At 42.9% G+C, this 72,089-nt stretch overlaps 1 protein-coding gene and 1 long non-coding RNA gene across 5 annotated transcripts; both read left to right on the plus strand.

Annotated features, from left to right (window-relative positions):
• Positions 1-6,226: 6,226 nt before the first annotated feature.
• cxxc4 (CXXC finger 4) lies at positions 6,227-31,468 on the plus strand. 4 transcript variants are annotated; one of them, XM_035638553.2, is made up of 4 exons: positions 6,227-6,475; positions 10,018-10,113; positions 11,017-11,949; positions 30,235-31,468. In XM_035638553.2, the coding sequence occupies exons 3-4, from the start codon at positions 11,131-11,133 to the stop codon at positions 30,277-30,279; spliced, it is 864 nt and encodes a 287-aa protein (XP_035494446.1). In that variant the 5' UTR covers positions 6,227-6,475; positions 10,018-10,113; positions 11,017-11,130; the 3' UTR covers positions 30,280-31,468. The 4 variants fall into 4 exon arrangements, with proteins under 4 accessions (XP_035494446.1, XP_035494447.1, XP_035494445.1 ...); XM_035638554.2 differs by having other exon boundaries at positions 10,022-10,113; XM_035638552.2 differs by lacking the exon at positions 10,018-10,113.
• LOC124850488 lies at positions 11,956-16,485 on the plus strand. Its single transcript, XR_007031387.1, has 2 exons — positions 11,956-14,340; positions 14,475-16,485. It is a non-coding gene; the product is annotated as an uncharacterized LOC124850488 (long non-coding RNA).
• Positions 31,469-72,089: the final 40,621 nt, after the last annotated feature.

Consider the following 72,089-nt stretch of genomic DNA (forward strand, 5'->3'; position numbering starts at 1 on the left):
CAAAGACAAAGATCATCCTGATCCTGTTTGAGATGGTTATTTGACTTCATTTTTCACTTTCCTAAGGTTACATCCCTACTAATACTGGACAGATCGTCTTAGATTTAAAACACTTTTTTTTATCAAAAATCGGACTTAAAAATGAATATGTTCTCTGACCACATAAGCATTTTTAGCTACTTAGCAGAAGTTATCTCTGTCCATGTTACACACCTTAACGCAGTAACAGTGATGCTTTTGAGACTGAAAAGGAGTAATGTGGATGTAGCATTAGGTTGAGGGAAGGTTAACTGACCGATCAGCATACATTTGCAAAAAAATTAAATGTGGGCCTTTGTTTCTATAACCAAGTGTAAAAAAACCTTTTTTTTTTATAAATAACACAGATATAAAATCCTCACTGACCAGTGGACCCTGAGCACAATATGATCATAACCCAACTTTACTCACCAAGATTACTGTTGTTCCTCCTACAAACATTACCTGCTTTTCATTGCAACACAACATTTTTGGCAAAATTAAATGCAATGTAAATACTGGTCAGAATTTACATTGCACTAGTATTGTAGAATTGCCCAGACCTCCATACAAAAGGCACAGTAGATGGACTCAGTACAAAATGAAGTAACAGACCGGTCTTTTTAGACAAACTAATATATGCTGCAATATGCTAAGGAGGCTGACAAACTGAGACCCATTAGTCAGTTGTTGACATTTTTGTATAACATGCAGTTTAAATTTTGAAAGTATTTAACAGAAGGTCTGACATATCAAAATGTCAAGCACTTTTGTTGCAAAAGTCAAGAAGTTATTCCAAAATTGGTCTGTTTAGAAAATGCATCATTTTCATACTTACATACAAATGATAATTAGCTGAACAAGTTTGCAGGGATCTGTTCTCAGTAATGCTGCAAATTGCAACATACTCGTAGTACTATGTTACGTGGTAAGAACCTTTTGAAAGGTACTTTCTTCCGACATCCTTTTAAAAAAACACAAACACTGACTTCTTCACCAAGAACCACCTGTTCCAGACAGTTCATCTAGACACTTAATAACAAGTTAATATCCTAGAAATTAAGTAAATATACAACACCATTCAATAGCACATACTGTATGTTTTGTACGAAAAGTTATTGCTTGCTGGATTACGTTCAGTCAAGTTTTTTTTGTAAGGAATGAAGCCACACATTTATGAACAGCGGTGGATTCACATTAGGTTGGTTAGGGTGCATAATGGGTTTACGATGTGCACAACAATAACCCCTGAGATTCTGTGGTTTGATGGAATGTAAATAAACAAGTTGTGTCTGAAGCCACTGTAAACTGTTTTCTGTGTTAAAACAGACCACAGCCTTTCCTTAACCATAGCCAAAAAAGACACCATAAAAGTTTAATATGGCTGTTAAAGTGGATATTGCACTGCAAGATCTGAAATCAGACCAAAGACAGAAGTCAATTTCCTCATTACGTCGATAGAAAACCTTATCCAGTCTGCATTATGTTTTTGCATTGCACTTTAATAGTATATTAACACAATTTTGTTGAAAGGGCAAGCCAGTGTGGCAAAAGGTGATATAGAAAGTGTTATTAAAAAATGTATCAATTATACACATCTGTGAGCTCAGAAAAAGAAATGGAACCTACCTAATTTGCATATTGAGTTCTGATCACAACGTAAAACGGACTGAGACAGCAAGAGCATTTATTAATGCCCAGCGACATTGACAAAGGCCTGTAATCACATAGTATTCACAAGATATCATATACAGATATAGATTGGATGTTAGTATCAAGTGGAAAAACTGTTTTTTGTGTCATTAATCCAGATTTGGAACAGTTTCGTGAACAGCTGCTCTTTTATAAAAGTCAATTTACTGCCGCAGCTGCTTTTAGAAGTCACGTCCAGATGTGGACACTTTCTCTGGAAAGAGTGAGTGCGAGTGCAACGTGGTGTGAGCTGCTTCATACGGAGTCACGTGGGGAACGTGACTTATGGACTTAACTAGGTGCTTCCAAGATGTTTGTGTTTGCCGAAGCTGTTTGCTCAGCCACGCTGACGGATGAGCTTGGCGACTGTGTTTGCACATATTAGCACAAAAACAAAAGTGTCCCCAAACCCTGTTCCTTGACGGGAGACACTTAAAATGTTATCACTTGTCAGTGTTTGATAATTTTAGTGTTGTGTTTGTTGAACAATCGGTTTTTTAACAGAGTTGCCGCCTCAGTGTAATAAACGAGAAAGCATTTCTTGAAAATTGGTACAACAGCTAAAAGGATGCTCCTCACCCTTACAGACACAGTGTGAGGTCTATTGATGGGTTTATGGTACATTTAAATGACTTAAAAATATGACAGATGTGAAATACATGATAGTATATTGAAGTGCCCTATGTGTCGTGGATTAATGGAGCAGGACCCAAATGCAGGCAAGGGTTGTTCGATAAAAAGTAACAACAAAAAAACAGACTTACAGTCTTATAAGAGAAAACAAACAAGATCCAAACTCAGGTAATCCACCACTCAAAATCAGGCAGGAGATCAAATTGCGAGAACTCAAAAACAGGAACAAAATAATAAGAGTAGTGAAGTGAACAGACAGGAGAGGGAAACAGGAAGTGCAGAGACACCCGGAAAGAAACTACAAAGTAAAACAGGAAATGGCAAACGTGATACAAGAAGCACAATGGATAAAAAAAAAAGAAGTAACTTAACACAGGGAATTGGTAAAACAAAGTTTGACTGAATGATAATGTCCACAAGGAAAACAAAGTCTTTCAACAAGCTCACAGTTCACCACAAGCTCACGACCCTCCAGGGTCATGACACTACAGGTGAGATTTTTCTTCCACCACAATTTCGAGTTTGTCGATAGTCTTCCGATTTTAAAATCCAACGCATTGATGAAATTGATGAATTCTTTTTTATTTTATTTTCTCCTTTTCTTCAATCCGTATCCGAGTCCAGCGGCGATCGTCGCGTCATTATCTAGCATTAACCTTATTGCTACTCTCGCTACATTTTGAAGCCGACTTAAGATGACATACGGCTTTATTAGCTTCTCTTTCCCTCCTCCTCTTTCTCTGTTTTCACCTCAAGGTTTGGACCTTTTCACCATGAAATTATTTGTCCCCCTTTTTCGGAGTAGCCATAATCCTCTACTGTCAGTGTGCAGTAAGAAATAAATAATGATTAAAAAGGTTTTTTGATGATAATGATGTTACTGTAAGCATGCTTGATAAAATTATATTAGTGGCATTATTGTGCCCCCCCCCCCAAAAAAAAAAAATTCCACAAAAAAGTACACACTTGACTGGATGTTTCACGTCAATTAACATAAATTATTACAATATTTTTTCTTTACAACATAATCAAAATTTGACATCATTAAGCTGACAAGGCGATCCCCTCATGTTGCTTCACTCAGTGGTGGAAAGTAAATAAGTACATTTACTCAAGTATAATTTTCTATTGACTCTGGGCATTTTTCTGCATAATTAAGTATTTGAAATATGGCACTGCTACTTATACAGGTAAGGAGCTGAACACTTCTTCCACCACTGCTGTATTCAAGGTAGATAATGGCAACATTCAACATTCAATTAAATGTTGAATTCATCTGATCTATAGGTCGCTGCCCAGATGTTATGTTATTGCTCAATCTAACTTCTTGCGGCTCTGTCTGTGTTTTTAAGTTTGTTGGAGATATCAGCCCCAAGAAAACACACCAGTCATATAGATGAAATGGATTATTCCAAAGGAGGAATTTTGATATTATGTTGCCACTGCACGATGTGCAAAAATAAAACACATACAGAGCCAGAAATATATCATGATAATAATTCCCAGTGTCGTTGCCTCGATTTTTAAAAGCTGATACATCTCCAGATTTCATTCATGCTGCCCACACGCAGATGCTTTCTATTCACATATTACCTGAGGTTTGGAAGTGATTGTGTGTAGGTGCTGTCATCTGCACCAGAGCGTGTGCCAGGAGTCGGATTTCTTTCAGCAAAGCAACTAACTGGATAATTAAGAGTGCTCCGTACACCCCAATTAGCAGGCGATGGCGAAAGGGGGGAGTGATCGCTCGACTGTATCCGAGGAAAGCAGCGTGAAACCGGGCGACACACATCGAGACACAGCAAAAAAGGGCCAATGAGAGCGAAGTGAGGTTACCATACATTTCAGCCCGCAGGAGGAAACGAGGCATGTTTCTAAATAAATACTGTCAAGGTTGCCGGCGCACTGTGGAGCATCACTGCCAAACACATAATCTCATGGTGTTTATTTTCCCTAGTTGCCCCCCCACCCCCAACACCTCTCTCTCACTCTCTTTCTGTCTCTGTCGTCCTCTTCTTTACAAGGCCTCAGAGGAATGCTGTTTACCATAACAGTCTGTGTGAGTCCATCATCACCACCTCCAGAGGACGATGACAGGCTCCTCCCTTTTCCTGGAGACAACTCCGTCCGACTCTGTTGTGGTTTGCTTAGCTTGCATACGAAAATCTATACATCCTGCTGGTGTGTGGATGCGTCCAAACAAGGGGGAAGTATATGGAGTACGGCAGGAATAGTAGGTTTGATATAAGGAGCATATGCTTAACATCTCCCTTGTTTTGTTTCAATTTGGTCTGCAGGATTTTCATAATTTCACAAGGAGAGATAACCAGGCTGCATGTGTCCATGCCCCTCTGTCTTTCCCCTGACAGATGTGAGTGCAGAGCCCGGATCAAATTGAGACAGATGAATCAATGGATTCACACCATCACCCCTCAAACACCCATGTCTTATGACTTCTCTCCCCCGTGATTCCATTTCCATCGACTAAATGCGGGCTACATTCAAATCAGGGGTCATGGTTATTAATTACTCCTCCAAGTTCAGCTGAAAGCCCACGGAAACAGGGGGAGGAGCAGACGCATGGGGAGTAACGCCGGAGCACGCAGACAGGAACAAAGGCCTGCCATGAGAGTTCATGCCTCCCACTGCTGGAGACTCACATGCTGCTGTGGCTCTGCAGAGAGGGGTTAGGACCACCTAGGCAGATTTCCCCCGGGGGCTATTATGGCCCGGGAGATAAAATTATTTTCAGACTGAGGCGCTTCCACTGACACAGATGTACAGGATCTGATACCGAGGAAAATTATGCTGTAAGGACACTTCCTTGAAAAAATAAATGAATGAAAAGGAGCCATCAACTGAATCTCGTGTCAAAACCCCCAAATTTCTGATTTTGTCATTATTTTGGGCAAATGTCAAGACAGATTTTTTTTGCGTCAAGAAGGAATGTGATTAAAAAAAAACAACAAAAAGACAAATGCTAATAACATAATTTAAATTGAAAGTTAGGATGCAGAATGGACATTTTCTGTTGCATATGTCTGTTTTAAAGACCAAAGAAATGAAAATATGACCTTCCAAATCCACAGAGTCCACAAGCAGGAGAGGAGGTGTGGAATGGTTGGGGCCAGTAGTCCACACGCAGACTAAGGAAACATTTTTGATCTATTTTGTTAAGAGTGAAGTCATTCAATGCAGAATTTCTAATATCAATATTGCTCATAAGACCTGGTTTAAATGGTTCCCTAATAATCAATCGGTTAAAAAAAAAACCTTGGTTTGTATTTCCGCTCATTTCAGGTCTGCATCTGACAATTGTCTTCACATGCTGCAAACACTGAATTTGTTTGTGAACTGGTTACTGATTATGACTCTAAAGTAATCAAACAAAACATGTATGTAACATTAATTTATTGAATGAAATGAAGAGTAGATGAAGAACACGTCCCCTTTCGAAACCCAAACCAACCGATCGCTCCCTGCTTTACCACTCACTGGACATTCCCACCAGTTTTCTGATACCAGCGTCCAATTTCCACTGCTGCTCCGGTGCTGCGTGTGTTTCACCCCTCACGTCCTTCCAAGGCCAAGTCGCTGGTAGGCCGTGTCACCATTTCCACAATGGCTGACAGCCAGTGAAAGATGATGATTTGACAGGTGCCCAAATTAGAAGGAACGGTACGGCGGTTAGCACTGTCAGCCGGCGTGGTTCTAAAAGTGGGCGGTCCCTGTTGAGCTCAATATCCCCTACGCTTTATTATTTGTCACGTTACTCTTAACTCTTTTGTCCCAGTCGGGATCCTGTAGAATGATGACGTTGGTTTTTACAGTGATCTGATTGGTCAGTAGTTGTACCGGTGACTGGCTTTGAACTCTTATCTTGAAATGAACCTGATCCGGAGCGGTAAGAAGAGAACCAGCTTCGCAGGATGGAAAACCAAGTGTTAAACCTGAAGTTACCTCGATAACCGCAAATCCTGCTTCGTGGTGCAGGCCTCAGAGTACAACCCGCCTCTTTCCCAATGTCAGCTGGGATTGGCTCCAATCCCCTGCCACCCTCCGAGGATTAGCAGTCCAGATAATGGGATGGTAGAGGAGGAGGGAAGAAGGGACGGACGTTTTGGAGTTCAAGGTTTGTTCAGTCTGTTCTTTTTTTTTTACACGTTTGTTTGGTATGTTAAGGAACAGGATCTTTGTAGTAATAATTTGTTGATAAAAAGAATATTGCTTCCAAACAAGGTCAGAAAACAAATGTATGCATTCGCTCACACATAATTGTGAAACATTTAACGCAGAAGTCGGTCCCATCTATTGCCAGCTCTCGATAAATTCGTCAAAGTGAAGCCTTTAGCAGCCTATAGGCCTGGTGTGACACCACTCAGCTGGAGGAGCTGTACGACTTAGAAACTTAGAAATGTCAGCTGTCAGTTTGTTGACTCACACCTAAGCCTGTTTTAACGCGGAGGGAATCCAGGGATTGTTTATTTCTTCTATGGCATGATGCCATTTCAAGTGATATGTCATATATTGAGCTGAAATGATTAGGAGATTTTACTGATTAGATGAATGACAGAAAATTCATCAGCGATAATTTTGACTAGAGATTAAATTGGCCTTTACGCAAAAAAATTTACTGGTTCAAGTTTCCACTTCGGGCTCAACTATGAATATCTGCTCGGTTTTTGTTTAGTTCCAACAAAACAAACTCTTTGAAGACTTGAGCTTGGTCTTTGGGAACTTTCAATAGAAATTTGTTCTCTTATTTCTACATGGCAATTAACTAAGAAAATAATTAGCAATTTCATCCATAATAAAAAAAACACTTAGTAGGCGCTGTGGCGATTACAATATATAATTTATTGTGTATTTGATTTATCATAAATGAAAGACGGTCCCACTTTCTAATAAGGCATAGTTTATTAGGGTTTAAAGTTGTTGCCAATGCCTTTAATTTATGGTTTATGAATAACTTACTAATAATCAAACACGTTTTGGAGGTCCAGGTTGTGAAAAAGCCCTTTGGCTGCTTCGAACATCTGAACATGTTTCATGGACGAGGGCTGGACCAAAGTTCATTTAACGTATCAACACTTAAAACTGCAATAATTTACTAATGAGCTATTCCTTAGCTTTATCAGTTAGTGCATTACTAAACAGATAATCAACATTTATGACTGCATTCCTACGAAATATAAAAAGGATTAACTCCAGTCAGTGGGATATTTCACAATCTGCTAACCCAAAATTACATCTGATCTATCAAGGCACACTCAAAAATGTATCAATCAATGGTGCTTTATCAATTAACAAGTGACATAACTGTAAAATAAGTGAGGCAGGGTTCATGAGTTTATGGATGGCTTATCATACACCCTACTAATTTCTATCCTCCTGGGGTTTTACCATGTGATGTTGCTTGGTCAAGATGTGTCACCAACTGACATCACTTGATGTTTCTCTAATTTAAACCTCGTTTGGTTTGAACCTCAGTGTTGAAGTTAACTTTTGTCTTCTTCTTCTTCAAACTTGATCCTGAAGCTGAAATATATAAACGGTGATGTGAATAATAATGCGGGACTCTGATTGGGAGTCACAGCTTCATTTCATTTCAAAACGTGTGAGCATCAACATGAATGAGGCCCCACAGTGTCACGCGCGCGCGCTCGTGGAATAAATGTGCCACGCTCTGTCTGTGTTGTCAGCCTGTGGGAGCTGCAGGCATGGGGGGCCAGCAGGAGGGGATTTATAATGGTGATGAATCCCGGGGGTCTTAGTAATTATGGCTGACGCTGGACGGAGAGAGGAGGGGGGAGAGGGGGGGCAACAAGCCAGCGGAGGCATTTTATCTTAATCACAGCTCAGCTCAATTCAAATTAATTTGACAAGTTTCCCCCAATCCTTATTAAAAGACGCGCCTGGCAAATGACTACACCCCCCCCCCCCCCCCCCCCCTTAAATACATCGTCACGAAAGAATTTTTTTTTATTATTATTTCTGGAAAGAGAGTGAGAGAGAGAGAAAAAGAGGTTCACCATAAACGGGGTGCAAAGACGCAGATATTTCCACGTAGATATTTTTCTCCCCGTCGGGCGCCCCCGAGCCATCCATCCATCCATCCATCCCTCCCTCCCTCCCTCCCGAGTGTTTCTATAGTAATTTCCAGCCAATGATCAGTAGGTGTCCACATCCCTGCTTCCTCACCTCAGCACCAATCAGCCACACACAGCGACAGGAGACGCGGACGGAGCAGGGACCAGGCAGACGCACAACGCAGCCCCCGGATCAAGAGGCGAGGAAACGCTTTGACAAAAAAAAAAACCCAAAACCTCTGCGATTTTAACGACCCCCGCCTTATTTCTTGTGCCACAGCTTTTTTTGGGGCTTATTTGTGCACTTTTCTTACAATTTTTCCCCCCAAACGTGACAAGAAAGTGGATAAATGCTCCTTTTGTTTTGAGCGCTCTGAACACACACGCGCGCGCGCGCTAGCGCACACACACACGCGCGCACACACACGCACACGCGCGCGCGCACACGCTCGCCCTGCTCTCCTCGGGCCGCCTGTGTCTTGTGCGTCTTGCTCGCGTCTTGGCATTATCCCCCTCCGCGTATCGCCTCGCAGTGATGTGCCGTCACACGGTCGCAGGCTGGTAGCGTCTTTGGAGAGCCGCTCTTCTCAACAGGAACCCGGTAGGTGATGCTCTCTCTCTCTCTCTCTCCCACTCTCCCTCTCCCTCTCTCTCTCTCTCCCACTCTCCCTCTCCTTCTCTCCCTCTCTTCGCGTATGCGTGTGCGTGCGTGTGGCGTGTGTGTGTGTATGTATCCGTCCATATTGTGCCGTCCAGTCGCATGCGTTTTTTGTGCCCTCTCCGTCTGTGTCCGTGCGACCCGCCAAGTGATCCGGCCAATGGCGGATTAACGCCTGTGGGGTTTTGTTGGCACCGTGGCGTCGTTCTCTCCTCCTCGGATTATCCGTGCACGACCTTTGATCCGCGCGTCGACCACAGACCAGACTGAGTGCCATTAATGGCACCGTGGCGCAGCAGCGGCACAACGGTTCGTCATCGGACGTGGCTTCTTCTTTTTCTCTCTCTTTCTCTCCCACTTTTCTTTCTTCAGCCTCCCACTCCGACTCTCCACCTTTCCCTCTCCCTCCTCTCGCCGCGTGTCTCTCCGGTTCCCAAGTATTGAACATTTCTGTCTCTCTAAACTTTGTTTACAGGCTGAAAATCAATGTCCGTGACTTGATTGCCTTTGGGCTGCGTATTTCGCTCCGGGGGTGAATTGATTAAGTAATAATGACCCTGAGGAGGGCTGATCATTAAGCCGAGGAGGTTTTGTTTACCGGCGGCTGCCCGGTTGTTGTGGATGCCACATCGACACTGAGCCCTCCAGATCTGGAACGGATGCTGCATATAGGCCACTTCAAGCTTCACACGTGTGCCATAGAATCAGAATGAGAATAATAATAGTTAAATGTCTTACTGCAGGTTAGAAGAGTGAGACTTTGAGCCATTGTGCCATCATGGACAATATTCTTGTACTTGTACGTTAACAGGGCGAATCTTTATAAGGGGATGCAATTCAGCATTCAGAAGACTGAAACAGTGCCCAGTACGAGCTCTCCAGTTCCATGTGTGCACATTTCTAAATCTTTTTTTTTTTTTTTTCAAGACAGCTGCTGGGTAGCACCATGGAAGTGATTTGAAATGCTTTAGTGTTCCAGCAATGGATCAGCTTTGGCAATTAAGAGAGAAAGCCCAGAAAAAGGTAATGGAAGTAGGGGGAGATGTGTCTAATGGGCTTTTATCTGTGGAAACCAAATCCAGACAGACTGGTGGAGAGAGAGAGGGGGGGGGGGGGGGGGGGGGGGGGGGCTTCAACCCCCCCCCATACACACATGTACACCTAGACAAACACTTGAACACACTTCCGTTGGTCTGGTCCATGATCTGGATGTAAATTCACCTGCGACTATCTGTGCCGTCAATGAGCTGGTCGTGAATGAAATGCAGGTGCTTCTCAAGAGGCTGGACCGAGCTGTTTTTGGATGAGATGGAGAAAAAAACCCATCAAAAATATTTAACTATGTTCCTCCTGGCATCCAGAGAAGATTATTTTTTAAGAGCTTATATTGCAGGCCTAAGGTAAACTCCTTTGTGTTTGTAGCTGCTGGCGTCTTCATCTGAATTCTGCTGGGGCTCTGCTCAAACTTGTTTTTTTCTTTTTTAAAGTGATATTTTGGGTTGAATATTAGGCTTACGTTTTTGCGATTTCATGAAACGTAGCCCTTGTGTATTCAAATGTATTTATTCACTCTGTGAAGTAGCTGATTGGACCTTCTTCCAAAATATGTAAGAATAACTTGAAAAGACATCTAAAAGTAACATGTTGAAAGTGTGGCATTTTCTGAAGCATGCTAATTCATCCCCCATTATAATAATGGCATGTTGGTCTGTCACAGCCATCACGTTATTGTCACCAGATGAAGATCACTCCTGACTTTTTGTGATAAGTTGCATTTGAAAACGTCGGCCCGCAAACAATGTGCCAGAGGATCCTTCAAATGTTTTGCTGTTATCTTCAGAGAAAAGTTGAAGCAGCGAGATGAAATCTGATTAGAACGAAAACATTTGCCTCTGTTATGTGTAACTGTTGTTTTTTTGCTTTTAGCACTGGAGAAGATAAACCAGGATGGTGACACACTGTTCGTAACCAGCTTCAGTTCAACAACGGCCACCATAACTCCACTCTCTTCTCCTGAACATTGACAACCAGTCCTCAGCCATGTCTAACCTAAACAATTCACTTTGCATTGAAAACGGACAGAACGCAGACGTGTCTCTCCTACAAAAGGATACTCTTCAGGATGGTGGATTAAGCCAGCTTTTGGATTATAACGCGGAAATGGAAAGGTACAGGTCTTTTGCAAACTTTTATAAAACCAATGGGGCATTTCCACAGAAGATTGCCCGCATCACAACGCCCATTTTTCCCAGTGCTAGAATTGGCATGTCCCCTTGGAACTGCGATAACGCCATGCTCTGGGGAAGGAAATCAGCGGCAATAAACCCTAATAGGACCAGCATGCATAGAAATGACTCCCAGAGGCCGGGGAAGCCTGGCGTGCCGCCAGAGACGCTGCAAATGGCAAATAATAATTTCCTCTCTACCTTATCCCCCGAACACTGCAGACCTTTAGCAGGAGAATGCATGAACAAGCTGAAATGCGGCGCTGCTGAAGCAGAGATAATGAATCTCCCAGAACGCGTTGGAACTTTTTCCGCTATTCCGGCTTTAGGGGGCATCTCATTACCTCCCGGGGTCATCGTCATGACAGCCCTTCACTCCCCCGCAGCCTCAGCAGCCGTTACAGACAGTGCGTTTCAAATTGCCAATCTGGCAGACTGCCCACAGAATAATTCCTCGGCATCCAGTGGAAACCCAGCGAAGAAGAAAAGGAAAAGGTGTGGGGTCTGTGCACCCTGCAGGCGTCTAATCAACTGTGGTGTCTGCAGCAGTTGTCGGAACCGCAAAACGGGCCACCAGATCTGCAAATTTAGGAAATGCGAGGAGCTGAAAAAGAAGCCAGGCTCATCGCTGGAGGTGAGAACCGGGGCTCCGCTTCCCCTTCTTTTGTTATTATCCCCTTGCACTCCAAAGCATTAACCTTTTCATCCAGTCACGTTCTAAGCCCTTGAAAATTGTTTCCATGCCCACCCATGCCTGAACATCCCCCCGGCTTCTCAAATCTGCCTACCCGCCTAGCCTAATTGGCAGTAATTAGGGGTGTTTGTGCGGAGCGCAAGCTGAGCTTGGCTCAGACACCCCTAATTGCTGCCAGTCAGGCTGGGGCTGGAACGCATCCGAACAACCCCGAGCTTGGCTCAGCTCCAAGCAGGGCTGGGAAATGGTTTTCAGCAGAGAGCCATCCCTCTCTGCACCCGGTCATTTTAACCAATTATGGAAACCGTCTCTGGATGGGGAGAATCAATATCCCACAAAGCCTCAGCCGCCGACCACCAAGAGACGGTGAGAGTGATGGCAGGGCTGCTGATGGCGTTTCACAAAACATCCCCCAAGTTTTTTGTTGGGTTGGGTGGGGGTAAAGCACCCAGACCGATCCTCTCCCACTGATCCTGTATGGATTGATTGTGCATATACAGTGGGGTTGAGATGAAATCATTGTATATTATATTTGTGTCATTATGGCCAATTATAGATCATTCTAGGGTATGATGCATATCACGAAGGATGCAGGAGGCAGAACAAATCAGCGTCACTTAGAGAAGGGAAAAACATATTAAGCACTGTCTTAATTGACAAGTAGCAAGAGGCTTCGTCAGGACACAATCAGAGGACAGTGTTGTTGTTTTTTTATCTACTGGATCATATTTGGTTGTCAAGGGCGAAGGCAGAATATGAATGTTAAGTTGCAAATATGGCTCTATTTAGCCAGAGAGTTTGAACTTGCTCACCTACTCAACATGAGCCTGTATGTATGAGTCACTTACATACGCAACCTGAGGCCCAGATGATTTGCTCATTAATTAAGTGATTACACAGAGAGGAAAAAGAGGTTAATTGTAGAATATTACCTAATCTGCTTATGGAAAAACACCACGCATGGGTTTTACATTCACAATGAATTCCTGCTATGAATTCTTGTTTGAATCTGTGATAGCTCTTTTTTTAAAGTTTGTTTTTTAAGATAAAACTGTGTTTCTATTCAGGTGCATTTTTTCTTACGAATTATAATTCAAATTTCCTTTTGGTGCAGCCATAAAAACAACAGCGTCACAAGTTTGAATAATTCATCAGGTATCTTGTACTGTACCTTTAATTGAGGGGTTGGAACATGCAGGTATAGAAGATACGTGTGACTCGTCATTCAGAGGGGGACACTGGGGGGGGGGGATTATGAAAAAACCTCAGTTTGAATACAGGGGTCACCGACTGGTTATTGGTTGTGAGTTGGATGCTCCAGAAGTTGGAAGCATTTTTAAATGCTGCATATATCGTGTGCTACCAGGTGTCCCAAACAGGTGTCCAGGAAGCTGGCCTCACATTCTTAATGCGCAGGTAGACTCACTTTTGGAAAACATCCATTTGCGAAGATGGGTAGAATTACCACGGGTGTGAAAAAAACCCAAACAAATCCACACTTGCTTTTAAAAAGCTCCTCCACGGAGTTCAGTGATTCACGCTGCGGACCTCTCTCGCAAGTAATTGTTATTTTCGACTCGGCCTCTGTAATTACAGGTGCACCTTCTGCTGCGGAAATGGGGTTTGGGTTGAAAGGCCTCTCGGAGGTGTTAAGTTGTGCACTTGCCTAGTCATAGCTTATGTTAACGAGGGGCGCCATGTTTTTTTCCCCACCTTGTTGCTAATGGTCACGGTTCACCGGGGTGTGTGTGAGGAATCCGGTGCTCAAGGGAGTTTTAGAGGAAGAATTTAACAGCCTGCGGGTGCAAATTCACATGTGAGCAGTGACACATATGCACAACCTTTCTCATACACACACAAATGTACCGTTCTCACGAACAGACAGACAAACAAACAAATGCACGCGCCACACACGCGCCGAGCGTACCTCGTGCCTTGGAAGAGACGATAAGCCACTGGCAGCCAGCTAGATTTGTCTGTCAGTGTTTTCCACATGGGAATCACCCTGAACTAATTATATCTTAAGCAGCGGTGGAAAATGCAAATCAGAATTTTACTCACACCCCTGAAATTGGAGAGCCAATTTAATCTAATACCCCCTTTAATTTAGCGCGCTAATGCAAGGCCCTAGAGAATTGCCCTGTGTCACCGCTGCTGTTCTGCAGCAGATCCTGCTCCCTCTCTCTCTCTCTCTCTCTCTCTCCCTCCCCCTCTTTCTCTCTTTCTCTCTGTCTCCCTGTCTCCCTCTCTCTCCGTCTCTGTGCTGCTCTCCGGCTCCAGGATGGATTAGTCTGGCGGAGGAATCTCATCTAACCTAACATTTCCTGAGCAGTTACGTTTGCATAGCTTGAGCTCCGATGGCTCAAAGGTCTTTCATTAACTTTCAAATGGAATAAAACTCATGCGGGCGAGTTGTGTTTCTCGCCTCACCTGTTTACCTCGACTTTACTTTTATTTTTCTGCAGGAAGGCTCGTAAAGAGGACTTTAGAGCGCCGTGGAATTTTGGTTAATGTAAAGTTAATATTTGCCAGCACGTGTTCCTCAACAAATTACAACACCAATATTGAGGTTTTGTGAGTGGATCCAAGTAACCGTACCATTTTCTAAAGCACTTTTTCCCAAATCTCTATGGCTCCTTACCCTTCACGATTTGTTTTATTAATCATAATAATTAACAATTAAAATCAGAAACATTTACTTTCTTATTGTACTTACTTTAACAGAAAAACTGCTTGGTGGTGTTGGTGCTGTGCCTTTCAATTATTATTCATTGAAAGCAAAATATTGGGTCTTTGTGTATAATCCAAGTTGGTCAGATTTTTCGAATTGCACAGGTTCTATTCCCAATTACGTTAACTAAGTCTTAGTCAATCTATTGATGCTTTTTGTTTTTCTTTGCACTTGTAAAAGAGTTTGAAAAACGAGAGTTGCTGAAATGGCGCTGAAGTATCGCTCTAGTGTTAATGCTAACGGTTTGAACTAGAACTACATGAAGACCAATGAGACGGAAACAGAATTATAACTAATTCAATCCAGGTGACCAGAGCATTCGTTTACTATGACAAAAGTTCGACCACCTCTTGAGCTACTCTTTCTGTGAAGAGACTCATCCAGACTCTGAGGACATACAATACAACAAAAACATGTGGTTCCTTAAAAATGAAAGAATTCCAAAGTGCCATATTGACAATATTGTCAGGAACCATTTTCACCTAAATAGCACTTCTGTTTTTTTCATCCATAATAATGTGAAGACAGAGTAAAATAGAGTAGAGAGCAGCTCCTAATTGATTAGTATGAAACACACTATGGGAAAAAGGAGGAAGAGGGTAGAACAAGATTCAACTGAACAGATTCCTTCTTTCAATTACAAATGTCAAAGGCCGGCATCAAGTCGTGTGCAGGAAAACCTAGAATGAGGGGATGTTCTCTCTCTCGCTCTCTCTCTCTCGCTCGCTCTCCTCCTCTGTTCTCTGTGCCGTGTTGATATGAGTACATGAAATGGGTGAGATGAAAAGGTGGCAGCGGCTGCCTGGAAACCTTTGCTATTGTGATAAAAGACAAGGCCCGAAATGGCAGGAAGCAGGACCTTGAGGAAAATGGCTTGGATTCAGTCTCTTAATGAGAGTGCGGGAGCCAAATAAGCAACAGCAGCCAGGTCTAATTTGTTTTAGGTGTGCTGAGAATAGATAAGGACAAATCTGTGGCCTTCACCCCCATTCCCCCCAACCTTTGGCTCCCTGGAGATAACACTGAGTGCTCCCAGCCAATCTCCGTGGGCAACGGAGAGGGGGTAAAGAAATAAAAAATGAAGCAGAGAAGGAAAAGCCTGAGGGACAGACGGCCTTTAGATCTGCCGATCTCTAACTTACTGGATTTATTCAAGCTTTAAAACTGAAGATTAATTTGGTCGCAGAGGTCTGGGGGAGTGTGAAAAAAGAAAAGAAAAACGAGGCTGCACGCCGCTGCGCATCTCAACCTAAAGGGCAACCTTAAGCTCCTGTCAAGACAATAGGATTTTGCCATCTGAACCGCGATGCAGACCGCTTAATTATACACATCTTCCCTGCAGGCCGCCGTCAGCTACTTAGGTGCACAGGCCCCCTCATTCGTAGTCATGCCCTTTTTCCCCTAGATTGGTTGTGCCGTGTGGATCTTCTGTCAACTTCCATTTGCGCGGGGTAGCTGTCCTCCTTAGGCCTTTGCGGTGTTCGGAAAAAAACCGCGGCCGCGCGGCGCTGTTAAAGAATTCATCGTTTTTGCCACTGCCACCAATTAAGGCCAAAGCGTAATCGGAGGCGTCCAGACGATGCCCTTACATTATGCGGTCTGTCGCCTCCTCTGCCCCCGTTTGATTTAACATCCCTGGTTCAGTGGTGAAAAAGAACTCATTGTCATTGTCTTTATTATAGTACGAAGGGAGAGATGGAGAGGAAGAATGGGAGAGAGAGAGAGAGAGAGAGGGAGAGAGAGAGGCATGGGGGTAGAAAAGCAGCCCAGTGGAGGGTGGACAACGTAAAAGAGCAGGTGCGGGAGGACGTTAATGTGTGGCACTTTAAATTTTAAACAGATGAGAATAAATTATTGATGCTGACTCTGGCTGAGAAGTTAAAAGGTATCTCGTCATTACGGAGAGCCTGCATGGAAAAGTGTGAGAGAAAAGTCTCCGGTGAACGCATCGGGGGATTGTAATGAGAGACACAGAGCGTCTCCACAAGGTGTTATCTGTTCTCCGGAAAAATGATGAGTCTTGATTTCTGCACGTCTTCATTAAAGACTAGTACTTTTTACAAAGCATTTTTCTCATTTCTCTTTCTTCTTAAGTGCAACGAGGCCAGTGGCAAATGTGGGACTGAACTGATGTATACGATTACGATAGATTAGATTAGGAAAAATAGTCCTCGAACATTGCATTCCCCATTATGTATCATTTTTTACCAAATCCTCCACCAGGCACAGACATGCTTCCCCTGTGGCCACCGTACAAACAGTACACTGTGGAGTGAACCACACGGGAAAATTATTCTGATGATTACCCCGTTCCATTCAAGCCCAGTGTAATTTTCTGTCGAGTAGAACATGTAACGTTCACATGATCATTCCCCCAGGACATTTGTAAGTCACTGTCATTTGTGGACTGAAAAAAAAAAGTCGATCCAACTCATTGGTTGCAGGTGTAGGAGGACGCGCAGTGGACGAGACTCCAGTCAGACCCCCAATCCTACGTCCCGTTTCAAAAAAGCCCAACGCGGCGCTGGTCAAAATGCAAAACTCAAGGCTTCAAAAACGGCAGTTGACAAACAACGGGCTCATGGGTAGCAAATTGAAGTAATTATTTTATTTTCAGTACAGATGATAAAGTGTTGTCCAACAATAGAATGAAAAAAGGAAGCTCACATCAACAGACCAAGTTGTTTTTAGCTGCCCTAATGCGAAGCATGGGACTGTAAGAGTTGAAACCGTACAGTTATTACAAAAACCAGCCTTTTAACCGTCAGACCAGACCTGCAGTGAACCCGAGTGTTGGGACCATTTGCGCTGTGTGATGATTTGAATTTGAGAGCACACCTTTGCTGCACTCTCTCCGTCTCTTCCTCTTGTCTCTCTCTTCCTCTCGCTCTCCAACATCGACCTCTTTGACAGACCACTAAATTACAGTTCTGCTATCGATTTCTCGAACATTTTCCCTCAAGTCAAACCTCAAAAGTGTCCTCGCCGCTCATAACGCTGGCTTCCTACCATGGCTCTGGTTGACTGGGCCGATCCTGTTGCCTAAGATGAAGACATCATTCTGCCCTTGATGCTGGTTTTTTTCTTCTTCTGCAGAGCAGTACATTTAAGGGCCCAGAACAAAGCTGATCTTGCATAAAGAATTAGAAAGAGTCAGCGAGGGCCTACGTACTTGTAGACCAGATGTGTTTAAGTCCCATCGCTTGGGAAAGTTTTCCCACGCAAACGTTTTTTGGTTGATTTCTTGCCTTCCAAGAAGCCTTTTTTCTCATTGTTTGCAGAGACTTTAAGCTTGTCTGAAGTAGGAAATCCATCACAGTAGAACTACTTTATTATTATTATTATTATTATTTATTTATTTGCAACTGATATTATCGGCGCATGGTAATGCTGTTATGAACAGGAAGCCTAATAAAAAAGTCTCCCTTGTCAGTGCAAATAGAAATCTCTTTTATTCAGAGTTTGAGGATCAGTTGTCAGTCCACCAGGAAACAAACAACCAACCAACCAACCAACCGTAGCAGTAAAGAAAACATGGATTTCATGAAAATAATGATGTGCATGGCTAGTTTTTGGCATCTGAGGCCCCCACGGTAATTTATTTCACCATTTAAATTACAGGTATATGTAGGTGTCATTGTCTTTATGTTTGTCATAGCTGAAAATAGAGAATTGCATTTATGAACATTAAAAACAAACAAAAAAAAGTGTATTACTCCATTGGATTTAGTATTATGGCTCCCTTTTCTTTATGTTTGGAACAAAGATTGTGCCTTTTCAAAGGTATTTCTGTGGCAGCACACTCTTGAATCTACTGTACACGTGTACAAGTCGATGGACGATGGGTTGGAATCAGAATGTTCCTTTGACTGTATAAAAAGCTACGTGATACAGGTTATGATATCGAGCAGCAAAAATAAAAAAACAAAAACTCTGCATCCAATATATGTTAAACTAGTTGGCGAAATATATGAAATTTAAAATACCGAGCCGTAGAATTGCACCTCTGCGGATTCTCTAATGAGATTATATCCGTACGTTAAACTGCAGTCGTGACAGATGGCTCTTAGCCATTCATCCAAGAAACCTGACGTGAAAGTGATGGGAGAAAACGGTCAGCGTGGTTTAAGCGCCTCAGTTTCTGCAAGTCAAATCCTCGCGTGTTGCCACCTCCTCTATTGTGGCTCTGCTCGGAGATTATGAATATTTCATGGCGAGCATCTGACACCGTGCCCAGAAAGATATTTCCAGGGTTTTTGTTTTTTTTCCCTCTAAAGAGAAACCCTGGGGTTAGAGAGTGTCACATAGGCATGAAGTCAGTCTGCGGTCCCCAGGCAAAGGATAGGATTTATGATGCACCGCTTGATGACATCAGGTGGATAGTTTCATTCCGGGGCGGAGAGCCCCCTTTGTCCTCCACGACTGATAAACCATCGAGCCGTCCACCGTTTGTTGTCACTCCTCACGTTCCGTTGTACAGAGACATGATTTCAATCTGCTCGGAGTGCAAGCCGCGTTTTGACAAACTGTGACCGTTTTCCCCGTCTGATCAGTGAGAAGCTGCGACGGCTGAGCAGGGGGGAGCCTGCCGGGATTAGCTCCATCCTAAACGCTGCCTTTAGCATATTACATTGCCCACCGACTCTCTCGTAATGATAACTCTCTTGTTTTCATCTTTGTTGAGTCTAACCAAAGCTTACATATGTTATTCCTCACTTTAGGAAGGAATATTAGTCTTGTGATTCTACCTAAATGACTTCAATCCTTGTTTTTCTTTCGTTTTTTGGCAAGGAGGTGTCTGATCTAGACATGAGACGTGTGTGTGTCACAGCTAAATTAAATAAAACCGAATTAAGACGTCCTGTGGATTCTCAACCAGTATATAGACATATATAAATCCATTAGTACAGTGGTTTCCAACCTTTTTTGGCTTGCGTTTCCTTAAATTGGAATTATTTGCTTCTCTGAGGATGAACAATCTAATGGGTCACTGTGGGTGGCTGAGGAACCGACCATCCACCATATGACAGCTACAGGTTGTTTGGAGCTGCATGTAAAGCAAATCGATTGGTTGTAACTCATGTCAGGGGACGGGTATGAAACTGAAACAAAACCTAGTAAAAACAGTTTGCAAACAGGATTAACATTGTAACCGTTAGATAGAAAGTGGAAAAAGTGTTTTACCCAATTCTGAATTCTGATTTCAAATGTTTCTAATAACCATATTCTCAGTGTTACCTGAAAAAACAAACACAGGAGTCATCTGGATAATTTGACAATTTTATCAGGTTTATGATACAAGTTACAATTAATCCAACTTTGTTTCTAAGAAATCATGTCTATATCTTCAGTTCAGTTTGGCATTGAGGGAGTTCAGGCCTGAGAGCCTTGGTTGCCTTTATGAGAAGAAGTCAGATGTTTTCTGTAACAGTTGTTCATCTTCTGTGCTGACGAAGAGCTTCCACTGTGAGTCATCCAACATTGTCAAGGGAAAAAAAAATCAACCAGGGGCCTACGGTTATTCCCACTTTGCAGATCTACCGTCGAGGTCCTGAACCTTAGTGACCCCCCCCCACATGAGTCACCACCAACGTATTTTGCTCGTAGGTTCTTCAGAGGCATGAAAGCGTAAGCAGAAGAAAACTGGACGTCATTTAAAACTGAAATTTACTAAACTGAAATTTGTTACTCGCTGGATTTGACGCAATTAAAAATTCAACTTCAGCCGTGCGTATTTTCTAATCCTAACCTAAATATTATGTTGATTTACAGTAAATATGCAGAGCTCTGTGTATATAGACCTTCTGAGTTTAAGGGCTCCCACACAGATGCTGAGAAATCTGCTCAAAACAAGGAGGCCTGCTCCTACTTTGCATTTCAATTTAACATTTCACAGAACTGGCAGCATGTTGCCTCGCTTAGCCCTCGCTTCGTTACACCCACATGGCTTCTCAGCGCGCTTGCTGACATCTTCCGCTGTTCAAAAGGCTGCAACTTGGCTGAGAAATTGGGGATTTCCATACCAGATCCCTCAGGTGTCTGCACACTCAAACGCATGTCCTGCTCATCTCCCCCCTTCCTCCACGGCTCCCGTCCTCCAGCGCCTGCCCTTCTCCCTGCTCACATTGCTCTGATTTCCCCCATCTCAGAGCTCGACTGACCTCTCCGTGGCGTCTGTATGTTTTGTTTTCCGGGAAATCTCAACGGCACCTGAATTCCCTTTTCTGCTGTCTCCCAGAGGAGAGTTAGCTTCGTGGCAGCCCTGTGTAAAACCCCTTTACTTGGACAAGCGTATACTTAGGTGAAGCTAATTGAAATGGAGGCTGTTGCACTGTTTTATAAGGAGCAGGTAGGTGATCCTGGCTACAGAAGGCAGCCTCTGGCCCATAAGTGCTGCCTCAGTTTCTTCCTACAAGGGTCGGCTCAGCCTCCGTCTGTGTGTGGGCAAGGATTTTCCATGCGTGATAGATGGAAGACGCGCGGCGTCTGAGCGGCTTCGGCTGTAAAAAGTCCCTACATTTTTAACCCAGATATCTCACACTGTGGGGGAGGATTGTGTGAGATTATATTCTGTGTTATAGGATGAGAGCGTTCCAAATAGTCACTGAATTAGTGTTACTATTAAAGTATGCCAGACAATTTGTGAACCCTAAAAGGACATATGGCTCTTTTAGGCCAATTTTTATTGACGATGCTTGTAAATCCATCCATCCATCTGTTATCTATACCCCTGGACAGGTCACCAGCCCGTCACAAGGCCAACATACGGAATACCAATTTAAACGTTATTAATTTGCTCCGCCAAATTATGTTTGGGAGGAAACACAATTGCCTGGATAATTTTTTAATTGCAAGTTTTTTCCCCAATCAAGTGTGAGGCAGGAATTCAGGACGGATGGTGGGTGAACAAATCCCTCGTGAACACAGCTTGTTGAGGATTCTGTGTTCAGTATGAACATGTTTCTTTGCCACTGAATGTCGCTGTAAAACAGTGATTAAAATGATCATAATGTGGCAGGATTATAATAATAAGAGCATAGATTGTAGAGAAAATTTGAAATTTAGACAAGGCTTTGTCTTGAATACACCTGTTTGGCATCTATTGCAGCATATAAATATTCAATAAATAGAAAGCTGATGTATAAGCAAATAATACAATGTAGTAAAACTGTTGCATTGACATTTGATTTCATAAAAGTTATAATTACAAAAAAATACTGCACAATAATTAACACTTTCAAACATCTTTATAGCCACAAACAACGATTAGAGTGCATTATTAACCATTTATTAAATGCTTGTAGTAATAAATGCTAAATAGGGGAACATAAGGTAAAGCGTTACTAAAATATTTGCTTTCTTTGATCCACCATTAAAACATGTTATGTTGATTATACGAATGGCTGCTGGCACATCATCGTGGACAAGGATATGTGATGTCATTACACTCGTTGCTGAACACCCGCATGGCGCAGCTAAAGAAAATCTTTGTGGTTAAAGCTGCAACATGCTAGCTAGCACAATGAGACTCAGTAGCAAACCGCCCAACATTTATATCTAAAATATATTTTAGAATATTACCCGTTTCCATTTCAGATTATTTTTGAACATTCTCACACTTGTTAATTATACTTGAAATAGTTTTCGAACTCTTCTCTTTTATCCAGACAAAAGCCGGTTGATATCCTAAGATTAAAAGGTTACACTCGCAGTGAGTCACAAAAGGCAGAAGACTGATGCTTCACTGCCGTCTGCGGTTTGAAAACCTTCAAATGTGCCGCTCCTCGGGCCATGCCCCAGTTAGTGATGTCACTGGCTTGGCAGGTGTTTTGCCTTTGGCGGCGGAAGGAAAACCTCCGCTGTGACATCACTAATTGGGGCGTGGCCAGAGGAGAGCAGCAGATTGCAGCTTGGCGGTTTCCCTCATATTTGACTGTGGCTTCTTCAGTTGCTATTGACATAAACTGACGTCCTCATAAAGTGACACATTGCAGCGCTGCCCCAGTTAAACTGGGCCTGTTCCATTTAACTATCCACTCAATGGCTCCCTGGCTGTTTGATTTTTTTGGGGGGATTTTTTTTTTTAAGCGTATTTTCTGAAGCCACTGAGGCTTGGCCCGTCTGAAAAATCCGCTCCTATGGAGGGCGAGTAAAATATACGTCCTACAGGAATACTGCACTGTAATTACATTCCCCTATTAGCATACGGAGGCTTGGAGTCACACTGCACTCAGCCTCCAGCAGCACTTTGCCATATGGTCCGTCTGCGCTTCTCTGGCAATATCCGGCAAGACACTTGCAGAAGGTCAAATATCAAGTCAGAGGACTGTGCCAGAATTGCATCTATGCTAATTGCTCTCTTTCTCTCTCTCTCTCTCTCTCTCTCTTCCTCTGCTCCCTCATACATCTCACGCTCCTCTGCTCCTTGCCCCCCCCCCCCCCCGCTCCCTCCCCCTTCCTCTCCCACTGAAGTAATCTGCTTTAGGATGTTTCTGAGATGGAGATGGATTTGGCTTTCCTTCACTGCCCCACAGCCTAATCTCCCCCCTGTGGCCACCCCGCCTCTCCCAGGCACGGCGCTTAAGCACAACATCATACATTCCCCCGTCACCCCTCAGTCCACATGTGCCACGTCAGCAAAAAACTCCCAAATTCATCATTACTCACAAACATCCGCAATACACTTAGCTTGATTTGCTCGAATGGATGGCCGGTGCAAGGCCGGACCTGGAATCAAAAGATTGTGGCAGTATCTCAATATTGAAATGCTATCACGACATTGGTGTGCTTGGATTATTTGTGTGTGTGTGTGTGTGTGTGCATTTGGGCCGTGAATATATTTTAGTGGGGAGGTTATCTGAATACATGAGCTATTTACAGTGAAGGAACAATAGTTGGATAATGATCTCTGTTGTTCCTTTTAATCTGTTAATATCGCATACTTAGAGCCCTCTATGGAAAATCAAATAAGGTGACAATCTGGGCAGAAAGACAACTGATAAATATTTGAACAGTTTCAAAATATACTGAAAATTCAATGTCAACCTTGTAGGGTTTTTTAATCTGGCATTGATTCATTGGGTAGTGAAATGCCGTTGTAAAAATTAGAACTGATTAAAAATAAATTATTTGAAATCACACACATTGATTTTTATTTAAGATCATTATGAATTAGATGATAATTTAACTTGTAGTCAAGGTTAACTATAAAATGAACAGCTCTGATTTATTTGAATCCACATTTTATGGCAACTATGAAAAATGGGCGGTGAGTGTGGGGTTCTGTATGTGACCACAGGAATTTAAACTTCTCCCACTCTGCAGACTGCTTCTGAGCAATAAATATCACATGATCATTTGGATTAATTATTTGGATTATTTGGACAAATTGGTTTGGTTTATTATTTGCAGGACTTAAATTTTATTTCATTTGACGATAAATCAAAGCTGCTACTACTAAAACAGTCTGACACTTCTTCGTGTCTCATTTGGTTTTTGAGTTGATATTTCTAAGGTTCACAATGTAATTTTATCATATTCTGAAAGTTATACTTAACTTAAGATAACTTAACGTGGAACAGGTTGATGAAAAGTGTTTCATTTGGAACACTGCTGGTTGGCAGTCTAAAGGTTTTTTTATATGTAGTTACAATGTAGTATTTTTTAGAGAGTTGCATGGACAGAAATCAATGTTATCACACTTAACGTTTGGCAGCCATGCTGATATCTAACGTTCCTTTATGTGCATACTCACTAATCAACTCTGACATATACCGACATCGATGTAAATGTACCCGGGTTAGTGTAACAGCTAATTTTCACGCAACCAACAAAAAAGTATTGAAAATATTGTAAATAGTCAAATTAAAAAATGTAATGGTAATCAAAGATGCCGAGTTAACCGACTTCAATACAAAACGATAGAAGTGTAAGTGTAAAACATTATACTCAAGTTAAAGTCATATTTAGCCATATTTAAAGTGTAATATTAAAAAAAAAAGGAGCTTTTTGCAGTGCAGAGCAGGTCCATTGTCATAATTGTCTGTATCTGAATGGGATACGATCGCCCTGGCCACTGCCCTATAGTATAGTAATGATTTAGATTTAATTTGATACCACTGCACCATACACAGAAAATATTTCATTATTATTATCACACAGATAATTGATGTTTTTGATGATTATCATTTTTATGATGATTGGTTATTTTAACGCTTTGAGCGCGTGGGCACGACATAATCTGTTTGCGCTACGGTGTTCGTGATGCAGGACCGGGGGCAGTGGCGTGTGGATGACTAGACGAGTGGTCTGTCCGTGATAGCGGCCTTGGAGAGGTACATTTTATAAACGGCATTGGGAGGCTAGAATATTGGCTACAAGCTTCAAGATGAGATTTCAACCCCCCACCCACCGACGCTGGTAACAGTGCAGGTGATGGATTGCTCTACCTTCCAGGTTTGAGCTTGGCAACGCCCCAATATTCCTGCAGAATAAAGTGACAGGCAATATATAACACATCAGTTAAGGCTGACTGCACCACCCTACCCCCCTTCTTAGACCTGGAGATCGGCCCTTCATGTTTGGCTCTTAAAGTCCTCCTTCCTCCACTCTGATGAAACCTGCTCTTTCCTTCCTCCTTTCTCATCTCTTCCGAGGTTCGTCTTCCTCGCCACCAGTTTGCCTAAGAAAATAATCAGAAAGAAGAAAAGACCAAAATTTCCCCCCGCTGTCGTGACGCTGTGTGAAAAGCGCGTCCAGACAACTAAAAGCAGTTGCAGCCAAGGGGTGTGTTCGTCAATTGATCTGCTTGTAGACATGCTGTCCGCAGATATGAAAAGTGCCCTGTAAGTTAATGAATAGTGGTTATTGCCAGGGTGACGTATGGGCCATGTGATGTAATGATTATTCAGAAACACATTAACCCACTCCCACACGCTACTGTTCAACCACTGTTCCTTCTGTCTCGCTATATCTTCCTCATCTCTGTCGCTGGCCTCCTCCTTCCCTTTCCATCTTCGCTTTGATTTTTCCACAACTACACATTTTTTTCCCAGGATATTTTCTCATGTCAGACTTTTTTTAAATCTCGGAGTCAGACGAGAACCTTGAGAATTCCTAGACAGAAAAAGAGAGGAGGAGAAGGATAGCTCGTAGTTGAAAGGAAAGAAAAAAAAACCACCCGTAATTATGGTGAATTAAAAGTTTTATGATGTGCATGCCTCTGTGTGTGTGTGTGCCTTGAGTGTGTGTGTGTGTGTGTGGTAGGGAGGGGAGTTGGGGTGGGGGGCTCTGTGACAAGGCTGGCTGGGAGCGCAGAGCTGAGGGTTAGTGCCAGACATGTCTCAAGAGAAACGGGGGCACATTTGCAATCACCCCGAGTTCAAAAGGGTAATTTATTCACAGTCTGTGGTTAACGTAGGGCTGCTCAGAATGCCAGTGGGATTGTGCCGGGAAGCAGAGCAGTAGAGACACATTATTTTCATTTTTTCCCTCTCCCCTTCTTGTTTTTCTTTCTCTCCCTAACCTCCCTTGTTTTTCCCCCCTCATCGGTCTCGTCATTGCCTGCTGTTGTCTTTGCGAGCCCTGCCTGGCGTCTTTTAACACACGCCGGCGAGCATATTTCACTTTTACACTCATCCGCATTGACGTCCCGGCGCTGATTGAATTTTGAGGCGCTGCGGCGTCTGCCATTATCATCCTCATCGTCTTGAGTGGTTTATCTCTGGCCCCAGCTCAGTGTGACGCCAAGGCTGCAGGGGAGAGGAGGAGCAGGGCAGGGGTGGGCTTTGGGGGGGGGGGCGGGACGGGACGGACTGTTCTTGTGTTTTTTATCATTTGTGTAGGAAAAAAAATATAGGAATGATTGGCCTCAACCTTGATCTTTAAGATTGTGGCTGGAGGTTGATGCCGTGTGTGCGCGTGTGTCTGTGTGTGTGTGTGTGTGTGTGTGTGTGTGTGTGTGTGTGTGTGTGTCTGTGTGCGTGTGTGTGTGCACGTGCACATGCATGTGTCCCTGTAAGAATTGCCTTTTCAACGCCCGGCTTCAGTCCAGCTGGTTTGATCGCGATTCAACGTCCCGTTCTCGCCGGGGCCGTCTTCCTACAACCTCGTTTTCAATCAGATGTCGACGCGGCTTCACCATTAACTGCACCTGCCAGGTTCAGTTAGGATCACAGGGTGTCATGGCTGCCCAGAGACCTCACACCGCCTCGCCAGAATCAGCAGAGAATTATTCCACCACATGTCACATTTACTGTGTTGTTATCACTGGAAGCCACCGGCCGACACTTAGAATACACTGCCCACTGTGGTGTGGTGGGGTTAATTTGAGGTCTGGAGAAAAAAAACAATCTCTTCCTCCTCCGTCGGTCCGTTCAATACTCAGCCGTGTGCATTCATTGCCAGAGCGGGAAATTGTCTTTCCCTTGGTGTGCCGTTGGAGCCAGGTTGTTTTGTATGCTCTGCTGCAGAGGCAGCGGTGTTGACACGAGACTGAGCTGCTGCCACCACGTCGTCTTGATTTGAGGTGAAACCTCGGTGTTGCTCCCGTGTCCCTGGTGTAACACTATCAACCCTTACCGTCTCCCCCACCTTCCCCTCCTTCCTCCCTCCCCCTTCATCCATCTCCGTCTCCGTTGTTTCTGAATTCTCGTGTCGTCCCTGCCTCCCTCTCCCTGGCGGCGGATGGAGCGATTTAGAAGGCACGCGCAGGTGGGGGAGCAGGAAACGTGGAGCTGTGCTAATTGAGCCTTCTTTGTGCCTGGTCACTGCAGTGTGCCGAGGCCCGGGAGTGAATCCAAGCAGCACTCAAGAGCCCCGCCGGATCGATAAGGCTAGAATTTAACAAAACAGGGACATGCCAAGTGCCCAGATCGGGGTCATTATTGTCCCTGGAGAGCCGCACTTCCACCAGAGACTGATCAATGTGAGAATATGGATCAAGATAAACATTCTCATCGCCCCTTTCTCTCCTCGTTGCCTCTTAGAGCATCGCGTTCTCGACGGAGAGAGCGCGTCCGAAGGCTGAGCGTGCCTCTGCGAATGCACCACAGCCAAAGCAGACATGCGCACTGTGCTCTACAGCCTTAAAATGAAGACTTGTTTTATTGTCTACTGTCAGAAATGTAGATATTTTTCTGCAGGAATTACTCAACTATGTCGACGTCTTGTCGTTTAGCTCAATATTTTGCTGCCAGTTTGATCACTTTAAGATGACATCATTTACAGAATAAGAGATGTTCATGTTTCGAAAATGTTATGACTCATTGATTTCACTTAAAATAGTGAAAGGCCTGAGTACTAAAGCTTTCAGTTGTTAGAGGGATGTGGAAGACCACAAGAAAACTCTGCCAAAGAAGGTCACATCATCCATGTATAGTTCAACGAGGTTTTTACACTGGTGACTCAAAGGTAAAGAGTAGCTGAAGGTAGATCAACCTTTTATTCTTCAGCACAGAGTAAACCTATGGCAGCTTTGCAGAGGATCACAGCAAACTCATTAGACTTTACCGTTAAGATGGATTTCTCTCCCCAGTGTTTCCTGGTGGCTCAGGCGATAGAAAAATCTCAAAATGTTGCAGTACTTTGCTTCATGGCCCTCACCCATCCCTTTTGATCCTGTCCTTCTCTCCCATCAATTAAAAACCAGAAATGTCATGGAAATATATAAAAAGTTAGTTTTTAAAAAGTTAGTTGCTTTAAAAAATGATCAATTACAATTGATGGCGCTACATTGAGGGGGCGGACAACAATTGCAATTAGGCAGAGTTTTCCAAAACATGATGGTGTTTCATTTCATCCCTGATTTTAAATTTTGGATGATGGTATCCTTGGAAGCAAAAAGGTAACGGCTCAATGGGGTTTGAAAAAATGGTTAATCGTGACTGTTACAGCTCCAAACCCACACACAAAAAAATGATCTTGAAATTGAATAAAGGCTACATCTCTTGTCTAATAGCCTTATCTGATGAGGAGTTTGAAGACCTTTTTTAATATATTCATTTCGTGTTTTTCCTAATTAATTGTCACCGGACTGGTTCTGTTTACTTTACATACCTTCTAGGTTGAGTAAAACAGTGTCAGTTGTTTCACTGATCACACGTCTATCACACGACTAATCAGAATCCGTCATCTAAAGCCCGGGCCGGGCGCATGATGATCAATGACGTGTTAAGACGGTAAAAGAGTTGGTTCCGATGATGTCATTGGACAAATTCACAGCTTTTGGATCAAAAATGTTCCCCACAAACTTTTGATCATGCATTCACTTTCTAAATAAATCTGAAACTAGTACAACTGTTTTTTTTAAAAGTCCCAACTCAAATGTAAATGAAGCCTGTAATGTCCATGGAAGTGTAAAGATTAAGATTAAGTAGTAAAATGGCTGCGTAAAAGCATCGCAGCCATGACGCTTGCTGGACATTGTGCAGCAATCCGTGATACTTAAACTACTATGATATATTGTTAAAATACTTTCATATTATATCTTTACACATGGCAAATGTGTATTCAATTACACATGAAGCAATCAAGTGATGATCATTATTATCGGTGGTGTTTTCGATTTTATTGATCGCTGCAACCTCTGATTATTTTCGTTTACGGGTTATGGACTGGTTTGCTCAGTCAAATGCCTGGAATTATTTATTTACACATGAGGACTTTGCAAAGCTCCAACATGATATGATCATGTTGTCAACAATGTGATCCCACGAATAGTCGGTGCATGTTAATAGTGAATTATTGCTCAGCCTTATGGTGCACTGTAAATACTTTATACATGCCGCCCATAAACTCTACAAGTATGGGTGTAGGAGCCTGCACTCATCAGTGTGCCTTTAAGGAGCCACAGATGACACTTGGTATTAAAATGTCAAATTGCCCTCCACTCAGAATAAAGTGATTTTAGTTGTGATTATGCACCCACACCTCGTCAACAGCAAAAAAAAGAAAGAAAAAATCAAAAAATGTGCTAATTGGTCATGGAGATTGGTGGGAGAGACTTCAGTACTTTATGTGTCTGACTTCCAAATGAGTTTTGGAAGGGAGAGGATGTCATTCCGGCGTGGAGGTTTTGGGGAGTAAGGGGAGGGGCAGCTGCTGGCGCGGGCTCAAATTGAAATGATGCACTGTTCCCCCTCACTGCAGCTAGAGCTGCAGTAATTAAATGCCTCATTGTTGCTTCCTGGGAATTTGTATTGAATATTTCATCCAGCGTAATGATTATTTGGGTGTGGGTGGGACGTGGATGTAAGCACCTTGGCTGGCTCTTTGATGAAATACTTGGTTTGGTGGTTGTGCTTTAAAACTGCTTAAAGTGCCCTTCTGGGTTTTTACTTTAGTCCGTGCTATTTCAAACTGCTGTTGCCAACCATCATCAAGTGATTGAGAAAGTGACTGTACACACACACACACACACATATATATGACATGATAATAGCATGGCTTCAAAACCTGCAAATTAAAACGTGTCCTTCACATTTTGTCTCCCACAGAGGACGCCGGTCAACAGCGGTGAAGCTTTTCGGTGGTTCTTTTAGAGAGGCGAGCCACAGCCGCCCCATCCAGCGACAAGAGGGCACGTGGGACTCTTGACTCTCCGCCAGGAGCACTCGATAGGTTCACAGAACCCAACATGCTCCACACATTTGGAGAGGACGAGAGAAGAAAAGGGGGACAGACAAAAAGATAAACGAAAAACATAATGGTGTTGTTTTAACTCTGTAATTTCCTTTTCTGTGTAATTATTGTACCTTTTGACAGTATCATAATGTATATTTTTGGTGTCTATGAATGTGTTTTCAGTGTCGTGGCTGTAGTTTTACAGCCAATCCTATGTAAAGGACCCAAACAGACAATCATACAATCATCCTGAATCCGTCAAACAGAAGAGGCCACAAGGATTGATGATCTGACAAAACACAACACACTTTACTCTGGAGCAATAATCTATTCTGTTGATTATTCCTCAACCATCATTTCTGTTGACTCTTAAATTATTATATATTTTTTAATGAAACTAAAATCCTCCTCTGGTTTTCTTTATTATTTCCTCTGAGAACCATGTACTGAAACGCCCGTGGCATGTGATGTGTCTCGTCGAGAGCGGCGGCGTGAAGAGCGGCAGCGGTGCGTCTGTGATGGGCTTGTTGACTCGTTTCCTCGTGACTGGTCTGAGTGGACTCACCGCAGAACAGGGCACATTGTCTTGTGCGGTGAGTCGCACTTCTTTAAGATCGAACAATTGTGACAGCACCTGGAGGTCGTGTTTTCAAAGAGGGTCTGAGTACATGTTTGTTTTTTAACAAATCTACTTTAGTCATGAAATCGTTTTTGTTCTTTTCTTCTTCCAGTTTGGATCACTAAAGGTTGTTAACTGTCTAAAAGGTAGGGAGTAATGCCAGTAAAGGAATTGTAGGTTATTTTGAAATCATTGAAATTTAGAATTAATTACAGAATACTATACATATTTGACATGTCAGATGTTGTTCTGGAGCTACGGGATACTGTAGACATTACTCCTGCAGAGCAGTCGACTGTCCTTTCTCCTACAAAGTAATGTTAAAACATTCCAAAAACTAAAATGATTCAATAAGTTACTCATTGTCTTAAACCCTATTGTTGCATGTGTAAATGTGTTTTGGTTTTAAAGATTACTAAGAATTTGTATATTGTTGTTGTGATGCTTTTATGTGTTAAAATTAAAAAAAAAATGACTTCAGTAAAAGACATCTTGACAGAGAATGTTTGATTTGCAGGAATCACCAAAGACAGAAATGAAAATAAATGCACCCATTTGAAAAGAAAAAGGAAAAAAATGATCAGTGATCAGTTATGATCACCTGACAAACATTATACGGTTTTATTTTTTCCCCTCCTGCAATGCATCAACCGGAATAACAACCAGGAGGAGATGGCAGAAATATAACAGCATTGGTTGCCTCCCCAGTCACGTATTCCCTAGAATACTAAAATGTTGCATGGAGAAGAGTGGTTCCCAGAGGCAGCAGACTTTAAAGGACTTGTGAAATCCCATGTGGTTTGTCATGCTGGAATGAACCGGGAGGGGGGGGGGGGGGGGGGGGGGGGGGTACAGGGTAGGGAGGGATGTGGGGAAGCAAGAGAAGGAAGGATGGGGGTGGTGGTGGTGAAGTGAGACAGGCTCCAGAGATAGTTTCAGTAACCGAGCGATTGCTGCCTCTTTGGGTTTCGGGGGCGGGGGGGAGTAGGTTCTGGAAGGAGGGACAGAACAGTAGGCAACACAGAGGCACATGTGGGGCTGAAGCTGAGGTGGGGAGGGGTGTCACCGCCGAGGAGAACGAGCAGGGGAGGAGGAAATCATCCGGGACCGACTTCTCCCCTGACTGAGCACGCTTGCCATCACCCAAATTGAGCTGCCGACTAGTCAGGGCCGGCCGGGGAGACGACGTGAAGTGCTCTGCAGCGTCTGGGGCGGCCAATCCCCCTCGCCGGTCATCAGAGCTTGATACCGTGCATCAGGGGTGCGCGGGCTTGCTCACTCCCTGGCTAGTGAGATTAAATAACATCAGAGACAGCTCTCTCTAATCCCCCCCCCCACCCCCCACACACACACCACCTCCTCCCACTCTGTGCTCTGGAACTGGGATTTAAAGATCTGGGGCCCCAGTGGTAATGTTCAGTTTCCTGCTTCAGACGGGAACAGGCAGAGACAGAGGCGCAGGAACATGTTAGTGAGGTGGGGGGAATATTATAACCTCAGTTCACATTGGTTTACAAGTGAACCCTGCAAAGTAAAAATGTTTTGTCATAGTCAGAACTACAAAGAATTGAAAAGCAGTATAATATTCTAGAAACTCAATTGTGGCAAATTAGCTTGTTATCTTTCATCAGAAGAGTTAAATGAGTTTGATGAAATGTTTGCCTTTTTTCTATATTCTGAGAAGGTATGTTTATTTTTTTAAACATGATTGGGTAATTTCTAGTACACTGCGCAGGGACTCTGCAGACGAAAAAGAGACCAGTGCCGGGGGCAGCTATCATGGAGGGGGCTCCCAAAATTTGGAATCAAGACTTGTGTCGACGGCGGCAGTAAGAAGAGAAGAGCCGTATGCAAAGTCTGCAGCTCAACTTTCAGTGAAAAAAAACGCCAGCAGGACATCCAATTTCATACATCATTGCAAACCCCAAACGAAAGTTATGTGAACACGTTTCTTAGCAATTGGCTCGTCAAAGATTAGTTTCAAGATAATATAAAATATAGGCTATTTTATGCCATGTTAAACTTACATAATTCTAGATCATGTGACAAAATTGGTTTTCATAAGAAAAAAATACTTATTTTACGGAAACATTAAGTCAAGTCAATTTGAACTATGTAGCAGGAAAATCAAACAAAACAATATGACAGAGTAACAAAGCATAATATTAATATTGGCACATTGAATGTGGCCGTATTGGGGTAAACCATCAGACTTGGGGTAAACCATCAGACTTGACCAATCGTCTTGCTTGACTAGTAGCAGAGACTCGACTCTGATTCTCACAGACGCTCACTCGAAAGTTCAAAAGATGACAAATTATTTGTTTGTTTTATCTAGAAAAAAATCCTGAAAAAATGAAGATTTTTTTTTTTTTTTTGTGGTTGCATGCTTTAAGTATTGCCTCCACTGGCTGGTGGGCAATGGGCCTTTTTACATTTCTATTTGTGTACAAATTAAACCAACACAACTTGGTGGTAAGCTTTAGAGGTGTACATCCGCAGCAAGATATGGACCTCATCATATGCAGCCGTTGAAGATGTGGTTTCTGTCCCAACGGAAAACCATCAGTCCCTCACTCTTGAGAAGCACTGCAAGGTAAACAAGCCCCTTGGAGCACTGAGGGACGTACCAGATGTCTTCAGGGAAGAGAAGATTCAAAATAATGTCTGGTTTATATAAATTGACTGAGCCTTTAAGGATCACGCTGGTTTGATTACAATCTGCGTCCTGTTTTCGTAACGATGGTTGTTTCTATGTGTCGTGATGACAGGTTAATTGCGGATATCTCAAAACGTGGCCGCAGTCAAGGGACGTCACCTGTTGGTTTGTGAACTGACAGTTTTGAACCCAAGTTTTCCAGATATTGATTAGATTACTGGCTTCAGCTACAAAAATGAGACCACGGTTGTGATAAACTAGAATAGTTATTTCAAAAGAGCAGCAAACGTCAGGAATACATATCCGCAAAATTCCCAGCGAGAGAGTCGGCGTGTTGATGACTGGAAACGAAAACGCTGATTCCCACAGCGGAGTCATGGCCATGTCCTGCCTCCTGTATGCTCGACCCAGACGCCACACGGACGTTAGGGAAATGTTCTCGCTGGTGTGGACGCATCTGACTCAGAAAACCTCCTACTGCGTTCTCCATACGGAGGGGTTATTTCGACATCTCCCGGAGTTCGTGTCTGTAAAGAGCTTTATGTTCCCTCTCCTTAAACGCTCTGATTTGAACTCCACAACTCGTGAAAAATACCTGGGTCTTTGGAGATGTTGTTGGATGTTTGTCTATGATTACTAGTCACTGCTAATTGTTCTGTAGTTCTGTGCCAACACACTGTAATACCATACTTTTAATCCTTTACTTTGGTTTCCCCATGCCATTTTAAAGTATCAGTGACGCTTTTCCTCGGATGCTATGAATGAGAGCTGGAACAACGTGGATTCTGAAGTTCCTCCAGTAAATACTGACAAACCTCTTGGTGACCCGTGTTGGTGGGATATGATGTCATCCTGTTTAGGAAGCCATCATTATAGAAATAAAATGTGCACTAGTTTTCAGGAATGCTTAAATGAGATTTTAGAACCATGAACTCAATTTGAACCCGACCGCGCACACATCTCAGTGAAATATGCTATGTTGGCTATTGGTTAAGTCTCTAATTTGAACTGCTATGGCAAATAGTGGAGAAAAACTCTGGAGAGATTCAATCATTTGGTCAATTAAAAAAAAACTGAATCATCAGGGCAACTTGTCACCACAGCAAAATTATCCACAGGACGGCCGTGGATTTTCACTTGGCCGTCGACGGAGCAAAGACGTGGGACGGCGTCTACACTGTAACCGTGAACATCAACCTTTTTTGTGCTTCATAACGGCCATCTGAGGATCCTTCTCACAGAAGCAGAGTGGTCAGCGGTCACTCGGATTAATATTGAGATGAGTATACAGGTCCCCGTGAGCCAGGGGGTTAGTGGGCCAGTCAGATGTGCTTACCCTCTCTGTGTCCTCCGCAGAAAACAGAAACGATAATCCCTTTAGGGATTTTGACTGAGAACGCTCCCTCAATCTACTGACATACTTCTTGGCACTGAGGAAAGGGGAAGAAAAAAAAAACCCCCACACACCTTTCTGGGAAGAAGGTGCTGAGAAAAGACACATGCTGAATATTCAATGTACTCAAGATACATTAGTCTGTACCTTTTGAATTGAAACAGAACAAGTGCTCTAATATCAAGGTTGATGCCATCCAAAAAATAGCTTGTTCCGTTTTGCCGACCCCTTTAATAAGATCTTTTTTGTGAATTCTAATTTCTCCTTTTCTTTTTCATCAACGGTGAGGAACTACATACGTGCAGATACAGTGACCCGCCGTACTTATATTTCATTGCACGACGCACAAGACATTTCCCACGTCGAATCGTTGGCTCTCACACAGAGGACAGAGAAAGAGACGGAGAGGGAGCGACACACAGAGCCCCCTTCCCTCCCTCGCTCCCCCTCCCTCCGCTACCTCGTCTTTCATTATTTATTTACTGTCTGCAGTTTTTCCATCGCACGCATATTGATGCAGAGAAAGCAGGGTGTGAGTGCGTGTCAGAATCATTTCCTGACGAGGGAGACAAGGTGGAAGTAATCAGCAGAGCGCTGATGCAATATGACAGCCTCTAGAACCGCTGGTACACAGTTAAGAGCAGGAGGGAGAAGAAAAACATCTCCCCACTGAAGGAAGCAGCAAGATTTGCACGAGCGACATTTGGATGGAAAGTAGATTTTCAAAGTTCCAAAAGTTTGGTGGAAGAAAATCGGAATTCTTGGGCAGTTTTGTCTGAGCTCATCTCTGAAATCTTCTCCTGAGGTTTAAGAAGAAAGAAAGTGCTCCGCAACAAAAAGACAATGCATCTTTTGTTTGTTTTTGAATAATATCTCCAAACAGTCGCTCAACAAGCTACAGTATGTTAGCCGTCCATTTGTTTAGAAATTGTTTTGTGCTTTCACTTGACTTCTTTTGTTGCACCCTCTGGATTTTAAAGTTCATCATTTTAGAATGTGTTTTAATGCTGTAATGGTCAAAAAACCCATTATTTGACCAATAAGGTACACAGCTAATTCAATAATTATAGAATCCAAAAAAGGAGTTTCAGGTGTTTTGACTTTGCCCTTTGTAACTTTGCAGACTTTAACGTGCACGAAAAAGCTACACGACACGTTAAGTAAAGGGGAAAACCCAAAAACCATAAACCATAATGGGCACGACTTTCTACAATCATGACCAATGTCTCGATTTTTTTTAAGACGTAGAAATTCCCCAGAGGCAGCATTAATAAAATTACGAAATTGCGTTACCTTTGTGTTCTAATACAGTCAAATTTCTCAATGCATAACCATGGAAAAGTAATTTATTTTGATTGTGTGTGGATGTGCAAAGGAGGGCGCAGGGGAACAGGGTCTGCAGAGAAGCCAGCAAGGCGCCTGGCAGACACGATCCTCCTCCACTAATCTTGTCTGGCTGTTCCTCTCTCCCTCTCGCCGAGGCAGGTATAGATTGATTGGTTATCCTGCAGCCATCGCCGAGCGCAGTGAGACGGCCAAGTACAGCCAGCCCCCACCCCCCTGTTTCTCCTTGTGTAACACACCTGTATGTATCCCCCTCACACATCTGTGTATCTCTATCTCACCCATTTCTATCTCTGTTACTGTCATCCCCGTCCTCTGTCTCTCACATACATACGAACACTCTCGCCCTGTCGTACTCACACACACACACACACACACAAATAGTACAGGTCACACACCCACAGACACACACACACACACGCTTGTGCCCGTGCACCCACCATCTGCTCCCCCTGACAGGCACAACCTTCCCGGGTGCAGTAATTGATAAATGTGGAAGGTGGTGCATTTAGGGTCTCCCTGCCTCTTCCCCTCACTTGCAAATGGGTGAATCCCCCCCTCCCCCCCGTGCTTAAGCACACACACATATACACCAACACATTCAGACACCTACGGAGGGGTGCGAGCATGCTGATTGATTGATTGGGGCGGTGGGTTTCATGACGGCTGCCGACATTTCTCCACATCATGTCAACGCCCCTGGCAGCAAGAGTCCCAGCAGTGATCTCTGAGGAATTTGGTAATCAAAGTCAGTGGGGCTGGATTCCAGGCCGGTGCCCGTGTAAGTCTCTCAATGCATTTAAAAAAACTGTGCTATACTGTATATACAGCATCAATTTTCCATTTTCTGCATCATCCAAAAAACCCATGACCAAATAAATTTGTAAAGTATATATTCAGAATGTTAATTGACCGATGCAGCTGAAGCTGTATTGTATGATATACAAAAGGTTATAAAAGCCCATAAGGATGCATGTAATCGAGATGAGCATAAATCACCTACATACTGTGTATCTGACACTTTCATTCACTTATCTCTCAAGTTATCACTCATCCTTCAATTTATCCACCTGTCCTTCCGTCCACGTATCGACCCCTCCGTTCCTTATCCGTCTGTTCATCTATCAGCTGCTCCACCAACCCACCTGAACATCCAGCCACAGTGTGGCCGAGTGATCCAAAGAACCCACTCCCTTTAAAAAAAACAAAAACAAGTAGACAAAACCACCACTAAACTGTGGTAACACCATAAGCATGGCAGCGAATGGTTGGAATCTTAGAGGAGGAGGAGATGGTGGGGTGAGGAAAGAGGACAGGGTGAACCTGAGTGTCAGGTCCCATTGGGGTCAGAGGATGGCGGCTACATTTACCAAAGCAAACAGCCCAGAGGAGCAGAGTACTTCACCTGTCGCCGTGGATTACTCCATTATCACATCCACGAGTCTCACAGTGTCCCATTCTAACCACTCACAATTCAAAATTCATATAACATGCAGAATGCTTGGTGCTATAAAATGTTAAACTGCAAGAGGATTCAAAGTTGAATGTGCTACCGGGCTGTTGCGTGGTAGGCCGTGAGTGAGGAGGAATTATTGTCTTAATCTGGAAAAATGGAAAAGCGGTCACAAAGCCATTTTAGTACACTTTTCAATTAGTTGTGTCTTGATATATTTGTCTTGATATAATGCAGCATAATTTTGAATAGGAGTAAAATACAAAGATATGTACAGACAAAAAAAACTATACATTCTGTTGGTGCTCACAAAACAACAGAAAACAGGAAAAACAGGAAACATATTCCCATCTCATTTACTTTAAAAAGTGGCTTCATGGGAAATGTTCTGGGAGCGGGCTCGGTGGGGTCTTCGTCATTGGACAGAGAGATAGAATTCGGCCATAAAGTCAACACTGAAGATGTCATCAGACCTGCCAGAAGAATCCCACAGGAACTTCTGCCATTAGAGAGGAAATGATGCTTTGTAATGTGAATTCTTGAGCAGTAAATTCTATTATCCAACAGCGTCCAGAGGACAACGTTTAGAACCACACATTAAAGCCATGTAAATGTTGAATGATTTTTACATCCCATATTCCCAAATTCTCAAATTTCCCCACTAGGCTTTACAATTATGTATCAGTATACGTCACCTGTGATCTTTAGACCTTTCTTCACTTTACATACAGATTAACATGATTTAAAACAAAGAAAACATCCCCACTTGAGAGGCACAAACCAGTGAAATCCATCCATCGTCTACCGCTTTATCCATTTAAGGGTCGGGGGGCAATCCCAGCTAACATTGGGCGAGAGGCGGGGTTCACCCTGGACAGGTCACCAGCCTATCGCAGGGCCACATACAGAGACGAACAACCATTCACTCTCACATTCACACCTACGGTCAATTTAGAACCTCCACTGAACCTGACCCCATTCTGCATGTCTTTGGACTGCGGGAGGAAGCCGGAGAACCCGGAGAGAGCCAACGCATACACGGGGAGAACATGCAAACTCCACACAGAAAGGCCTTGGTTGGTTTGAACCGGGACTCGAACCCAGATCCTTCATGCTGTGAGGCGAAAGTGCTAACCACTAAACCACCGTGCAGCCCAAACCAGTGAAATCTTGTTGAAAATTTTGTGTCTACTGACAAATCCATTTGGCACAACATAGTTTTTTACATTATATCATATTTTTTTTCTAGTGTTAAATTAGCTGAATGGCCCAATAGGAAAAGCAAATTTACTGCTCAATTCAGCAGGAAGTTTTTGCCTGTAGCCCTGAAACTAGTGGCTGGAGGAGGACACACTGCTCATACCCTGCAGCAATACCGAATGCCAGGGCACTCATAATACCACTGTGGGCTAGCTAGCCAGCAAATACAACAAAGGGAATGGCACAAAAGACATATCCAGGGTAAAGAGCCATCCCCGGAGAGAAGAGTGACACCAAGTAGTCCCTCTTCTCCCTTTTCAGAGGCGTGATTAATAACCCCAGTGCCCCATAATCTCTCCATCATCTATCTATGTAAATGCCCCCGGACCTGCAGCGCCAACACACTTTGACTGATGGCTGTTCCACAGCACTGGGCTCGGTGTGTGTGTGTGTGTGTGTGTGTGTGTGTGTGTGTGTGTGTGTGCGTGTGTTAGAGAGAGACAGTGTGAAGGAGAGGAAAGGAAGAAATGAGGAAAGTCAAATGGTTTCTACGCCTGGTCACAGTCTGGCCACAGTCAGTAGTTTTGCCCGTTACAAACGCACATTGATAAAGGATGGCAGAGTGTTCCAGAACAAGGCACAGGGGAGATTATAATTTCCTCACACAAATAAGGAATAAGAGACAAAATTAGATTTGGCCAAATTGTTTAATGAATTCACATTTTATCCCCTTAGCCCCTCATTCTCCGCAAAGGCAATTTCAATAAACAGGGTCAATGGGATTAACTAGGCATCTCAAAGCACCATTTTAAATATTACATCAATTATTAATGCTCGTCATTTTTTTTCCCTTCATATTAGTGAGGGTTTTCATGGTTTTAGCTTGGTTTGGTACTGACTGAGTGTGAGGCACTGTCACCATGTTTGTCCCATATATTTGCAGTAAGCTACCAGGAAGCTATTAGTATTGTTTTTTGCAGTTGAAATATCTTGAATTTCAAAGATATACTTTTTTTTCCAGACAGAGGTGTCAGGAGATACAGTGTGAGGACAACCCAGAGGAAGTAACACTGCCTGCTTTTTTCCACACCAAGGTTTGGTTCAGGCTTCACGCGACACATGCAGCGCTTGTCCCCGTAGTAACAGTGTGCTCATGGATGAGGAGAGGACCCTTTAACGGGAGCAAGTTGAGAGGAGAAGTGTAAACCTGCTAACCATCTTAATATTTTTCACTGATTCATTCTTTCATTCTGGTGGAGAACAAAGTGATAACCAACAAGTCTGACATGCACAGAACCACAGAGCTCACTTTAATACAGTTCAATGGTGAAAACTATTCCCAGTCCAAAGGTCAAACAGCTGCTTTTCAGCAACTTGCATTGCTTCATGCATGGAAATCACATTTTTTTGCATGTTGCACACATGAAATTGCTGTATGTTATGTCATTATGAATGGCAGTACAATGGCAATTTGTAATTTGGTCATCACATGATTTAAAACCCCGATCACAACATTGATTTTCAGATTTATTTGGGTGAATAGAACAGAAGAGGTGATTAGGTCTCATGTCCCATCGTTAGCTGTTTGTCCTTTCGCACCGAGCTAATGAAAATTATGATCAAAGACGTCGAAAATAAGATGAGGTGCCACTCTATAAAGCTCAATATTTTCAATAGAAAGATGCTATGGAATTATGTTGCCATAACGACCCACCATATGAAATTATATGCTCAAAAAGAGGGTAGGGGACATACCACATCGGGATGAAAATAGAAACTCTCGAAAGTATGATCATAATCAATAGCTTCCATCACTATTACGTACATTACAGCACAATTTTAAATTACATTTAAGGTCAACACTGTTTTGATTAAATAGTAATCAACACATTGAGAAGTGTAGCATTCATTATTTAATTATGTATTTTCAATGGAGAAGACTTTTTTAAAAACTTTTAGATATGTTTAAAAGTGGTCCTCCAATTTGAAAACACTGTTAAATCAAAACATGTAACTTCATTTTACTATATGTTTTTCAATTTGGAGCTAGTGGAATCGTTCCACATGTATTATTGCAAATGTTCATTTAATGGTTTTACAATAGTTTTTTACTCACTTACAAGCTTATTCAATTGTAAACAAATGACATCATCATAATAATCTTTCTTCGATCAATGTGCTGAACTGATTTGAACTAATGATTATCACCCTTAAAATGGAACCCGATGGACTATTGAAAGGTAATGAATTAATCCATACTTTGAAAAACAATTTTTAGGTAATGGCCTGAACATGCAGAATCACTGGTATGATCCTTTAAAGGGAATTCATATAAAACAAGGGTTTATGATTTTTGCATTATGTATGTCTGTATCTGTGTTTCCTAAATGGTTGTCTACAGTGGGGGATGGTGAGAGCTGATCCAGACTAGCGGGATGCTTTGTGTTTTTTTTGCTCATGATCACATCCCTCCCGCAGTTTTGGGCACAAATACAGATAACAAGTGAGTTAAAAAAAAAGAAGGTCAAGGAGATACAAATCAGATGGAAAATCTTTTACTTAATATATAGGATTGTGTTTCACTGGCAACCCTGTCTCCTAGAAAATTCCCTTTACATACAACTAAACTGCAATAGCAGATATGTGGGAAACTAAATCACTGGTTGGATTGTGTTCAGATTAAACTCTTTTCATTTTAGGAAGGAATGAATGAGGTGCTGCATTTATTAATGGTGGTGGAAGTCACACCATTTTGTGTTTGCGTTGAGAGAGTCCCATCTGTAGTTGAATTTGGGCAATAAAAAAAGAAAAATGTGGTTTTGTTTGAATGTAAATAAGCATAGTCTGAAGTTTTTATGCATTAAACCAGACCACAATTCTTCCATCAACTGCTAGGAGACATTAAACATAACTATAAATACATTTTATAATGCTGTAGAAACTAAAAGGAAGATATTATTGCAGAAAACGAAAATACAGTGTTTAAAAATGTTTAATGATGTGTTCAGTATCTCCGCTCTTGGGAATTGAAATACATGTAAATAACATTACATCTACATTATGTTCATAGAAAACACATTCCTGTCACAATTATATTTATGACAAAAGGTATTTAATGTGGTAGTTTAGCTGTACATAAATGTATGTGAATGACATGGTCAGTGGTTATATCAGTGGTTTAACTTTAATGTTTAATTTATTTTGTTTTATGACCTAAATAAACACAGAGTATCCTGTACAATGTGTTTTTTTTTCTGATGCATCACTGTATACACAGTATAAAAGTCAATTTAAAAGAATAGAAATTCACGTCTGTTTTACTTGGTGTGGGTCCTTCATGAAAAAGAAGAGTACCTTGATCGTTGATCTGATCTGATGGAAATTAAGGAAATAAGTTCAAATTCAGTTTTTATGTTTACTTCATTATTCACTAATCGCATATTTCATATTCTCTAACCTGTGGGATGTTTCATGGGTGATTCAAACAATGACGTTATTGCTGACGTGGACCTAGCTAATCTCGACCTAATGCTGGTTTTAATACAGAGGGTAAATCTGATTCACTAATTATCAAGCCATCTCAATCTTGTAATTGATAATTATAGCCGACTGATTGTTGGATGATTACAATGAATTACTTGCTGTATGTTGTTCTATTACATTCCATGGTGCCATACAAATTATATATTGTTTGTAAATCTACAGTGTTATGTAAAGATTGTCTTCAGGTCCATAATATACCGAAAAATATTCTCAACTAAATCTTGTAACACGACAAAGGTATTTGTAAAAATAACCTCTCGTGTTAATAAAAAAGAAAAGAAATGTGATAATAGATTTTCTTCTGTCCATAAACTTGAGTTTTTCAAGAGAGAAGATAATTTTTTCCATGAATGAATTGTGTAGTCATTACATCATTCAGCCTAATCTGCTTTTACAAATACAATTTTTTACAGTGTAGATGAGAGTTTAGCTTCCTGAGGCAAATCTAAAGCTCCAATCTGGTTGTGTCGTTGACTTCAAAACTACCTCAAAAAGGCTTAAAAATGCTGTTAATTCCATTAGGTTTTAAGAAGATACTACAGTTTATAGTCGGAGTTATGAATTAGCTTTCTGCCTTAGATTAAATGAATACCTACTAACAGCAGCAATTAAATTATTTTTGCAACATCTACAATCTTTAAAATTACACACTGTTGGATCCCAAGCAAATCAGAAATTCAGGACTTCCTGTTGCTCATGAAGCAAACAGCCAGTCAATGCAGATCTTTTTAAGATCTTATACTTGAGGAAAAAACATGGATACAAACCTTCCACAAGTGGCCGTTTTTAAATCTTTCACCGTCACAGAATTTCTCCTGATTATTCCGATCCTTGATTTACACTGAGTCACTCTGGTTTCGCCTATGATCTTACGAGCGAGCTCATTACAACTTCTCGTATGAGAGGAAAGGGAAGTATGAGCATCTACAAACCGACAATTTTCCGAGAAAACCCTCACCGCCTTAACTGCATATCTCAGAATCCAGAGAGAATAGTCAGCACCCAGGCCAAACTCCAAAAGCACCTTTTTCAGCGAGCCTGCCTCACACAGCTCTTCAGAGGGGAGACATGTTGTTAATAATTAAGGATGTGGCTGGAGGCACAGGGAGGCTAAACTTCCTCTAACAAGTGGCTCTCTGACAGCGCAGACATATGGGTCCTGCTTCCTCATATTCTCCTCAGCCCTCAAGACTTGTGCATTTTGCACACGTCCGTGGCGGGGGGGCGAGAACCCTCCATTCTGACTGCCAAAGAACAATAAATCAAATTCCTAATGGTCGGCAACAATCGGGTAATTATGAGCGCGGCTGCGTGGCGCGAAAGGGAATTTTCTCCTTCAAATCGAGTTAGGTATTTAGGCTGATTTCCTGCCAGTGCTCGGAACATTTGGTTCAACAGGCCACACTGTGCGTTTTATTTGGAACTGATACCTCCCTGTAGACATTTGAACATCACTGGTCAGGATCTCAAACTCTGACGTGATTAACAGTCTGGTGTTGCACACAGAGCCGATAGTGGAATGTTTAAACTCGTTAATGTCACACAACCGTAAATGACTTGTGATGAGTTACAGTTACCCATTAAAAGACTTTTTTTGGGGGGGGGGGGGGCTGTGATACAGTGCTGGAGCACTAACAAATCATGCAAAAATAATCTGGTATGCGCAAACAAATCTGATGAGGTAATTCTGCACATTTTAGCTAACGAGCGCTGGATGTGAACCGTTGTTGTGTTTTATATTTGTATATTCAGAAGCAAATAAAAGCAGAAATGACAAAGAATTCCCATGGCATGACAGCTTTATGACTTTTCGGGGCGAACAGGGCGTTTGAGCAGAGAGAAGAGCTGTCATTTTAAGCAACCATTGCCTTTCCTGCTACCCTTCCCTCTTTCTGCTGGGGGGGGGGGGGGGTACGGGGACCAATCTTGTTTTGATGCTGGCTCTGTCAGGGGGCTAGCCAGAGAGGATAGTAAACACTGCTTTTGCAGAACATTTAAAATCAATCCTCCAGCCACAGGCCTCGAACCCCCCCCCTCGCTCCCAAAGCCTTTCTTTCTCTCTCTCTCTCTGTAATGTGGCTGCTGCTCTCTGAGAATAGAGGAAGCACTTAAATGCCGGGCGTCGGGGCTGAGTTTTGTGACAACAGCTCCGGCTTTTATTACCACGCTGAGATGCGACCAGCACCCACCGCCACCTCCGCCAACCACCAAAGACCACACATATACAGTAGACTTTCACACGTACACGTACACACACACACACATCCCCTTGATGAGTAAATAATCATGTCATTAGCCCATATGCGTTCACCGTAGTGGCTCATTTGCCAGCATCCAAGCCCCCACCTTTGGTCGTGATTGGCCGGAAGATTAGCTGAAAATCATTTTGTTTCCAGCGTTATTGCTTGATTAAGTCACAATTTGCCGACCAATAGCAATAGTCAGCAGACACTTCTGTCAGACAATCACTCATGGCGCATTGGAATACTAATGAAATATGTAGTAACAATATGGTAAAGTTCTTTTTTTCCTCCCTCCATATCTTGAAATGGCAACAAACCCAAACTTCTTACAGATGGCGGAATTTTCCTTAACATCTCACACGTGTGTATGTGTGTGTGTGTGTGTGTGTGTGTGTGACATTAGACGGCTGAGCTGCGCTGTGGTGAAATCTCACCCGAAAGAGGGTAACGTGAACCCAGGTCCACACAGACAACACTCACTCTCACACTGAGGAGTGTGTGTGTGTGTGTGTGAGTGTGTGTGTGTGTGTGTGTGTGTGTGTGTGTGTGTGTGTGTCACCCACCACCTCTTCCAGGGAGCATTTCATTATTTTCAGCAGGTCGGGCGACAGAGGTGTTCAGCTTTGTTTCTCTATCTACACCAACAAACAGATCCAGACCCACCCATGTCATGTGTTAATTTCTTTATTTTTCAGGGAATTAAAATGAGTAAACTAATGAGTAAGTGTCAAAAATCTTTGCAAAGCAGTGGCTGTGGGGTACTGGTATGCAGTGCCTGAGTGACATAGGAATAATAAACATGTTACCCTTACTCTGTCACATCTTAAACTGCTCCTTCTGGACCAATTGGTGTCATTTCAAAAATGGTAGTGTCGTAATGAGATGTGTATCAACTCTCAGAGTTTTGTCAAATTGACAGAGCATCTGGTGGTTAGGATACCAACCATACAACGGCAACATCAGCGATTCAACACTTAACTGTAACCAGTCCAATAAAGACAACACACGACAAATCATTCTTAAAATAAACCTATATTGACCTGATGAAAGAACAATAGAAAGAGACCAATTTTCTTGATGTCAATTAGACGGACAAAAGACGGGAGGTAAACAATGTTCAATGCACAGTATCTACAGAACTCAAATTATTAAGAGTAAATCATAAATTAGAAATGCAAACCAACTGCCAGTAAAATTAAAATAATCATTACTCGGATGCTAAAGCAAGCTTTTATGTATGCCGTGAATGGCCTCACCCTCTTTATCCCTGGAAATCAAAATGGTCTTTCAGCTATATGAGTGAGCATTGAGGTTTCTACACTGCTGCACATTACTTCAGATAGGGGCTGCTGCTGGCGGGGGGCGGGGGGGCATGGAGGGATTTCTGGTACAAACAGCCATCAAAGATGGGGGGTGTTCCAATGCGAGCAAAAGGAGCCGCGGCAACAGTCGGCTTTCACAGTTCCCGAGCGAAGCTTACATAGCACGGCCCCCGAGGACCCAGCACAGTAAGGATGGACCAATTTTACCCTCCACACGGAACTGATAACAGCTGTGGGAACCAGTGCACCGGGGTACATGGGAAATTTCTATTTAACCGACAAAGAACTATAGGAAATGTGACTGAAAACTGAAAGCGCAAATTTCTTTGCTTTCATTTTCAAGTCAAATGAAAATAGAGGAAACTGCATTTTTTTAAGCAATTCAAAGCTCTATAAATAAAAATCAGGATTACACATTTCGAAATGAGCAGTTCCCTGACCACCTGCCAATACTGCTTCGTATGGTAAAAATGGTAAATAAGTGAGGAACTGTGATACAGTCTATGATAGTTGAAAGCGTATGAGTGTAAAAAATCATCCATATCAGTTGAGTTGAAACTTATTCTCAGAAGCTCACTGGACGTATATGTTCTTTTCAGTTTTCACGGAAAAAAACCCCCGAACAGTTGGCTAGGTTGCTGAAAGATCACGGGATCTATTCTGCGGAAATATTCTTATGGAAAGCAAAAAGCTGAATCTACCACCTGTACAATGAATCGCAATCCAATCATTTGCCTACTAATCATGTGTATTAAATGTGTTTTTAACCATAGACTGCATATAAAGATGAACAACATGACAGCTCACCAAAAGTGAAGCCAGATCATCGTCATCGCCCCCTGGTGGCTGGCTCCAGTACTTGTCATGAAGCCCACCTTCTCCATGTTAGTGGATGGGACATAGACGGAACTATAAGTACTTTTCAAATTTTTTTTACAGGTCACATACTCTGACTCCATCGCATATACTGTATTTCCAGAAACTTTACAATTTATCTGAGAGACGATACTGTATCTGATGATGATGACGACCTGCAAACTAACACGTCAAATATGTGCTCAAAAACAGCAGAGGTCTCAAAAGTTGAGGGAACTGATGTAGACTGGTCAACGCTGCCGATTGGTCCAACCTAAACACGCTGATTGAATTGAAAGCAATTTGATGACTCAACGCTACCAGGCAATCAACGCACAGCTGGACATTTATTGTGCTCCAGTTTTTTATTGGACCATAAGAAGAAAAGGCTCTGGCAGGGCAAATGTGCATGTGGACAGATGCACGGTGCACACGGGCGTTGATCTGCGAGCTATTCCACCTTTTAAAGATGATTTGCGGAGCCAGATTGCACAGCCAACACGACTCACGTGTTACTCAACGCAACAGGCTCCTGCCCCGTCCTGTCAACAGGTGTTGTTACAGTGGACAGACTGTCCGCGGATGTCATGGGAATATAAAAGCCTCCAAACTCCCACTTTCTAGTGCAACACAATGAATGAGCAAACACGTGCACGAACACGTCTTCCCAAAAGCCACGGTGGCTGTCGGTGGTATGCAGTTGAACATAGACCATATTCAAATGACAATGTAAAGGGCGAAATTGGAAATTGGAATTTCAAATATACCGATTTTATACAAAGTTTCCTGTTCTTCCTCAGACAATTACATTTCTCTGTGTCCTATCTGATCACCCAAAAGAACAATGCTGCTGGAAACTGGTTAGTCAGAGAGTTATGCGCAAAACAGCTGACATTAGGAAAACTTATCTTCCAACATTCAGTAAAAACTTATTGTAGAGATCGTAGCAAGTTTGGCGTTTTAAAACCAAAACAGAACTGTGTGTTTGATATATTATGAGGTTGATGCTATTCAACTTTGCCCTATGGGCAATATTCCAATTCTTCAACCTCAGTCGTCTTTCACAAAAAGTGTAAAGTGTACAGTTAAGGCAATATCTCACCACTAAGATATGAAATATCAAAAAGTCTTTATGCATTTCAAATGTCTACATTGTCAAATTTGATAATCGCCTTTTATTTAATCATAGGTAGATGGGACAGAGAAAATTGCTGCTCCTTTCCAGTGTTCCCACCCTTGGCCACACCAGCGATGTAACAATACTTGTTTTTTCTTTTCACAGCTGATGCAAAACATCAACTGTATGTCCTCAGTATGACATCAGTGGCCGTCTTTGAAAGTTTGAAGTCACACGGATCAGTGTAATTCTACAGTACTATGGCAGACGTAATGCAGTGTTACAATGCAATGTAAGACTGAGACTTAGAGATAGATGGATGGATAAATACTTGATTGATCCTGCAGCTTTAGTCGAGTCCTTCTGTCCATCCGGACCTATAGGTTAAGACTGAGAGAGCAACTCAGGATATAGTATTTTTTTTTTTTTAAACGTTGTTGTACATTTCCTCTCCGTCATTAGCATAGTAAGCACACATTAGCTTGGACGGATAACTGATTTACTATATTACTTGTAAGTTTCTCTCACCCTGAGTTATAGTCTTTATGACAAAAAAGTGATACATAATATGTCGATTATGTGTGTGTGTTCACAAACAGGTCACATTTTTCATTAAAAAGCAGGTAAAACCACGTATTAAAATATGCGTCTGCAGACTGAGACAAGTTAATTCCACTGTCAACAACTGTTTGTGCTGATGAAATCCACACAGAGACACTGGGTCCTGAACACAAATGCCGTCTTCAAAATCCTCGGTGGAAAAATAAAAATGGAGATCGTCTTCACTCTTCTCTCTGAGAGGAAGGTTTTCTTCATGCATGGCTTCCGTTTGCTGCACAGTGAAGAATGTTGTTACCAGGCAACAGGCATAACAATGACACAGGTGCTCCCCCCCCCCCCCCCCTCTCTCTCCCTCTCATCCTGTGTTCGTGGCTTCTGCATCCTCTCTCCAATAATGTTAAATATCACTTGTTCTAAGTTCAGCATGGATTTGTTACTCTTATAAAGAGGCTGTACCTCGATTATTCAGAACATCCTGATCCGGTCTGTCTTTATTCTCATTTTGCTCTGGGCTTTCTGCGTTTTGTGTGTTTGCTTTTCTTTTACTTTTAACAGCTTTCTGATATAGTCAAGCAATGGAGAGAGTATGATAAGATACACCATGTGTGCACTGCAAAGATCTCGTTCTTATTAGGCATTTTTTGTCTGTTATTAAACCCTGTATTATTAAGACAAAGTAAAATGTGGAAGATTTTCCAGAGATGCCAGATTTAAACTCATTTCCAACTTAGAACCACTCGCCTTGAAAATCCTGTTTGTGGACAATATGACGTCACCACATTGGTCGATTTTCTTCTCAATCGTCCAGACTTTTAGGCCTCACAAATGAACTGATATGGTGATTTTATTTATGGTGTGAGGGGAAAAATAATCAATCAACAGGTTCTAAAGCCATGGCGCTTTTTTAGAGAAACCCAGCGGCGGGCCGTATTTTTCTGAAAAACAGATTTTCAAAGTTTCTTTCAAATGCCTGGAGTAATCGGGGCTCACATTTTTCCAAACGCCAAATCACAAACAAAGAGGCAGGAGAGGAAGAAAAGTAAAGGGCAGAGCTAACACGCTGTTAACACTATAGCCTGAGCTCGGCCCGGTCTCCTCCATGTCTGTCTGCTTTCTTGCTTTTCAGAGACGGCACAGGCTTTGAGCTTGGTTAAATTGTCCCTTCTGCCCCTCCCCCACCTCTCCCTCTCTGTCTCCGCTCTCTCCTTCCCTCTATCACATCTCTCCCCGTCTCTCTCCCTTCCTCGCTCACTCTGCTCTCGGCATCCCTCCCCCCCCTCCTCCGCCGCCACCACCTCAACCGGCAGTCTTTCGCCCTTAATCAGAAGGCTGCAGCTCCCCCTCGCTCCTCTGCCTCCTCCCTCCATCCTCCTCATCACCCCATCCGCCCCATCCCCCCTCCTTCTATCCTTTCACCACCAGCCGCCTCTTCCCACTCAGCCCTCTCTCTTTTACATTTTTTCCTCTCTCCTCCCACCTCCACCCCCCCCCCCCCCCCCACACACACACACACACCTCCTTCTACACCCCTGCAGTTAACGTCTGCCAAAGGCCGCTCCTGTTCATCACTCACTCATGCACTTAGCAACAAAAGACGTGTGGTAATTTCCCCGAGCGCGCGGCGGACCGCCGGCCCGGTCACACCCTGAGGGGATGGGGGATGGGGGGTGGGGTGCTGCGGGGGTGAGGCTGTTTGCCTTGCCGCAGCTTGCCGCTGACCCCCATATCACGCCTGATCAGCGTCGGGGAGAGTGGCGGGCTGCGGCTGTGTGACTGGCAGACTGAGGGAGACAACGCTGGTGGATGAAGGCGCTGTCAGAGCGGTGTGGCGGTAGTGATTGTGTGTGTGTGGGTAGGTGTGTATGGGGAGCGGGGGGATGGGGGGGTTGTTTCTGATTGCTGCCACCAGCCCTGGCCACCACGTTGTGTTCGTTAAGATGACTTCCTCGTGCAGCATTGTCACCAGCTCGCTGCTACACCTGCTGTCCTCCTCCCCAGCCTCCGCAGCTTCAGACTCACTCTCTCTCTCTCCTTCCTCTCTGTCTCAGCATCATGGCCACAGCAAACCCCTTCTACTTTCTACGAACGCAGCTTTTCAAATGACCGTGAATTCTCTCAAGTTCAGACACCAACACAGCTGCTCATTTGCAGGACCTGTTACAGTGCAAACTGAATGAGGGGCCGCGTTCATGAACAAAGCCGAGGAGGCGAAACACAGGGGAGCTTGCGAAGGCTTAAACAACACATGCCAAAATACTGAATAAGCAAACGCACACAAATATGATGCGTGCATGTGTGAGTCAAATCACAGCCACAGAGGGGGAAGGCAAGTTACTGGAATTCTCCAAGTGCACAGCCCTTTTCCCAGCAATGAAAAGATTGAGGCAGTGTGTGTGTGTGTGTGTGTGTGTGTGTGTGTGTGTGTGTGTGTGTGTGTGTGAGTGAGTGGGGGGGTTGTAGAGCGGGTGCGAGGACACTTCCATCCAATCTGATCAATGGTGATATTAATCTGAGCACAAGTCAGCCCCGCCGCCCCGGCGTTTGATTAAAACAGGGAAGAAATATGACGTAACCAATAAATCTGTTTGTCAAAATGGCACGTGGCTCGAGAGGAAAGGAAATACTGGCACAGATAAGGAGAGGAGAGGAGAGGAGGTTGATTGACGAGGAGAGATGGAGGGAATGGGGGTTGGGTGGCTGATGGCTGACCTCCTCAGCATTTCCACGCATGAGTGAAGCACTCAACCAAATCCTCACCTGCTTACCTCCCACTGCACTTCCACCAAACTACCTCTCCCTTTTTCGCTCACTGTCTCTCTGTCGTTCACCCTCTCCCGGCAGCACCCGTGGATAACAGAATAATTCTCCTGTATATTGGGAGCCAAAATGTGAGTGTGCGTCCGTGTGCTGTGGAGTTTGGGGCCTGCGCATCTCACCGACCGCCGGAAATAACTCCAGAGGACGAGCATCGGTTGAAATGTGCATACTGTACAAACGTGTGCATGAACACGCAGACCTGCCAACACTGTAAGGAACATTTCATGCATCAGTACATGGACACATTCAGACCACACAAAAGGAATATTTTTGATAGGTAAACCTTGCTTTTCTAATGTGGATGATATGGAGGTGTCAAAGTTTGCAGTGGGAAAAGGTTAAGGATATTTCCCTGCTAATACTTTGAGTAGCTATTATGTTATAATGCGGGCTGGCAAGCAAAAAATCACTGTCCATCCTCAAATCGCTATCTTCTAATGCCCTTCTATTGATCATTCATCTGATAGATTCATCTATCTATTAACATCTATTCTAGTATATTCTTTGTGAAGGATTCTTGTCTAAAAAGAAAGAAAAGGCAAAAGCAACATGATGTTGCCATGTTTCAAAACCTCAACTGACAGAGCACCAGTCTGATCGTAACCACTTCAACCACTGATCAGTATAATTCCTATGAATAATGGGATTTTTTTTTTTTTTTATGAATTGTTTTCGATGTTTAAAAAAAAATCCAATAGGCTCTTTTCATGGAAGACATTTTGAAATTCACAGAAGGAAAAACACAGTTTTAAAATAATAAAAATTAATGGCGGATGAATTCCATTTAGCTGCTTCCGCTTCAGGTGCTTGTGTCGCACTGTCGTGATTTACTGGGACAATAGAACAGAGCCATTGTTAATGTTATTTGAAGCACTTGAGCTTTTCAAGGTGTCTGCGGTGAAAAAGTTCAGTCAGCAAAATGAGTTTTCAACTCGTATTTATATATCAATATTATATATCATTGATAAATTGTATTGCCAGTCATATGAAGTTTTTTAAATGAGTTTTTGGACACCAGTGTTGGAAAAATTACTTGAAAACTGTAATTGATTACTTCACTTCAATACCAGCTCTGTTAAAGGTGCCTGTAAACAGCTGCATATCCTCCACAACAACATGTTGCATTTTTCATGTGTGTAGTAATATAAAAGACATTACAGGTACTGGGCGGATTTAAAGAGCTAGTACAGTCATTATCAGAACTTTTTGTCGGGCAGTCGGATAGCTTTTGGAATTAATCTTTATGTCATGAATTATCTTCAACTCTGGAAAATGTCTCGACCCAATTTCCAGGAAAAAACTTCCAGAGTGACACTGATGTTAACGTGTTTGCTCGAGAAAGAAAACGTGTGTTTGGTGTAATTGTAGCGATTTTCAAATTGTAATCATTTACACTACTTGTTACTGAAATCACATTACTGCCCAATATCCTTTTTCATCCATTATGCTATTTTAGTGTATCATATGGGGCACATTTGGAACTGAAGGTGTGGCAGAATGAGTTGTTCTGCTGTTAATTAAGTTGAGGAAGGGATGACTCACACGCTATCTACTCCTGTGTAGCTCCTTCAGTTCTGCCTCTGAGCTGGTCACCGTGGACACCGTCTGGACAGGTGAACGTTGTACGAAGCACTCATGTTCATATGCTTGTTTTCCATTTGTGCCGACCGTAATGAACGTTGTAAAGCATGTCATTAAATATGGAAATAAAATGATATTCCAAAGACTTCACACCTTTAATAAAAAACTAGTTGTCCCGTAAAGACCTCAGTGTCAAGTAGCTGCTCACATTTAGCAGCCACGTTTTGAGAGGCAGAGGGAATTAAGCTTTGTTTGCCCTGCTGCCCGGTCATGGATCCCCACCATCTGTGTGCAACGCTGCCATGAGCGCTCCCCACATGTTTCTCCAAGTGAGACGGGCACGGGCGAATGAAACGAAGGGATGAAGGGATTGAGAGAGAAGGACGACGCGGTGGAGAGTGGGGCCACGAGGGGGGTGATAGAGTCACGTGGGCCCTACTTCCACTCACTGCAGGGGGAGTCGGGCAGACAAAAGCACTTGTGGGCTTCCAACGGAGAGAGCGTACTTGCACACACACATGAACACAACTCCGTAGATAAACCTGAGTGGCAGAGGCCGATGCGGGAATGAGTTGGCCTTTTTTTTTTTTTTTTTTTTTTTTTTAGGTCAAGCTCAACCTTCAAACATCAAGGTGCCTGGTATGAATAACCCACCTACCAAGAGAGATATCTGGCCAGCACAGAGGGGGGGAAGCCAGTTCTTGACATCTACCTTCATCAATATCGTACTGCCGTGTGGTCAGGACGGGAAGAGGGAAGAAGAAGGAAAAACCTTCATAGAGTTAACAATTTTTCTGAATTATACAACTACAAACAAGGCAGAGGTCAAACTAAAATCTGCAGGTAGAAAAAGTCTCGGTTCAAAATCACATCAATATGTGACACACAGGAAATCTGTCGATTCAACATAAAGTTACTCATAGCTATGTTGATGCTTTTTCGTTTCATCAAACCTTTATCAAAGATCCCTGTCCATCCCTTTCCAACTGCATATGGCAGTTATGGGTTAAACAGCACCAAGCTTGAAAGCTGCAGGATCAAATTTTAATCAAAGTTTTAGTTTTTTTGAATGCTTGTCAAATTCTAATAGCATATTTGCACAGAACTTTGCTGTTGGACATGAATCACTGACTATGGAGTTGTCCGATATCGAAGCAATTCCTAGGGAAACTGTGCTGCTTGAGAGCATTGAGTTGGAGGCGCAGGAAGATCAGTGGTTGGTCAAGATGTGACGTCTGCACTTTGGCTCTTACAGCTGTTCAGTTGTGTGTTCGTGATCTTTTGGGCCCCCTCTCTTAGCATGCAGTTTCAGCTCCAGCGCGGTGATGGGTGAGGAGGGGAGCCCCATGTCTGGGCCCTCTTGCTAATTGAGCACATCACTGGACCCCAAGGTCTTCCTCGCTGACGCTTTCTTAATCCATGGCTGTTTAACGCTGGCTGTGCTTGAGTAATTAAGCAGATAATCTTCAATTAAACCAGGCTCGACCCCACAACCCGCGACCCCCCACCCTGAGACAGATGGGCCTCGGAGCGCACAGCTCCTCTTCCCCAAGATAAATGGTCCACTCCCCTGCCATGCAGCCCGGGTGCTGCCATGCTTTATGGCAAGTGTTTGTGCCATAATCATTTTTTTTTTTACCACTGCACTTAAATATTGCCATGCTGACACATTCTTGGCCTCGCTTGTTGTGCACATACATTTGCTTTGTTTACATTATGCTTTCAAGATTGTGTTTATTTATTCAATAAACATAATAATTTTCATAATGTTCATGATTCATGCATTGAGTAACATTTTCGAGGGACCGCAGAGTATGCTACATTTATATTAACGCTTCACTAGATATTTTTTCTTCAGTTAGAAATAAAGAATATTGATAAATATAAATATGGATTTTAAAGTACTCCAAATACAGTGTGTCAGTTAGGTAAGGTAAAGTACAGAAAAACTTTTAAATTAAAGTCAATAATATGACAAAACATTCACTTTTCATTGACATCATGCGGAAAATTTGTGGCACGTTTGGTGTGAAAGCACTATTAAATCATATACAAAAACACCAAATGGACCATATGGAAACTTTACAAGGTTAAAAACTTGATTTTCATTGGAGGGGGTCTTAAAAAGAGTTGATCAGAATCCATAAACAAAATCTGATCATCATTGTTATACTTACAACTGAAGCTTATTCTATATGAAGTATCAATAAGCCATATTCTAAAGATGAGTGCCTTGGGGCTTGACCCTCATTCAAAACAAATTGAGTGGTAGTATACTGTAAATACAACAAGGCTGTAATGGTGGAGTAGTGGGGAGACGTGTTAATGTCCGTTTACAAACTCAGTTGTCTCATTTAGCCACTTGTTAGAAACTTCCTTTTTTAAGACATGTAAAAAAAAAAGTGAAATTGTCTTGAACATGTCTTAAGAAGCTCCGAACCAACGCTGCATCGGCTTTGGTTCGTGGGACTCAGAAGAGGAACTCGTTCCTGCAGCACTCTATATTCAAATCCTCTGAACCGGTCTATGGTTTATGCCCAGTAAACGGCAAGGCCCATTTTAGCACAGGTACTGAGAGACACAAATGTAGGAATTAAAGGATAATGGTTGCATTATTTTTACACAGCTGGGCACGGTGGTGTTTTTAATATGTTTCTCAAACACAACAAAATCATGTATTTATTGGGGACTATTTTTAGCCATGGAGTAATACACATTTAGTAGACAGTATTCACAGTGTGAGGGACAGTGTATGTGGGAATAACAAAAAACAACAACCTCAGATCTTTATGTTCAAGAAGGAACAGGTCAGCCAGTGTTGCTCAGTTATGTTTTCTTGTCACAGAGTTAGATTTAGATTCATCAAGCTGTGGTAACAGACAATACTTGTCAGTGGGACACCGTCATTGTTCGTTTCAGTGTTTTCCTGGGACGGGTATTTTTTTAAGGGTTTTTGCGAGCTGCGGTCCTGGATGGAAGAACGGGCAGCAACTTGTGAGAAATCTATGAAATATGTCTGCGAGATACAGTTGAAATGTGCTCACGAAGCGTGTAAAATATGTCCATATTCATTGAGCCTAAATAAGACTCCGAATTCCCCTCACCCAAACCACATACATTTAATATGCCTTATGGGACCTCGGTGCCATTTTAGCCCCACGCTAACGATCTATACAAGCTTATCAGTGCTGCTAACACGTGCACATAAACCTCTCTCCCTCTCTCTCTCTCTCTCCCTCTTCCTCTAACCACTCCTGTTTCCACAGCGATAATTAAGCCATCAAAGCGCGCAACCATGCCTATCCTCCGTCTCTAAGGTGAAAATACAGGCCCACATGTCAAGTGGAGCGCAGCCACCCGTGTGTCTCTTTAAAGGGGAAGACACAAGGGACAGGCAGGGGGGGAGGTGTGTGTGTGTGTGTGTGTGTGGCGGTTGGCTATCACCACAGCAGCTGCAATGGGCTGGTAGACAACACAGTGTGACGTAGGTTGGATATGTGATACCTGCTGCCACACAGTGCTGGAGATCCACAGAGAACTGTCTGTGTTCAGCTTGGTTCCTTTAGCACTGTTTTTATGGAAAAGAAAGAAGAAAAAAAAGAGGAGTTAACGGGGTAAAAATACAGCCGGAGTGTGTAGGTGTACTCGCACATATTTCTCCCTCTTTCTATTACACACACACACACACACACACACACACACACACACACACACAGACACACACACACACACACACACACACACACACACACACACACACCCGTTTCGTGCTCGTTCATTAAATTCCACCCACGGACACTCTTGCACTGCTGCATGGAATCAATCAGTGCATACCAGCACTTGTGCGTTCATTTAGTTTTACCTACAACCTAACTAATCTACGTCTGTCGTGTCTATAGATTTCCTACTATTCCCAAAATGCGTCTTGACATCCCCCCGGAGAGTGTGACTGACACCGCTGGATTCACCCGTGCGTTTGATTAAAAAACGTGACCGAATGCCGAACTGTGCACCTACGACGTGGTCCTGAGGGTCCACATTACATTCATCTCGACACCTGCCGATCTCTGTGAGCCTGCGTGTGATTTGCAGACCCCACGCGGCAACACTGTATGTGATTTCAACAATTAATCCAGACACCCAGTCGAATTTATGCAGAACAATGTATAAACAGAACAACGTGCGCATCCACTGTCCTTGTTTGACCGTATCTGGCCGGGTCTCTAGTCAGGCTAGCGCCTCTCCGAGTCTGCACCTCGCTTCGAGTTAGACAATGTCAACATGCTCACAATAAAAACGTTAACATGTTGATGCATTTCAGGAACCATGGTCAACATCGTTGCATCAAGTGTGCTAGCTATGATGGAGTGTTAGGGCCACTTAAAGGGAAAAGGGTTATTTCTGAGAATAAAGTCACATTATTACAAGAATAATAATAAAAAAAGATTGTGACTGTGTCTAAGTGTCTAATCCAAAGAAAGAAACACACGGACTTTCTTCTCTCTCTCTCGCGCTCTCTTTCTCCAAATATTTTGACTTTTTCAAATCAAATTATGACTTTATTCTTGAAATAGTATGAATTTCTTCTTAATTACTACTTTGACCCTATGCGTGACCCTAATTCTAGGAGCCATACACTGGTTAGCAGTACTTCTCCATACCTGTATTCCGAGTTCAGATTTGTAATTTAATGATATCCTCAAAGCTATTTAAAATCTCTCCCTGAGTCATCATGTGATAACCCTATAGGTTTATGCTATCTATGCCACCAATTTCAAAGTATTTAAATTTAATTCTAAAAAAATCACGTTATGTTATTGGCATGGCGAATGACTTTAAATCCTCCAATACCCATGAGCCTCGGGCCCTTTTTCAGTTTCTTGTATTTAACCAGGTAAAAGTCTGGTAGAGATTCAAACCCGTTCAAGAGGGCTTCATAACCCTGGTTACAACAATAAATCAAAAAACTGCAACCATTACACACTGGTAAGTAAATTTTGATGATGGAGGTTATTCTTATTTTGATATTCAGCTCTGCTTCCATGTGTGTGTCTGTGTGTGTGTGTGTGTGCGTGTGTGTGTGTGTCAGCTCCTTTTAACGTGGTTTGTTTGTGGATCCGGTGAACAGGTGAACAGGTGCAGATGTACAGCTCGGTACATCAGGAGCAGACCCAGAAGCTCACTTGGCGTGTTGCCAGGTTGGTAAACTTCACCCCATCCCAGCTGTGACAGAACATCAGAGGGGACAAAGCCCCACAGCCCTCATCCAGTCAACCACAGGCCGGGCACACGGGGGGGACCATATGAAGACAGACATGACACCGACACTGACCTCAATGTCTGAGCCAGCGGCTTGTTTGTCATAGTACGGATATTGTAGTAACAGCACCAATTGTTACCACAAAAATTGAGCAGCATCAGTCTTGCTGAAGATGGGATCCTTATCTGTCCGTCTTTTTCAGAGAAAATTGCTTCTATTTCTAAACTTACAATTTAATAATTCAATAAATCAAATGTTTCTTGAGTATGTAAAATCAATGAAATGTGTAACACAAATAAGTAAAGAGTTACTATTTATATATGTTGGCTCTCTATCAGTGACGACTGTGAATGTGTGGTTTTTAATGTGTTGATGATGACGACTGCGTCTGTGTTTCATGATATATTGTGCACTGAATATTCACTTATTTTCCCAGGGGGTATGAGAAACTTGACACTTGTGGCCAATATATCATTTTCATATTATCCGAAAAGTACATTTACTTGGTTGGGTTAGAAAATAGTCAAAAGACAATACAACAAATATATAAATATTAAAACCAAGCTTTCGCCCTTATTAGACATGAATCTCTTTTAGTGATAATAAACAACAATAATAATCTTCCAAGCACAGACCTGAAAATGCAAACCTGCAGGATGAAAATGAGCAAATTTATGAAAGTACAAACTTCAAATCACAGGCATCGCTTCACAGCTGCATTTATGAAAGGTTTAATATTCCATAACAATGTCACTATGCAACAGCTCTGATCATGGCAAATATGTTTACTGATTCTGTGCACTGATTCTACCACCGTGCAAAAAACACGGAATTAAACAAACAGAAGAGAAAAAAATGATTCAGGTCAAAGCAAAAGCCACATGCAAAGGTTTGCATTGCGCAGCTTGCGCACACACACGCACGCACGCACGCACGCAGGCACACACCCACCCCTGTTCTTTAACGGCTGGTTGCGTCCCCTCATGTTACTGACAGCTCCTAATGGCAGTGGTAGACCTTGCGTAATTAGGAGACCGTACGCCTGCCATGACGCCTGTCTTTCAGAAGCCAATTCTGCCTGATGTTTTCCTACACTGCCACCAAGCAGCCCCCCCCAAACCCCCAACCACACACACATACACACACACACACACACACACACACAATAACTCCTTCCCTGCCCCCTGAATGGCTGCCGTCTGCTCTCCCTGGCGCAGTGCCCCCGGTGGCAGCACGTCCGTGGTGTATCACTGTGTAGCAGTACCTGGGGGAGGTAATTATCGAAATGAGCAGCATGACTGAGAAGGGCCTCGTTTGTTTGAGCGTGTGCGCGCGTGTGGAGGGGAGGAATCATGTCAGCGTATCTGAATCCCGAAACTAAGACATGGCCCATCAGGAGCCCCCAAATACGGGACAGCAGATTTATGTTGATATATCCTTCACTTCCACCTGCTCTGCGTCCCCCTCTCCATCTGTTTCGTCTCTCATTGCTAACGTCTCTTATTTATTTGGTAACACCCCCCCCCCCCCCCCCCCCCCCCCCTGCCCCCAATTCAAGCCACAAACTGAGCAGTTCTGTCACACCTTAATGTCCATGTCACCGGCCAAGTTTCAACCAATCCCAAACCCCCACATTACAAAGGTGACAACAAAGTTGCATTACATCTTAATATCTCTTAATAGTCCCTCCCTTAGGTATTGGTATGAAGTGGTTTCACTAAGATTAGGTAATGCCTGAGACAAGGAGAGACTGGAATCGCAGAAAGGGGAATAAGAGACTGGTGATAATTCTCAAGGTAAAGGTGCTCGCAGTCCGGGCGGTGGGCTTGTGATGCCTCACTAGAGCGCAGCAAAGGGAGGAGAACCAATTGTGACCAAACCAAGATACCTGGGGAACAAAGAACGAGTAAGGGCAATGAGCACGTCAGGTCACTTGAGGGAGGTGTGTCTTAATATGACATATCGCTATGTAATCACTACTCCCCAGATTGAATACATATCCATGATAAATCTGTGAAAAAAATTAAGGTCGTCGGTGTGATTAATTCCTCACTACAGGGGCTGATGATGTGGTGATAATGGAGCAGGTTTGTGGTCTTCGGTCAGCGGCCAGTGGTCTTGAAGGAGAGAGATATAACCTTTGTCTCAGGGACGGCAGATATACGAGCCAGGCGAGCGCCAAGGATTATACACAGAGGTCCTCGCCGGGAGATGGAGAGGGGGAAAAAAGCCTGTGACCGTGGAATAATTTCAGCCTCCCTCCCTCCCTCCCTCCCTCGAGACCACACGCTGTCTGCGCCAGCCACCGTCAGCCCCCCCCCCCCACACACACACATATCGCCGCCTCCACCTCTTCCTACACCCCCTCCCTCCTTCCCTCCACCTCTCCCGCCAATCCCCTAACTGCCTGCCGATGCCGGATGTCTCTTCTTTTCCTCTTCAACGTGGTGGGGGAGAGGTGGGGAGGAGGTGGTGGTAGGGGGTGGGTTGTAGGTGGTGGAGGGGAGAAACTAGAGTCAGGCTCCTGTGTAGCTGCTGCTGCTGCTAAGTGCTGCAGCAAATCATCCCTGCATTAGGAATATGTGCAATTAGCACTGTGGCACATCCCTCCAGACACACCACGCACGCTATACACCAGTACGCACGTATGACTCTGCACAGAAGCGTTGTAAAAAAACATATACATACATAGGTGAGAATGATGTGTAGCCATAATGTGTTGTAATGAGATGATTTTCATAAATTACACATGATATAATGGCAAAAATCCACACTCAGTTTCCAGTTTTCATTGATATATTACTACACTGACAAAAAAAAATATCAACTGCAAAAATCTTTTAAAATGAGGCAGTTCATATCTCAAAAAGACCATGCAGATAATTTTTAAAAAAAACGCCCCATAACAATAAATCCATCTTTAGCATTAAGGTGTACTGTATATGCAGGAGGATGCAGAGCCGCAGTTGCCGTTCCACCTTAAGAAAGGCACCTTAAAAGATTATCTCGGTTATTTCACCGCCACTGAGCCGGCACTAATAGTCCAAGGCAGATATTGAAGAGCAGCGCAGGGCCGCAGAGATCTATTAGAAATTCCCATCTACGCGCCTCATACATATTGATTTCTGACACCAAGCAGCAATGAAAGGCCCAGGGGAATAATATATTTAGCAGGGTTTGCAGTGAGGAGGTCACAGAGTGCATAAAGATTAGCTGCACAGACCCCTGACAGGACGATGTGTGAGCCAAAATTGTAGACAGAAAGGCACGCACCAATGCACGCACCTAGACATGAACGTGCACGCCTGCATGCACACGCACACACGCACGCACACACACACACACACACACACACACACACACACTGATATATGCAAAATAACAACATATATATATATATATATATATATATATATATATATATATATATATATATATATATATATATATATATATTCACACATTCCAAGTGGAATGTGCATCTCCGTGATGTCGGAGCAGGGCAAACTGGGGCTGCTATACTTTTTAAAGTTGTTACCCCTCAGTGGATGAGGAAAAAATAACAACAATAAAAACGTGCTGTGTGTCAAACCTCCACAGCTTAAAAATATTTATATTTTTTTCTCCTTCTAATGCAACCTCTTGTCTATTTGTGAGAAAGAATCCAATGTTAATTAATTCAGCCAATATTCAACACAGTGTTCCGGAGTGATCTCATGCTTCTCACAAACAAGGGGCCTCCAGTGGAACCTGTTTACTCCTCTGTCTGCCGAAATCCATGCAGTGGGGTTAGATGAGGGCAGAGCACACACATACAGCACACACACACACACACACACACACACACACACACACACACACACCACACCACTCCACACACTCACCACACACACACAGACACACAGAGACACACACACACACACACACACACACACACACACACACACACACACACAGTATAATGCCACCAAATACCTACAAATCTACCTTTGTTAAGCCTTAATAAGAAAATTACTCATTTCAGATCTGGTTGTAATTTTATCAAAGTTATGAATGGGATCTTAAAGGGATAGTTCAGTGATTTTGAGGGTTGTAGTGGGGTTGTATGAGTTACTTATGCATAGTTAATTACCTCATGGAGATGGTGATCAGCGATGTCATTTAACGGAGTTTGGAGGAGAAGTGGAAGTAGCGTAACTCTGAGTCCCACTGTTACAGAGGGGACCACCCAAAATGTCTTTTTCGCCACATTTTGAAATGCTTATTTGCGAAATGCGATTTAAATGTTTTTTTCCTGATTCAGGTTACCGCCAAACAGACGTTTAAGTTTGCACTTTTTTGTCAAGCGTGCTTCAGCCATGTATTACTGTGCCAATTACAATTGAACATATATTTTTTTAGGTAAGCGTTAAAAAATGTGGTGAAAAAGACGTTTTTCGGTGGTCCCTTCTGCTGCAGTGGTACTGAGACACTACTCCCATTTCTCCTCCAAACTCCGTTGAATTACATCGCTGATCACCATCTCCATTAGGTAACATATTGACTATGCATAAGCAACTCATACAACCCCACTTCAAAATCACCGAACTATCCCTTTAAGACAAGGGGACATTGCTAAAAAAAAAAAACTGCAACAGGGCAACAAACATGCAGTCAGACAATCACACAGGTTGAAACTAGCCCACAAGGTTTTCATATCATCGAGGTCGCTACATTATTTGAAACAAAATCGCAAACGTTGATGGGGACAATAATCCTTCTGGGGGCTTGCTTTCAGTCTGCATGCTTGTCTGACTGCACATGCTTGTCGCCTCGTTTGGACCTATTTTTGGCAGCCTGTCGTTTCTGCTCTCCATGAGTTCAGCATTTGCTTTGGTGAGAATCATTTTATCACAACTGATAGAAATGGATAGAGGTAAAAGAAATATGTTTAAAATCAGAAGCATTCCTATTTCTACTGGTTAGCACCATGATCACCGCGAACATAATATACAGTACGTTATTTTATCATGAAAAGCATCTCCGGAGCCTCAGAAACAATCATAACTATTATTTTTTTAAACTACCCTGCATGTTCTTTTCTTGGTCTAAAATTGTTTCTTTCCTCCGACATTTTACAGTCTTGTTTTGAGCCTAGTGCTGTCGCAGTGGAGGAGAGTGGTGGGGGCGGCCGCAGTGATTCTGTGATGAGCTTGTCCAGGTGAAAGGGTAATTGCTTCAAAGAGGGTAAGACCACCGAGAGCGAGGCTGCGACCAGTGAGAGGGAGGGCTCGACTCCTCCACGAGAGCACTTAACACCGCCTCCCCATCCATCCATCCTCCTCACCCCTCCCTGCTCTCACCTAGCTCCTGCATGCTCAATGCCATTGCCATTACTGCCTCTTCTATTTTTTTCTTTCCCCCGCTCCCGCTCTCCCCTCCTCCTTCCTCCCCTCCTTCAAAGCACCACTCGGCAGCCTCTTCAGAAATTACAATTGCTCAGGGTTTAGGCAATTTGACCAAATGCAGGGCCCGCATGTAAGGATCGGGAAAGGAAGGAGGGGGCGGTTAGGCCTGCAGGGTGAGCCTGGGGGGGGGACTGGAATGAAATTACCAATTCAATGGCTGAAGCATTGCACGACAGTGGCAAACCGTGGACATGAAATGAGGATTATCCGATTTTAGTGGGGGGGGGGGGGGGCTCGGCGGCGGCGAAAAGTACCGCAAAGAGTCTGAAGTCCACGAGAGCTAACGCCCCCAAGTTCCCTTTGATAACTGTCTAAACCAAAAATTTTAAATTTTTGCCAAAACCCCTCATTGTTTTTGTGAGATTTGTGAGGATAATGTTCTTTAAGCGTCATATTCATCTTCCAATCACAGGGAGCATATGATTGTTGTTGAATCGTGATGGGGAAGTGAGTAGGCAGAAGAAAAAAAAGCGTCTTTGTGGCTCATGACATTTGCCAATTTCAAGAAGAAATATAAAATAAAGAGAGAGCTGATCAACTCACGACCATCGCAAAAATAGTTGCTATTCCACAATTCAAAAATGGTGAGGAAAACAGGTGAGGTTAAGATGGAGACAATATCTGGATTCTAAGATAAAAGCTGATTTTTCACTATTAAAAACACAGAATCCAGTTCCACGCCAAGACATGTAATGTACAGTGAGTCATTGTCGAAACCTCCTCCCCTTGAGCATAAGTATTCGACGAAAACTGTCTGCTCTATGGAGGTAAACCTGATTTCCCACTTCATCTGGAGTTTTCATTTTCATTTCATACGAAGTGAAAGGGAAAAAGTCTTGCATTACATATGTGCAGCACCATAATGGTGTACACTTTACTGCTGATCAGAGAGGATCACACATATTGTTGCATCTCTGGTCCAAGATGCAATGTTTTTCATATTGGTGTATAATTGTAATAATATATTTTTAATTCAGCCCCTAACCCTTACCCTAACCCGGAGTGGTCTTAAAGTGCCCGGCAAAACCTAAATATACATTTTCTGTCACTTGTCATTACCCGTCAAGGCAAAGTCTGACAGCCTGATGAGGCCAGCCATCACACCTTGATGACCACGCCCACAGTTGGGATGACGTGAAAAACAAGCATAGGCTAATCCTAATGCAAACCTATGAATTTGATGAATCACAATCATTCTCCGTGCCATGATGAATGGCGATGATGCTAACCACAGCCATTCATCAAGCCACCATCAGTTATCCTAAGGTGGCTTAATGTTTCATCCACTCAGACCTCAGAGAGAGCGAACAGCCATCCCTCATCGCAGACGACTGGGAGAGCTCCACACACACATTTCAATCTTGCCTTGTCATCGCCCCTTCAGGTGCAGACACCCTCCCTCCAAATCATCATTTTTATCAGCCCCAGTAAACCTCGGACCCTGGACAGCACTGAAGATGCAGATTTTTTATGGACGAGAGAGAAAAAAAAGGAAAATCGGACCTGTGTGCGGGGTTGGTGCGTATTTTTGGTGGGAGCAGTGATGGGGACGGGCAAGACGGGGTAGCTGCAATGACAGCGGGTCTTTCAGCGTGTTGGTTACAGTAAATTAGCATTCGAGCCACACTGCGCGTTTAGCACTTTGCGATTGGGTTCAGCAGAGGCCTCGCCCAGACTGTCCCTGGGGGAAACTTTGGCAGCAGTACAGCGGCGCGATGGGCGGGACCGAGCTGTCAAAATTAGATAATAAAGCACCATGGCGCTGGCGGATAAATGCGTGTGAGAGGGCATCCATCTTGCAAGCGTGTTGCTGAAGAGGATGCTGCTAAACGACAGCGATGGCTTGTGTGTGTGCGTGTGTGTGTGTGTGTGTGTGGTTGCATGAGATGACTGTTGGTAACCAAAAGGAATCCATCCTTTTTTCCCCCCAGCTCAGCTCAGTTCTCTATAGAATCTCATATCAGGAATGTCATCAGGAAAAGTCTTGTGTAGGAAGACAGAAAGACAAGGAAGAGAAAGGGAACATTTAAATGGGAAATACCAAAAAGGTTGAAGGAAATGAGAGACAAGAAGAGAGTGACAGAGGGACAGAGAGAGAGAGAGAAGGAAGGAAGGAAATCAAATGTTGGCTCGGCACTTAACCTTTCCCTAATAATGTGTGGCCTGCTGAACCAGCAAAGTCCCTGATGTTTTATCAATACTCCTAATTAATGTGCAGCTGCCGTATCTTTGACAGTATTTATACAATATGGCTGAGTAATGCCATCGATAATATTCATATTCTATCTCCCTCTCCCTTTAATATGTGCATGCACTTTACCACCTTAGCAGTTGTGACAGAGTTAGGATACGGCATGTGATACTCTCAGTTTTTCTCTTTGCCTTCAGATCTCGCAAAAAGACCAGAACCAAACGATGAATTGATCCCAAAAACAAGTGTAGCTGAGAGGGATTGTCAGCAGGAGTGAGCTGGTGATAAAAGGTGGCAGTAAGGCTACAGTACATCCATACTGATTTCTTTTTTTGTTGTTGTTTTAAATACATAAAATGCTTTATCCTTTACATAAGCAGTGAGTTGTTGACATTTTTTAGACTTATGAACTCAGACTTTTTCACAATCAAGTGCTTTTAACTCTAAATGAAGTAAAACCATATCCAGCATGAAAAACTTCCATCCTAACATTACCCTTTTTTGTCTTCACAGTCCTTATTTCCCAATAAATGCTTTGCTAAAGTAGATTTGAGTCAATTTGTCCAAAACCGGGGTAGTTCGAATGCCCCTCTCCTTATATCTTTCTCTGTGTACAACCTGTCTTTGCAGTGTTCCACGTGTATCTAGCCCAGAGAAACACTTTACAAATAGAGATATCTTTCATTTAATCATCCGTCGTTCATTCTCCTTGATGTACTTTGTGCTTGCCATTGTGAGCGGCACTGTTGCTTCTCGATTAATGGCTTTTTCAGAGAGGTGGTGCTAATGGCTCTTTAATTGCCCCAACTTCCTATCCAAGCTTCCAGGTTTTCTGCTCTAGCTTCTTACACTGGAGGAAACAGGCAGTTTATATGGCATGAGGCAAAAACATTTTTATATGTGTGTGTGTGTGTTTGTGCGTGTGTGTACGTCTTAGCAGGGCTAAAAAACAAAACAAAAAACAGACACGGAGACATTCGCACACGCACAGGCACACTGAACTGATTTTGTGAAAGCACAGCCTCCAGCCGGTAGAAATCCTGTATCTATGCCAATGTTCAGAGCAGAATATGCAGCAGGCCCTTTGTTGTGTTTTTCACCGCAAAGTTTATCTTATCTGGAGGTCCATAAAGTAGCTGCCACGAAGCAGAAAGCAGGGAGAAGCATGGTAGCGCATGGTGGTCATCGATAACCAGCGCACGGGCTTGAAACACACCACCTCCAAAGAGTGACTCCGACAATAAAATCAACTATTCACAAATGTTTTCTAGCGCTAAAAACAATATTCCATAAGGAGCAACTTTCATCATGACGAGCCAACACAAAAGGTTATAATTATGACACAATAAAAGGGCAGACAATGATAAGACTAAAATGGGGAGAAAAGAACACCCAGAAAACGGTGCCAATATGTCTCATGTAACTGTAAATCTACAGGTTTTACAGCACGTAGCAGCCAGGTTCACCGTCCTCTTCTGATATTGACTGCCACACAGAGAGATATTGGAAATCATTTTATAGAGGCTTGCGGTATCAGGTGTATACATCTGCAGCGAGCTAGCTCAGTGAGTGATGCGACACGTGAAGGGGTTTTATCATAATCTGATCAGTAATAAATGCAGTTCAAGTTTATGGGATTTTAACATCTAATTTGCAGAGACTCATCGTTGATTAAAAAAAGAACGATGGTCAAACAACTAAGCAACTCTGGAGCTAGAAGTACAACTATACTATAGCTACTTGTTGTGGCTTGTATTACATCTAGTAGTTTTAAGAAACATTCAGCAAACCCAAGAATACTTGTGCCAATTTAAATGTCACCCCGGCTATTTCTTTCAGCAGATGACTCCTTGTTATATGATCAATGTAGACATTCTTTCTATGATCTTTTCCATCGCATCTACATCCAGCTGAGAAAAACAACCCAACATTAATACTAGCATTTCTCAAATTAAAGTCATTAGCTCAGCACTTGTTCAGTGTTCATATTTGACATGTTTTGAAACTGACGGAATTTGATTATCATGACCTCAACCTGCAATTTAGCAGTGTGTGAAAATTTGACTTGTCTTTGCTCTGCCTCATTCGTCTCCAATGAAAACTAACCAACAAAAGGAGAATGATTAAAAAAAGGACTTTATCTGTACAAAACCTCATGTTAGCGGATAGGTTTTGTGTGGTGAGTCTTGAAATCCAAAAAGTGAACAAATAAAGTAAATGGTGTAAATTTACCGACAATCAGATTTGTGGCGTTATCAAGTCCTCCTACAACGCTTAATATGAATGATCATATGTTCTTTAAACACTTGAAAAGTCTTGGGAAATAAAATGAATAGATTTGTAATATAAATATTATATGAGAAGAAAGGAAAAAGATAGACAATACAAATGTCTAGACAAAACCTTGCTCTGCATGTGTGTCATTACCATGTACAGCTACAGTATACTAAAGCTTTGTTACCGTATATCTGCTCTCTTCTAGCCGCAATCAATCTCATACCTAATACATAAATGTAGAAATGTTCTTGTTATCACACAAGAACATATTCTCTGTCATTTAGAGTTACATTGCCTTGAAAAACATCATCAGACTTTGCAACAAGGTGATCATGTTTAGGTATTGAAGCAGTACACCCAGGTATACTGTGGGATCTTTAATATTCACTATTACATTTTAATGACACAAAGTGTCTGGCTGAGATCACACAGCTGCGCATTTCCTCCCTCCAAACTGTCTGACTAGCGTGTCTCCAATTTCATGAGGATTGGCATGAAAATCCAGCAGATAGGATTAAGTTTTCAGTAACTATCTCCAACTATAAACTAGAGCTTCACATTTTCACAAATTCTACGTTGAACAAAGGAGAACTTGTTTGAATGCGTTCGAATACAGACAAATTAGCCTACTACTAAACTAACGTTGTTGTGTAATTGATGTTTCTGTAAATTCCTATTGCCACTAGTGTCACTAGTAGATATATCTAATAGACTTTCAGTCACTGTCTCATGACTGAAGCTTGTGGCCCAGACGTTTCAACCCTGAACCACCACATCCTCCTGTTGGCAGTGATGGCCAGTCACTGCCCATCTTCTTTCTGGCTTTCAGCTCAACTCCTCCCGCCTTTTCCCCAAGCAAAATGAGGCTCTTTCTGCTGCCACCCCCAACCTGCTGTGAGCAGTCATCCTCTCCCTTCCTGCTATTCCCAGAGGTATGAGCATCTCCCACACAGACTGCACCAAGAAACCCCTGGAGCCAACCTCAACTGAAACAGCCAGGTCTGCCACCCTCCCTCCCTACATTGTTGGACCACGTTCTGATTGTTGGCAGCCTCCCTCTCCACGGCCTCTTCCCGTCCATCTTCCCATGAGATTTTCAGTTCAGTCATTATTCTCCGCGCCTCCTCAGATTATGCCAGCCCTCAGAGGTGTTTGGAAGACTTGGGAAAGCGTATTTTTCTTCCCAGGTCCATCCTCATCTACCACGACTGTGCCAGCTGAAGGAGGCCCTTCTTGGTCTTCTCTAAGGGGGTGGCTTCTCTCTCTCCCTGATGAGCTGTATGTATATATGTACTTTTTCAGTCTCTCCCACTCCAATATGTCAGCCAGTGCTCTGAGTACCTTGTCGTGACACCATGTGTGTCTCACCTGTCTAAGTCTTGTCTTACAGTCAAACAAGACAAGTCTTGCACCCCAAGAGTTTGTTTGCCAGTATGTCTCTCTCTCCACATAACTTGCACAGTCGGTCCTCCCTCATTCCTCAACTGCGCAGGTTTGTTGGTGTTGTATAGTGGTTGGAGCGGGAAAGAGATGAGAAAGGGTTCCAGTCGCCAAAGTTCAGGCAACATGAGCCTCCACTTTGGCAGGTCCCAGTTTGACCAGGGTCCTTTTGAGGAAAGTTCCACTGTCCTTGACTTTCACTTTTCCTCCTCCTGGTGTTGGACCTCAGCTTCCCTCCTCTGCCTCAGTTCGACTTTACCCCATTGCTGGAAGTGGGTGCCTCCAAGTCCTACCCATGCACAGATTCCCAATGATGTCCCTCAAATTCAGCATACTTTCAGACTACTTTCTGACATGCCAGGGGTCCACTTACATCATGGTCTTATGGTGACACCTGCACTATTGACTTTTTAATTGCTACTGTATCTGTACATCATCTCAACCCTGAACTTTGACACCCTGAACACTTCAACCACCGATGACAGGGGTGGCTGTAACTGCCCCTTCTCAGTCTTTACATTTGACCCTGGGGTCCACCGGTCAGATCTATTCAGCTCTTGCTCTTTTGAACCACTTATAGTGAATCTTTAGTTCCCCATCTCAGATGCAAGATCACTCTCTCTGTCTCTCCTCCGTGCGAAAGACTTCTCTGACAATAGTAAAGACAATTGTTGTCATGCTGTCAATTTTCCTATAACTATTTTTTGAAGACTGCCTTCTTATTCATTTCAATAAGGCCATTGTCATTGGCACAAGACTTCGGACATAGATGGATCTTGCAAAAAAAATGATGTAGGATTTGGGGTTTCACCAATCTGATACAAAAAAACCATACCAGGAAATTGCATTGTGCCTAGTTGTAAATCTGCAATTTATGGTATCAAACATCTTGCAACCCATCAATGGATTAAGGCCAGGCAATGGTCAAATGTCATCTGACCCAGACCACTATCATAAGCCTACCGACATAGAGAGCGGAAGTCATGATGATACAACACCACCTTTGTGATTTTAACAAAGTTAAACACCCTTTTCTTTATGAGCGCAAAAAAATATATGGCTCCCATTAAAAAACTACGGAACGGCAGAGCAACTTACTTACATCATCACAAGTACCTGTATCCATAAAACTCACTGACACCCTCTTCTAAAGTAATTTCTTTAAACTTCTAGTTATTATCTCTGCTGTCTAAACGTTTCACAGTATTCAGTCCTCTCTGTCCTGCTGTTGCTGCAGACATCTGTGAGGTGATGGCAACCCCTGACTCACTGACTTACCTCTTCGTTTAGCCTGTGACTGTCTAGGGCTTATGGGATATGTTCTCTAAAGGTCACTAAGAAGCATAAATATTAAATAAACAATGATATTAGATCCTTTTTTTTAACGCTACACAGTCTATTGTTTTGAACAGCTCTGTTCCAAGGTTGGATTGTTAGTAATTATTATATAGTTATAAATGAGGTATTTTGAATTAGGTTTTCTTGTGGAACAGAACTCAAAAAGTTCCAATTAAACTAGAAAAAGGTATGAACCAATAAATAATTTTAAACGGTGCACTTTCAAACTGTCGCTTCTCGAACTCATAAATAATCTTACACACATTTGTAATCATGAAAAGTGATAGAAATAGTTGTGTAAACAATAAATGAGAGAGCTTGAGAAAGTTTTAAGCCTGTCTACTTTCTTGACGTCAGTTTTGATACCGCATTAATGTGAAGCACATTCTGCAGCCTCAGCTTTATTAAAGCAAGTAATTTGAGCATCAATGTCAAGAGGTAAAATACTTTGGTTCGACCAAATAAAGGTGTCAAGTATTTACATGTCTACAGAAAATGATGTAGATCAGAAGAGCTTCTTGATGAATTATCAGATATTAGTGACCCCTAACCTCTGTATTTGCATAATTAAAAAAGCCATTCTCAATATATCTGGTGCAATTTCACGTCTGTCTTGACTTTATGTATAGAAAACACAGTAAGCATCAACTAGTACTTTTTGTGCATCCACAACCCTGTAAAATATGGGGAGTGCACAATAAATCCTCTATTTCTCAGTGGCCACAATGCCAGTGGTCGTTCATTTCTCCATTTCCATCTTTTGTGTGTGTGTGTGTCTGTGTGAGTGTGTGCGTGTGTGTGTGTGTGTGCGTGCGTGCCTGCGTGCGTGTGTGTAACAGGGGAGGTTTGGGTGGGCATATCGTTAATAACGGAATAGTGATTCATCATTTAATTATGATTTGACAAATGCTCGCGCCTTCCCCATTCTCGGCATCCTCCTCCCTTTCAATTCTCCGCTCTGCCAAACTGTCACGCACTCCCCCCGTGGGATTAATTCGAGCTGTCTGTCTTTGTGAGGCTGCCGGCGCTCTCGGGGCGGCGGGTGCACGACACTGTCAATGAACAGAG

Source organism: Scophthalmus maximus, chromosome 8 (genome assembly GCF_022379125.1).
Source record: "Scophthalmus maximus strain ysfricsl-2021 chromosome 8, ASM2237912v1, whole genome shotgun sequence".
Classification (NCBI taxonomy): domain Eukaryota; kingdom Metazoa; phylum Chordata; class Actinopteri; order Pleuronectiformes; family Scophthalmidae; genus Scophthalmus; species Scophthalmus maximus.

Coding starts and splice junctions, on each gene's coding strand:
- cxxc4 (XM_035638553.2), top strand. CDS start 11,131: ATGTCTAACCTAAACAATTCACTTTGCATTGAAAACGGACAGAACGCA. Junction 11,950..30,234: donor AGCCAGGCTCATCGCTGGAG/GTGAGAACCGGG, acceptor TGTCTCCCACAG/AGGACGCCGGTCAACAGCGG.